We start from the raw sequence: 65,019 nt of genomic DNA, 5'->3' as shown, positions 1-65,019 counted from the left end.
TTCCAAGGAGTCAGACTTGCTTGTAATTTTTAAAGTGCTCTTGAGCAATAGTTTCACACCTTCAGAAGTTCTTTCAATGTTTTTCTTTGGCTGCTTTTTCCACTTGTTTTCAGTTGGTTGTGAAACATCTGTCTCACTAAAAACACTGCATCCAGATAACCTGAATCACCTTTCTAACGTTTGCCTATATACGTGGATTGTTGAACATGCATCAGGATATTAGCTGAAACCGTACGATATACAGGTACTGTGTGCGGCATGTCCTTAAAAACTTAAGGAAACGGGACAAATGGAGGACCAAGGAAGAAGAAGCCAGTCTAAAAGATCTTCCCACCGTGTCTGGAAGTCATATAGATAATAAACAAATCTAAGTCTAAAGGTATAAAAACACTTTTTAAGTATATATGATATGTACATGTGAGATTATAATAAACATAAACATTATTATTTGTAGGGAAAACTGTACAGAATATTAGGAAATGAATATATAGAAATCCAGTATACATTCACCATTTGAGGCATGAAATTGCCATACATAAAGCTATTGCAGAACCTGGACCTGATGCTGCTTGTGGGCAGGAGGGGGGACGGCTGGTACATGGTGAATGTGGGCTGAGGCTTTGATGCAGTTATGGGCTCCGTTGAGACAGCGTCTGTGCACAGCATCCTCGATGGAAGAAGTCACAATGATCTTCTCTGCAGTCCTCACCACACTCTGCAGAGATTTCCTCTATCATGGCGTGCAGCTCACAAACCAGAGGGAGATGGCTGGTCAGGACACTGGTGGTGAGAACAGGAGGGGGAAAGGTGTGGTCTCCTCTTCCGGCACAGGAAGTGCAGTTGCTGAGCCCATTTAACCCGTAATAATGTATTAAGTGACCAGTCAAGACTATCGGTTATCTGCACCACTGAAACTTGATACTATTGACTTCCTCCTCTCCACTGTCAGTGATGAATGGGGAATGCCTGGGCTGGCTTGTGCTGAAGTCAATGCTCATCTCATCTGTCTTCTTAACATTTAAGATCAGATTGTTGACAGTGCATCAGTCCACCAATCACTTCACCTGCTCTTGATAGGACAGGTCCTTGTTTTCCCTAATGAGACCCACCCCTGTTTCATACTTGATGATATGATTAGAAGCGGATGCAGCGCTGCAGTCAAGGACTTAGGACATATCCTGAGGAGGGGAGCTGATGGAGAGGTAGATGCAGTTGGAGGGGGTGTTTCCGTGTCTACCTTCTGTCTGACCTCAGTAAACACTTTCCTGATGAGTTCACGCTTTCATTCTCTAGTTTCAGTTCTTATTTTGTACAACTTATTCTCTCAATTACAGTAAAAAGGAGGTTAAAGTTGTCACTGTCCACCTGTCCTCACCTCTTGACTCACAACTTTCTATCTGAACCGATCTACCTCTACTATGTTCTTTATGTGCATATTTGTGTGAGTGTGCGTATGTATATGTGTGGTTACATGTTTGCGCAGAAACTCCACCTGAATTCCTGCCTTCTGCCTCCACACACCTGAAACAATCACGCACCTGATCCTGAGGTCCTCGCTTGTTCCCACTACGTAAGGCAGTGGCAGATATTCAGTCTTCACTGGATCGTTACATAGCAACAGTTAGTGAAGCCCAGTGTTCTGGGAATCCATCCTACCTCACAAACCATCCTGACTAAACCGTCCTACCTTTATGAATATGAGCTAGAATCATACTCTGATGGGTAAAGTTAAATGGCAAACCGTCCTACCTACTTAAATTTATGCTGGAATTATTCTGTGACAGCAGAAATGTGCATAAACTACATGCGGTAGAACAGTTTGCCAAAGTAGGATGGTTTACCAGAACACTGGCACCTTCTTGTGTTATAGTACCTGTCAGAATGATTCTGTTGTCCTCCTCAATAACCCTACATTGGTGAACGTTGCAGAAACGGTAGATCTGAGGATATTCTTGCCTGTGCAAACTGGGACCAACACAGCTGCTGATCTTTTGTATAGACCATTATCTCACTGTAAATAAATGCACTGAACTTGGGTTAGGGTACCTACTAGGGCACCTCAACCACCTACTTGCCAGGTGCTTGAGTTCTACCTGGCTAATAATCTCTGACAAAACTACAGTATTCTTTATTGTGTAGCTGACAACTTGCTTACTTATTAGTTTCAATGTCAGATCTGCTCCTTGCTAATCACAGTCATCTTTAGCCCCTTTTCCATGGTACCAGGTACCAGGTACTTGTTTAGTACCTGCTCGGCTGGGGTTCCAAGCGATCCAAACAGGTATTAAAAGACACATACCTTTAGTACCTACTGCCAGTAGCATTACTTGATGAGTCATGAGAGTGTCTCATTCACGAAAATCAAAACCACCATTTTTGAAACTTGGCAACGAAAGAAATGACTACAAAAACCAGAGCCCAATCCATAATCGTCCCTCCACCAAACTTTACATGACAGCGTACCACGTAGTCTGCATGCGTACGTGCTTGAGTTTATACTCCTGGCCATGGAAGTGATTGATACACCAGAAGCCAAAGATTTAGGTGGTTGTGTGGACACGTTGTGCTCAAAAATTGAAGTAAAAAAATTATTTTATTTCAATTACAGTTCATATTTTCCACCAACTAAAAAAAACCTGCAGGTGATACAATAAATTTAATTGTCAGTAAATGTGATAACAACTCTGTATCTTTAATGGAAACCCAACGTCCCGTGGCTCATTCATGAATCTAAACATGCCTCACAGCATGTTTTATTTATCCAGCTGTAAATACAATGAAACAAGGCTTCTGTTCAGTTTTATCGAGTTGCCGCTGCTTGCTGGTCTTCAGCCCACGCACAGCCTTCTGCAATGATCCTCAGAGGAGCATAAAACCGTCATTAAAGACACATTAAAACTGGGTTTGCTTGGCACATACTTTATATTGCCCGGCCCCTGTGGCTTGCAGTTTGATGAGAGTGGAGATTTGTTGTGGCCGAGCAGAGCTCTTGTTTACTACAGTTTGTTAGACTATAAATATAGTGTGACCCCCCCCTCCTCCAGCGGCGCTTACTGTACATGGAGAGGTGATAGTCAGTTGATGGGTCTGCTGGTGGCATCACTATGACTCACTCTGATTCTCTGCCTACAGGCTCTCACCCACGTATAATATGGACCAAGACTCAAGTTAACTCTAATAGGCGATTATTCACTTTTTTGGCAGGAGAAACTATGGAAACTCAGAGTGAACACTGTCATCAGCTCAAGAGGACAAGCACAACAAGGTCCCCACACGATCCTAATGAACACGTTATACAACTGCAGCTGATTCTGCAGCACATTTAAAATAACAGAAACATGTACAAACATGCAAGCATTTTAATCACTGAAGGCTTTTAAAACACAGCTAACACAAATGAGGGGGAGTCTTTATTTTCAGAAATCAACCTTTACCTGAAGTGTACAGACACATACTGCTGCTTCGGTGCATAGCAACAGTATGTGTCTCGTGTTATATTTCCTCTCGTCAGACTGTCTGACTCGACTCAAACCATCAGGGACAAATGAGTCTCACAGTTCTCTTGGATGCCGGTTAGAGCAGAGTTTCTATTTGTTGTCGTTTTGGGGTTTTTTTTTCCTAGCAGTGCTGCTGCAGTTCCAGTGTTTGGATTTATGACTCAGTCAGTTATTCAGACGAAGAATCTAAACACATTTATTTGCACAACTACAGATTCCAGAGACAGATCCAAGTATTAGCAACACAGGTGTTTGTCCTCCCTGTTAAAAATCAGGAAAAACTGCTAACCCCCCTCCCCACCACCACCACTAATTTCAGTCACGTTATTAGTCTTTTCCATTTCAGTCATGGGTCTTTTATTTGCTAATCAGCTCTGTCCTGGCCATTATTTACAGTCGATGTCAACCATAAGAAATAGAAATAAATTAATCACAGAAAATAAATTAATTAAATGGAAAGAGCCAAATATTCTGTGGCCTTTGGCACCTACGCTTTTTACAGAAAGTAAATATACACTCACCAGCCAATTTATTAGGTACATCTATTCAACTCCTTGTTAAAGTAAATATCTAATCAACCTAAATACTTTTTGTCTTTCATTTGGAGGAAGTATTAAACTTGGTTACAAAAGTCCACAGCCTAATAAGTCAACTGTTCATGAAAGGGTGACACATGCATGGTTGTTTCCTTATAGAAGACTCAGAAGGTGTCAGACATGTCAGCTCATTAAACTCATCTCAGAAACAAAGCAAACAAAAGGGAGGACAGAAGAGTCTTATCTGTGTGTGTTGACTCAGAAAGCAATAAAGAATACATTATATTCCAGTAAATGTTGTGCTTCATGCTGGTGCCTGGTTTTTGTATTTTTCTTGCATAAATAAGGTTTCCACCACAAATTGATTTCTGAAAATGGCAGAAATTGATGCATCTAAAATAAATGAATTTAAAAAAAAGACAGAATCCAGGAAATGAATTTTCTGGGAAAGTAATCAGACCTTCCTGTCCAATGTGTCCCCTTATTTTTCAGTGTAACATACTGTGCAAATAAGTCTTCAGTTATGACCTTTAAATTTAGATTTGATGGTTTTATCGTCCAAGGTCTCGGATAAGATGTAGGTCTAGGTAGGTTTGTAAAGCTTTTGTATTGAACTCCTTATTTAAATGTTGCGTTCAAGAGAAAAGAATTTAAAGTGTGATGCACCATTCCAGAGATTTTAAAGTGTTGTATCCTGAAGATGGACACTGATGAAAAAGAGGATGACCACATGACTTCTGTTTCAAATGATTACATGCATTTTTCCCAAGGATAAAGCAGCTGTGTGGAATGCTCGGCCTTGATCCTTTTTGAGAACCATCCCACAACTCAGCTGGTTTGACAACTGAATATAAAGCACTGTTAACATTTGGGGAAGCTTCAGTTTAGAAGAAAATCAGAGTGGGCAGCATCTGCAAAATGCAACACGTTGTGCAGTAATGTATTGAAATCTTGTAGCATCCACCAAGTCCCTCTGCTTAAGAAGGCAAATGTACAGCCTGAGCTAAAGGTACAACAGAACTTCACCACATCGAGGGGCCAATGGATGGGGCCATGTACTGCAAAATCATGGATGAGCTTCTCCTTCCAAAAGCCAGAATGATGAAGATGTGTCTCCCAGCATGACACTGAACCAAACAATACCACCAAGCCAACAAAGGAGTGGCCAAAGTCTCTAGACCTTAATCACAAATCTGTGAAGAGAGATGAAGCTTCGAATTGCCAAGCGGCAGCCAAGAAACCTCAAAGACTTAGGGAGTTTCTGTAAAGAGGAGAGTGACAACACGGCTCCTGATATGTGTGCAAACCCGGTGATCAGCTGTGCTTCCCCACAAGGGTTTCTCCACCAAGTACCTGGGGATCAAATACTTATTCCGATCAGTGACATGCAAATCAATTCATAACTTTTCTGTAAAGGGTTCTCTTCATGTTTTTTTCTAATACTTATTTCTCTGACTGTATGAATGAAAAAGTAATACAAACTAAGGAAAATCCACAGGTTTGTTTAGTTTATGTGTGTTGATGCTCTTATGCATTTTATGGTAGATATAAATCTAATAGTTCAGCTGCTGTAGCTAAGATTAGCGTAAAAATTGTAAACAGCAAACTTGGCTCTGTCTCAGCATCCTCAGCACCATGTGTTTCTCTCTGAGCTTTTCACTAAGTCTTCAACAGGCCCAGTCTCCCTGTAGCTCATTTGCAGTTCTCTGGTTTTTGAGGTTGTTTTCATGGTCATCTGGCATCCTTTGTTGGGCATTCTCCATATCTTTGTGATAATTTTGTGTCACTATGTAGTTGTTTGTTCTGCTGCATCTCTTTGTAGCCCTTTGATTATGCTCAGACTTCCCAGCTCGGGCCCTGGGCTTGTGCCCAGCATCTTCAGTAATCTCTCCATGCAGCTGGTGCTCTGCTTTTGAACACAAATGAAATGTGCCCCAAAGACAGTATTAATGACTGTTACAAAGCAGTGTAAGAAGTGTATTAACGTTGAGGGATGGTTGGTTTAATGCAGTACTGGACTTTGAACCAAGCTATTTTCTCCCAGAAGAAATCGCAGCTATAAGATGAGCCTAGTTTTAATAGCCAGATAACAAAGGGTCCTTTTATATGATCTAACTTGTTTGGAGCAGCCATCTATCCCAAATTCTAAAATTACCCTTTGAAATGTTTCACAAAATGCACTTCAGTTTTTTCCCTTGCAAATTATGAGAAAGGAAATAAAGTATCGTGGATAGCAGTGCTTGATTGTCTTCCTCTCCACTGTACACTTTCATATGAAACTGTAGAATAGTGTTTGATGCAATGCTCTGGGTTTGTTACAGAAATGACAAATCAGCTTTAGATCATAACACTTGGAGTGTGAGTAAGTCTAATTCGATGAAAACAAATGTCTGTTTTCACTCAATTCAATTTAGTTTTATTTATAAATCGGTGCTTTACATTGTAAAGTAAAAACCCTACAATAATTCTTATTTATAACAAGTGAATGGCCACATCATCATCAGCTGATATCTGTTTAACAAACATCAGTGCTGACTATGTGCAGGAGTTCATTCCTGCTGCACATCATTGTTCACTGTGTTACAATGCATAACGTGTGTGTGAACAAAAATCATTTTCTAACAGAAACAAAGAGTAAAACAGTACAAATGTGTTACCTCAGGGTCGTGTTCAAACAGAATGAATAATTTTTAAAAACAAATGATCGGTCAGGTTGTGCATTTCCAAATTTTACATGTTGTTTTACTGTGAGAAAGAGATGTTATTGAAATTATCCCAGCCCGGCTTGGCAAACAGTGTTTATAGTTTGATCACTATGATCTCTACTAAAGACAAAGACGATGTGATTGGTTCTTTTTTTTTAGGCCAATCTGATTTTCCAATGATTTTCTGGTAGTTCTGAGCTCAGTGAATATCCTCACTTTTAGTCTTACAAACATCAAAGACCTCAGGACTGTGAAGACTTGTTTTAGTTAATGCGAGTTAACGTCATTTTACAAAAGCCTGTTGGAGGTTAAAATGGGCGGATCAAAGACTTGTTGTGTGATGCAGTTCAGGAAAAACAGAGAACAGCTGCACACTAAAACAGCCAAACGAGGAACTTCCCAATATTTCCTGTGTTTGCTACTTTGACTTCACTGTCTGGAAATATCTTTCAAAACCATGGCTGAAAAATGTAATTTATTAATCAGATCAATTTTTTGCACAGAGTATCTAGAACTTTTTAGGAAGCAAAAAAGCAAAAAAAAAAAACCTGACAAATTTGGACTTTGGCTGGGTTTTTGCAGAATAAAGGCCTTTTATTACTTTTTTTGAGTGTCTGGCTTTAGTTTGACTTTGAATAAAGGAGTCACAGGTCTCCTGCAGGCTAACATGTAATTGTCTTTTGCTGCCTATAATATTAAAAAATTATTTATAATTGTAAATGATTTTTGTGGAATTTTTAAGAAATGTCCAATAAATTAAAAAAATACAAATTTAGATAATAAAAAATAACTGCACAAAACTAGTGAAAGATATTTATGTTTCATTAGAAAGCTGCAGTTCAAAAAGAGTCATGCAAGTTGAATCATTCTTACTGAAAGCCAAATGATTACAAGGTTAAACATAAATACCAGTAAACAACAGTTTTAAAGGAGAATGAGTGTTAGCAGCCTGTTGCATAACAGACGCAAACTTCAGCTTCCCTTTGTCTTCATTGTCTTTCCTTTTGTCCTCACCGTAATCACTTTGAGAGTGAACTGTGAAGTAATTTGTCCTTCAAATGCTCAGTGTCTTTTCAGCACATGTAGCACCAGCCCACTTTGAACCGCAGCCATGACGAAGACCCAATCACCAAAGCATTTAAGCTTCATATTGCCAGGATGGTGAAGCACCGGGTAGCATGGATGTTGCTCTCTGGGCTGATTCTGTCCTAAATCTAGTTCTTTGGTTTCAGCTATATTCCTTTTTTCAGACAAACATGCCCATTTTTGCATCAACTATCAATTTTATTGATTATTTACTACAAGCAGTAATCAGTTTTAAATGAGGCACATTTATTTTTAATTACTGCAAAAAAGTCTGCAGGTTCCATCATTTATTAACAGAAAATGTGCACGCTACACTAGAATGTGCTTTTTTGTGTTGCTGGATATCAAGTTTTGCTTTACACTAGGATACATGTCTTTGAATATTACTTTCATCATTATTTGTCCAAAATTATCATTAAAACTGAGAAACGTGTTTTAAAGACAATATGACATCACATATTTACTTGTTTTACAGATTTTAATTCATATATTTTACAAAAAATGCAGAGAAAGTCCATTTAAACATGAGTTGAGTTTACATGTTAGTATTTAGTGGTTAACACATGCCCACAGTGTTACACTTACATACTGTGCGGCTGATAGTATATCAGGGCTTAGGCGTGATGTCATAGTTTATGTTCACATTAAATGCGTAAAAGCTTGATAATTTATAGGGGATTATTGTAACTGATCTAAACACTATTATAGCGTATACAGTGACTCCCAGCAGACCTCCCTGCCTGCTTAAAGAGCATCTGTTTTTCAGCGTTATCTTGGAAAGAATCGAGGGAATAATGATTTCATTAAGTATGAATCATTTCAGTATGATTCAGAGGTGTGAAGGATGGGTGACATTTCTGCTGACATTTCTTTAATTTGATCCATAACTGGGGAAGGTTGGAAAACTGCAAAGTACTCCTTTAAGCCATCATACTCACACGTTTACACACATTAAAGTGTTTTATGTTTTAGGAAGATGAGGTTATCTTCAATTGGGAAGCAGCACCAGGTCCTGATTCTGAGAAAAAAGCTTCATATTTATAGAAACTGTTTTAAAAAGATCTTTCTATTTCCCCCTAATCCATTGTGTGAGGTGTGCTGCATGTGATTTCTGTGTCTTAAATATCAGATAAATGGTAAAAATGGTACGTTTTTAGACATCAAAGTCTTACATAAAGATGTTGAATAACCATAAATTCTGTGTAATGTTGAAAAAATATTACATTTGAGGATAGCTCAGACTTCAATGACATGCTTTTTCAAATGTGTAGTGCCTCGTGTACGTCTACAACCAAACAGCTTTTGTCTGTAACACAGTGGAAAATATAATGATAATAAATAATGGTTACACTTTTGTGTTGATATGAAATGTAACTGATTATAGACTCACTCTGGGATGAAAAATAGCGTTCAGCTAAGGCTAGCTGTCACGCTCAAAGTGAATATGCGAAACACAAAGAATCAGATTCTTCTGCTCACTGAAGCAACAGAATAACAAAATATTAGAATTTAACTCAGCACAGCTGAAGCACACTTTTCTGAGATGCTCTGTCCTGCACAGGGAGCCACATTATTATTGGAAATGCTCAGTGGAGAGTTCATGATCAGTGACTCCAAGCAGCAGAGGTGAGTCACCACACCTGCCAATCAAAGTAGGCCATGCCCCTAACTCCAGCATCCAGGTGGATGAGTTATAAAGAATCAGGATTTATGAAGAAGACAAAAACATAAATATGGTATAAAATGCCTTTTAATTCTGTAAAGTTTGGCATTTGTTTTAAATCCTGTCCTGTGTGACAGCTTTTCCAATCAGATTTGTGATCTGAATGCACGCTGGTGCCAAATACATTTTGCTTTCCCAAGAACAGCTATATAAAAATCTGCTCGTTTAGGTGTTTCTTTCTTTTATTTATTCATTTTTATTTATATTATTTCAGTTATTACATTATCTGTGGGATGATATGATGATGTCTAAGGCAGGACATTAGAAGATGTTTTTGTACTCTGTTTTCCAGTTGCTTGGTCCAAACCTGTAAAACGGGCTCGGCAAGACTTGTAGACGTTTTCAAAAAGAAAGTTAAAGATTTACTTTTTTGCTTTTAAATTTTCAGGATGTTTAGTTTTATAATTATCTTGTACCTCCTGCAGCTGTGAAGCAGCTTGCTGTGAGGTGGATGTCAGTATCAAGTGGAGCTGCTGCGCTGGCTCCTCTCACTGGGTCCAGCTTGATTTATTAATCAAGTGCTGGAGGTTGCAGCAGATCGTCATTACTATTGTGATGAACATTGTGCTGTTACCTGTTGTTTGCAATCATCTGCCTGTAATAATCCCGTCTCTCCTCGCCTCTCCTGGTTTCCTGCTCCCAGCTGTCTTGGAAATCTTTCCTCCTTCGGAAACACACTCGGCTGCTGCCTGTGGAGCAAACTTGCCCACTTCATCACTTGTTCTCTGTAACCTGTCAAAGAAAGGAATCACCTGCTCCCCAGCCTACCCACGCTCTGCCTGTTCCCCTTACTAACTTCTGATTTGCCTCCAGCCGCCCACGGACCCCCCTCCAGTCTCCTACAACACAAATAAGACTGACACAGTTTATCACTCAGCTCTGCAAACAATATTCCTCATCTGCAGCTCCGTTAGCTCCCTGTCTCACTCGGGGAGACCTCCTGTGTTTTGACACTTATGTTGCAGAACGTTGACACCTCCAGCCTGCTAGTTTTTCACTATTCATTCTTTACCAATAAATGTCTCAAACTTGCTACCTTGAAACAGCTAAATGGCAGTTTTCTTGAGAAAATCTTACTAGAATACATTCTTTTCTATCCATCCATCAATCATCTTGATGCATGCTCATCAATCAACCAGGTAAGTAGAAAAGTTGATTCTGTTCATCTGGACGTAGCGTTTTGTGGGAGAAACATTTCGTCACTCATCCAAATGACTTCTTCAGTCTCAGCTGACTGCAGGTTTCCCCAATCTTATAAACAGCACATTTGCATAATGACTGAAACCAGCCCACTGAAGGAACAATTGTGAATGGTACTCATGGCCAGTGATCAATGGTCCTTGACAGTGGGTTTTGATCAGTGGTTGTTGATCATTGGTCATGAGAATTTGCATAATTAAGATTAAGGAACTGACCACCCAGCCCATTGTTCCTTCAACATACATCAATCATCATCTTCGGGTCACGATGGCAGCAGGCTTAGCAAGGTTTCCCAGATATCCTTCTTTCCAGCAACGCTTTCCAGTTCCCCTTGAAGGATCCTGAGGCCTTCCACAGGCCATTCAACACATATCATCTCTCCTGGGTTCTCCTTCCAGTTGGTCGTGGCTGGAAAACCTCTTGGGAACATCCTCATCAAACGCCTGAGCCAATGAAGCGCGCTCCCTTTGACGGGAAGGACCAGCAACTCTTCTCTGAGCTCCCGCCAGATGTTTGACCTCCTCACCACAATCTTGTGCTTTCAGTCACTACCCAAAGCTCGTGAGCACAGGTGAGGGTTGCAACGTAGATCTAAAATTGAAAGCTTCGCCTTCCTCACGCTCCAGTTTCCCCATTCTTTTGTGAACAAAATCCAAAGAGTTTTGAACTCTCTTCCATGGTGTAACTTTTCCCTGACCTGTGTTTAATTTCTAATTGAAAAAACTGAGAAACAAGGATTTTTCATTAAACTGGAGCCAGTAAACTGTATATGTCTGGCACTTGATTTTCCCACGGTGGCCCTCAGTAAAACTGAGTCTGACACCTTTGGTTTAGAACAAAGTCGTGTGAAAGATGTTGCTGCTGCTGTAAAATTGCAAAGAAACACCAAGTCTGACAAAAATACACCTCTGCATCAGACAGCGGCTGTCTTGTTCCTTTCCACCTAGCTAGCAAAACACCCTCTGTGTGAGGGTGTAAAAGATATTCTTTTTGGTTTACAGAAATAATTCATACATCCATCAAGATACATAATAAAATCACTTAGCACACACTGTGCTGACCATCTGTTGTCAGCGCCGCTCCAGAAATCCCGGAAGGACGACTGTGGGCAAGTTTGATATGACTCACCGCCCAGCTGCCGGGAGATAATCAACACACAAAACAAGGAAAATGGCAGAGTTCACTGTAGTGCTGTATCTGTTGTCTACACAGTGAGAATCTGTGGTTTTGTTCGAGCTCGACTACATGTCGGAGACGAGAATGCAGATGTGGAGAAAGACTTGCAGATATGCGAAGATGGCAGCATTATTCATCACCCGACTGATCCCTGAGCAGCAGGAAGGGCTGACGCTGCTGCAGGAGAATTCATTTTCTCTCTGCCAAATTGACAACAGTCGCGCACACAGACTCCTTTTTCTGTTTTAATCAGATTTCCTGACCTTTGCGCCGCATGAGTAACATCTTAATTGGATTGGGGATTCGTTTAGAAGCCCCTCTCGAGGCCTCTGAGGTGATGTGCGTCTGATTTACATTTCTAAAGCACTTTTGACAGAACGTGTATGAGATTAAGCTCTAATTACTTGCATAAAGCAGCATTAAAAAGACAAGATGAAACACGGTGGACTGACAATAAATGGAACCTGTATGAATCTTGTATCTGCTGAGAAAACAAGGAGAGAGAAAAGAAAAAGAAACCTGTTTTCCTCTAAGGTGAACTTTGCTCCAGTTGCTCCAGTTGAGTCCATACAGTCCAACACTGTGAGCTACACCCTCACAGGCCATCTCAGAAATGGCAAAAAGAAGAGAAGACAAAACACAAAAAGGAAAGAAAACAACAACTTACACGTGGCAAGGTTCAGTAACCAGCACTTTATATGGAACGCAACAGCAGGACCTTGGATGAGGGACACTTTCTGCATTTTCTAACCCAATAACATGTCCAGGTGTTACTCATACAGATTAACAAATCCTCCAGGCCAGCCTTCAACACACAACACACACACACCTCTAGTTCTCAGCTGGCAAACAGTGTTGTTTTGCTGCAGGTTCACGTGCAGCTCCCCACAAATGTGACTGCACAGCGTGGTGATGCATACAGCTCCGGAGTAATCTGTAAACATGACATATTGATCTGCAGAATGATTTTGAATCCTCTGAATGATTTTTCTAATGTGGCTGTCTCCTGTTCTGTTGCTACAAAGCTCTGACGAGCGTCTCATCTCCTTTCTGACTTTCGGGAGTTTCAGTGGTAGTAACTGTTGGCTGACGTTAATCAGCTCCAGTTGTGCTTGTTTTTAGTTGTCGCTGGTTCAGTTCCACAAAGACCTTCAACAAATAGGCTGAGAAACACCATCACTCACAGCTGCTTCCAAAGGCTCCATTTATATTCAAACACAGGAGTTTAAATCAAGCCATAAAATTTTATTTAATCTGCAAACTGTCAGATAGGTGCAGTGCAATAAATGTGCATGCAGTGAAAAATAGCATAAAATGCAAATAAAAGAACCTCAAAACTGAGTTTGTTGTCCCAGTAACCAAACCCCATGACACCCTCAGGATGGATGGATGGATGAATGGATGGGTTTACCAGGATTCTGCTACTGACTGAACAAAAATTAAGATACCAAAAAATCACCATATAAAATTGACCATATGGAAATACTTTCCTGTTTTAAATGGCTTAACAAAATTAATTAAATAATACTCATTCCATGCTTTTTAGAAAGTATAGGTATTTTAGGCTGTGAATATTGGATATAATTTGTAGTTTCAAATGTATTTCTACACATCAATGTAAGAAAACATAATATTTACCCCATTTACCTTGTTTTTTTGATATTTTAACAACTGTTTAAATGTTTGATTTTGGAAATTGCGCCCGGAAGTGTAAATATATATTTTGGACGTTTGTGGAGACCGTGGGTGATCACAATGTAAAGTATTCACTGCCCTCCTGTGGTCAAAGTGGGAAATTGCAGCACTTTTTGACAAGAAAAGTTTTTAAATACTTGTTAAAAGCAAAACGTCTGAGTGATTATTGTTGCAATTATTGAAAAACACCACCACTGTTGACAAACCGCAGTATTTAAGGCTTTTTTGGAAACATTTTTTGATTGTGTCGTTGATCGCTAGCAGGAACACATGTAGTTGGTACCCTCTAGCGGTGACGTCCTGAACTGCAGCACACAACAGCTGTCAAGTTAGACGTGATAGCATAGCTTTACATCCGATGCGTTCTTTCAAAATAAAAGGACACGTAACTAACGCAAAGGGATTTAAAAAATCTCTTGAAAATTAGCCAATGAAACCCAAATAAAATTGGCTAAAAATGTAGTAATATGCAAAATTATATAACATCCAAAGATCTACAGTATATATGTATGAATGATTGTTGTATTTCTCTTTAACAATATTGAAAATTAAACTTCATAAGCATAGAATTTGAGAGTAACATTTCAAAAGGCCATTCAACCATTTATTTGCTCTTTGGCCTAATTAATTATTAAAATTACATACATTAACCTGTATTTTTTTTTTCATGTAATGTAAAAATAGCAGTTATCTTACTTTTTAGGGAACGCTCATTTCAGACGACGGTAAAAAACAAACAAACAACTGACGTACTACGTCGGCTGCTGCTGTAACACTGCAGGAAACACAGCGCTATACGGCCCTTCGCACTTCCTTTCATACCGGCGCTGTGTTGGGGCAGAGCAGCGTCAGAGAAACTGCTGGATTAAAAGACTCCATATACTGACACAGAATTCACGGTAAGAGCAGAGAAAGCACACACAGACGTGTGAAAAGCGCCTGTTTTTAGCAGCATTTTCAGTCAAACATCAGAGTTTTGTGTTTACGCGCGTGACGCGCTCCACCCGGTTAGCTTAGCATTGCTAGCATGACCACCTGGCGGTGCCTAGGGTTAGCGTTAGCCACAATGAGCTAACGGTGCAGAAAAAGCGTTTCAATGCTGCTCTATTTCTTTTAAATAATTACACCGGCTGATCTCAAGTTAGCAACTGTGCGTTTAGTCTTAGTATGTCTAGTTTTTAAGCAGCGATTATTACCAGTTGGCTACCGAAAGCCCGTAAAGAGCCCATTTATTCGTTTTTAATATCACAAATCTTAAACATCAAATCAAACGATAAAATAATGTCCTTGGACGTGCTTATGGTTGAAATCTTAGAATCGTGAATGTACCAGCAGTGAGCACCGATCATTACTTTGTTACCAACTTTAATGCAGCATTACAGGATGATGAAATGATCCACGTCAGGTCTACTGCGCACTCAATCTGCTTTGGAGATTGTCTTGATTGGTCTTTGTTCATCGGTCTTAAAAGACACCGCGTTAGTAGGAGATGTTTTATTTTAGCCACAGAGCGGTTCTTTGTTGGTGGGAGCATGCCAGATGTTATCTTGAAGGGCTCAACACAATACCGGTTCCTTGTTTTTTTTTTAACTGTACCACCTAAACCTTACAAAGAAATATTTGACCCAGCTGTGGCCTACATTTGCAGCTTCCTTTGGCCTATATTTAGGCTTGACTCAGGATAAGTATGATGAATGCAACCTCAGGTCCATCTGAAATGGCCCAGATGTCCCACTTGTGGGTCAATCAACATTTAAACCATTTAAATACTGTATTTGTGGCCTGTGGTTCATGTCTGTGGGGCATGCAGCATTTGCTGTGCTGTAACTGAGCCTTGAGTGTCAAAAGTAGACCAGATTTCTACAGGTCAAACTGCCCCACACTAAAATCATTTGGGGTGCATCCACACACATTCATTTTTGTTCAAAAGCCCTTCTGTTTTGCTTTATTGTAATTAAACAGCATTGTGGTATAGAAACCCCACGGCACCCTGCTGATTTAATTATAGAGTAACAGAGACACCCTCCACCCACGCTAATAGCTCAAAAGGTGTTTGTTACATGCTTAGGCAACAGCTTGTACCATAGGATCCCAAGTGGTGTACTGCAGGATCCTATGTTGATCATACAGCTGTAATGACTGATTCACGAGCTATGTAAGTACTTTTTAGGCACTCATGTACCAGAATTCTCTTTCTGTTTTTGTCAAAGGGATCCATAGATGGTGGGAAATACTACAGCATGACACATTAAAAGCATTTAATGATAAAAAAACAAAAATTGAGAAGGGGCAAACCACAACTAAACATCAGTTAGATCCACCACCTAAAGAAAAGAGAAATGTGGGAAGAAACTATCCCAAAAGACTTGCTTATATTGGCTAATTATGCAGGAGATAAATGAAATAAAAACTCAAACAAGGCAATTGTTGTAAAGAAAATAATTATTGCAATTCGGTTTTAACAATCAGTGGAAGCCAAAATTGTAACTAAAATGAAAATTTGTTTAACTGAAGAATCCTGTCACTGTTTTAATATGTTGTATTATAGCCATAAATCATGGAGTTGACTTTCAGGGGTCAGTGATGACTAGCCCACTGCGCAAGCTGATCAATGCCTGTTTCTTTTAGTGCATTGCTGAAGAAATCAGTGCTGCTCATTGCCTGAGACCCTGTATGTGTACCATCAGTCAGCTAGACCCAGAAGGTTTTTAATGTTTGGTCTCATAGGGTTTGTCGTCTTTTTCCGTTTCCCCTCTGTCTTCAGGCCATGGCGAAGTTCCACGCCCCTGTGATCCAGGACAACCCATCCGGCTGGGGTCCTTGTGCGGTCCCTGAGAAATTTAAAGACATGCCCTACCAGCCGTTCAGCAAAGGAGATCGTCTGGGAAAGGTTTGTTATCAGTTTTGCTCTGAAAAGAGGAAAAAGGTTTTCCAGGGTTTGTTTTTTTACTGACTTTGTGTGTTTTGTGTTTGGTAGGTTGCAGACTGGACCGGAGCTACTTACCAAGACAAGAGATACACAAGTAAGTCACAGCTGTACATAGGGCTGTGCGATATGACCAAAATCTCATATCCCGATATAAGACATTTATCGTCCTGACAACGATATGAATCACAAAAATGTAACATTTTCTGTAAATTCGATGAATCTCGGGCAGTTCGACTTGGCGTGAAGTGTTTTCAGCTGGGCGTCCTTTACCTGGAGTCGAGTGTTTTAAACGATGCATGAAACTATACATTTTTACACATAGGTTGTAACGGCCGATGTTTTCTTTGTATTTATTACACGGCGTGCTGCGGGGAAAAGCCTGTTCTAACGTTTGAGTCTAAGGTTTATTTTTTTAGCACCTGGCGGCTCTTTTTTGCTTCTCATCCATAAACTCTCTGCATACTATTTCACATGATTCAGTTTATTTTGAAAAGTCTCAACAGGATCTTGAGCTTTATTGTGAAAAGTTTACATGGAAAACAAACAAGCGGACAGCGGAGCCACGCAATGGTTTTACCGTTGTTGTTGCTAATGACAACTCATAAAAACAGGCGCTTGTCCGTCCGTAGTGTGGTTATATTAAATATAAGAGAAAGAGAGAACTTTAAGAAATTAATATAGCCACTACAGTGACCATCAAAACCATGAACAAATATTGCCGTAAACAGTTTATTTCACAACACCACGAAACAAACGATAGCGTGATAGGAAATGATAGACGTTTTTTTTATCATCATCCGATATATATCGCTATATCGAACAGCCCTAGCTGTACAAAATCTGCCTCTTTGGTACGTTTTATTTGGCAGATTTTCTTTGATTTTCTTATATCTAAAATAAAGTTTTTAGATGAAAATAGACTTGAATGTAGCTGGTTTTCAAGCGAATCTGTTACACCTAAATTATGTGGAAAAGATAATTTCTTGTGTTTCATTAGAATATCAGCAGGATTAGACCACGACATCTGTTTTATTTGTATGATATCACAGTTTCTTCTCTTTTATATTCTGATTTACTTTTCTGTTTGCACAAGCATTTCAAACATCATCAAAAAACCTTCAATTTATTTTGTGGTTTCTTGCTGATTTCTTAATTGTTTATGTTTATTTTGTCCTCAGATAAATATTCCTCTCAGTTTGGAGGCGGCAGTCAGTACGCCTACTTTCACGAGGAGGATGAGACGAGCTTCCAGCTGGTGGACACTGCCAAGACCCAGAAGACGGCTTACCAGAGGAACCGCATGAGGTTTGCTCAGGTACGACAGATCGTCGCAGAGTGGGTGATATTTAAATGTTTTTAATCTAACCTTTTAGGACTTTGGTAACAGTATGTTTTTGTTTTCACAGAGGAACCTGCGCAGGGACAAAGACCGCAGGAACATGACGCAGTTCAACATGCAAACGCTCCCGAAGAGCGCTAAGCAGAAAGAGAGGTGAGAGGAGAGCACATCTGAACGCTTTTGGTCACAGGCGGTGAAATCGTCACATCTTGAAGTTTGATCCCATGTTTTTGTCTTGTCAGAGAGCGAATGCGGCTGCAGAAGAAGTTCCAAAAGCAGTTTGGTGTCCGTCAGAAATGGGACCAAAAATCCCAGGTGTTTATTTACTGTTGAAATATAAATTCAATTTTTTGTGATGTAATAATGGGAAGGTTCATGTGTTTTTGCTTCAGGTTGTTTTGGATTTTTTCATTTTTATGATGTAAACAATTAATCGAGAAAATAACTGGAAGGTAAACTGATACTGGAAGTCCAGAAAGAATATTGGCCACAGCGTAAATTTGAGTTTCACACTCTGGCTGTTTCACAAATAAGCTTAAGAAGTAAATAAATCCCAGTGAGCCTGACCTCGTATCATTTAATATTGGCTAGTTTTGTAGTGCATCTCAGTCAAAGTAATGTCAGCATATGCTGCTTTAAATCTCAGCCCTTGCCAACAGTAAGAATTACATTTTTTTCTGGTATGATTGCTTTTGTGGCTCACATCATGTTTAAACCCATTTTTAAAGATAATGTGATCTCAAGGTTTTAAGACTCAAAGGTGTGTTTGTACTGTGGTGTTATTGACTTTGTTCTTGACATCCTTGTCTGTTCACGAAGGCGCAGCTGAAGCCCAGAGACTCCTCTGTGGAGGTTAGGAGTGACTGGGAGGTGAAGGAGGAGATGGACTTCCCCAGACTGATGAAGATGAGATACATGGAGGTGTCTGACCCCCTTGACATGTAGGTGAAGCTGAGCCGCTGTTTGTAATAGATTATTATAGGGGGGAAATGCAGGTGATGATGAGGTTTCACTTCTCATTTCCTGCAGTGAGTGCTGTGGTGCTTTGGAGTACTACGATAAGGCCTTTGATCGAATCACCACCCGCAACGAGAAGCAGCTGAAGAGCATCAAAAGGATCTTCCACACTGTTACTACCACCGACGACCCCGTCATCCGCAAGGTAAAAAAATATGTTGCCTGAAAATGCATTGCTGTCTGAACCCTGTGTTTGGCAGCTTTCTTACATGATTATTTATTTCTTTCCTCCCTCCAGCTGGCTAAGACTCAGGGTAACGTGTTTGCCACTGATGCCATCTTGGCCACCTTGATGTGCTGCACGCGCTCAGTCAACTCCTGGGACATCATCGTGCAGAGAGTGGGCAACAAGCTGTTCTTCGACAAGAGAGATAACTCAGACTTTGGTGAGCGACCTGTAGTCACCAGCAGCTGGTTTCACTCTGATGTTTTACACTTAGTTTGCTCGGAAAAACAAGTTTGACTGTAAATAAAGCCTGAGAGAACAGCTCATGACCCAGGTGTTTTTCTGCAGAGAAGAAAATTTGAAGGATTGCAATGAGAATTTTTAAACCACTCTTTTATTTACCCCGCATTTTGTTTACTTGAATGTAACATATATTTACAACCCTGAAAGACGTTCTCATTGTGGGGAAAAAATGCCCCAAAACATTCACCAGTGAACATGACTGAGTTCTATCAGCCATACTGACGCTCTGATCTCCAAATGTTCCCCTCAGATCTGCTAACTGTGAGTGAGACTGCCAACGAGCCTCCCCAGGATGAGGGCAACTCCTTCAACTCTCCTCGCAACCTGGCCATGGAGGCCACGTACATTAACCACAACTTCAGCCAGCAGTGTTTACGCATGGTACGAAGTCACATGACTGGAAGCCCCAACGCCTTTCTGTGCTAAGCTAAGCTAGCCTTAAACAAAATTGGCTCATGAAAGTGAGTGGTCTTTGTTTTCTTTCTTGTAGGGTGGAGACCGTTACAAGTTTCCTAACTCAAACCCATTTGTGGAGGAGGATATGGACAAGAGTGAGGTGGCATCTGTGGCTTACCGGTATGTTCAGTAGCTTCAAACCAATTTGTAATTTCTCATCTTTCCAGCAGAACAAGAGGCTGTTGTAACTGCTGTAGTAAATATTCCTGGGTTTAATTCCTGATATTTTGTATTTGTGTTAAAGGTACCGTCACTGGAAGCTCGGAGAAGACATCGATCTGATCGTCCGCTGTGAGCACGATGGCGTGATGACTGGAGCCAGTGGAGAAGTGTCCTTCATTAACGTCAAGACTCTGAATGAGTGGGACTCCAGGGTAAGACAGGAAACGGGTTTAATGAAGTAGAGCTTAGTCAGTCAGGCTCATCTGTCTGTTAGTCGAGGAAATGGCCCGAAATAATTAAAGCCCTTGCTAGGTGCAGCGTCTTCATCTGCTCAGCTTAAAATGTATTCGATATATCTCCCTGACCGTTTTTACAAAAACTTAGAAAAATAAGGAAAGAAGGTGCTCTGGAGAAAACAAATAGGCCTAAATGGCAATTCCAAAAAAACCAGAAATGTGTTTTTTCTCAGTCTTTTTCACGTGCTTCTAAAAACTGCTGCATTCTGTACTTCACATGTTTGATCACTAGATGTCAGCAAAAGGAAGTAGGACTCCTTCTGTGCTTCTGAACCTATGGTCAGCTATGTTTGTGGGTTGAGTCTATTGTTGGAGACCAAGCTCTCATACAGACATAGGTCCTTCCAGATGTTTCACCTCACACAGAACAGAGTCTATGCTGTGTTAAAAATAACCATGGTTGTACCTCTCAGCTGCATCTGTCTGATGTGAATTTTCAGTGAGTAAAAATCAGAAGTGGTGACACATCTCCAGATTCAGACTCTGTGAAATATTGCTGTAATGAAGGCAGTTTTGTTATTCCAGATGCTTTTAAGGCATCCGCTACTAGAGCCACTCCTCTGTTCACAGGCAGTTAACCTCCTCCTTCAGCTAAGTATATGCTGTTCTGTTTATAAGCTTTGGTGCGTCTGATTTGTCTTGTCCTGTAGTATTGTAATGGTGTGGACTGGCGTCAGAAGCTGGACTCTCAGAGAGGAGCCGTCTTGGCCACCGAGCTGAAGAATAACAGCTACAAACTGGCGCGCTGGACCTGCTGCGCCATGCTGGCTGGATCAGAGTACCTGAAACTGGGGTGAGGAGCGAGATTCCGATTCTGTGTGTTAAAGGAGAGGAGGCTAATTTAAATATTAAGATGCAGAAAAAGGTTTTTCACCAATCATTGATTGAGGAGCAATCCAGTTCCTTCTTGCAGTGCTCATAGGCCAAGGCAGTAAGCTGGACTGACTGTCTCTGCATCACTCTGTGGTTTCTCCAGGTACGTTTCTCGGTACCACGTGAAAGACTCTGCTCGCCACGTCATCCTGGGCACCCAGCAGTTCAAACCCAATGAATTCGCCAGCCAGATCAACCTGAGCATGGAGAACGCCTGGGGAATCCTGCGCTGCGTCATCGACATCTGCCTCAAGCTGGACGAGGGCAAGTACCTGATCCTGAAGGACCCGAACAAGGTGAGCCGGCGCAGAGAGCAGAACTGAAAGGCAGCTGGGAGGTGTGTGAGCTCACAAGCTGATATTCTGTTTCTCATCTACAGCAAGTGATCCGTGTGTACAGCCTGCCTGATGGGACCTTCAGCTCTGATGAAGATGAGGAAGAGGAGGAGGATGAAGAAGACGAGGAGGAAGAAGGTATGGTTTAGCTCCTATTTTAAATAGAGGTTGAACTAAAGCTTGTGTGGGAAGCACAGGATGTTCCAGTTTAACATGTTGGTGCTGGTGTGAAAATGGTTTCTGTCACTGGTGTGTGTTAGCGGTGAATACAAGTGCAGGATTTCTTCAGGTACAAATGTTTCTTACACACAGGACAGCAGGGATGTGCCCGACCAGCTGACGGTGCTGCTGCCCTCATTGGTCAGGGCCACAAATGCCAGTCGATTAACTAATTCATATTTTTAAATGGATTGTAATGCATGCTACATTTGCACATTCAGTGTTTGGTGCTCAAATTTGAGTGTTTTGTCACTTTTAGCCCATTTTGGTGTAACCTTGTGGAGTAACATTATCACATCTGTACTGGACCAGACTGCATGCTTAGTTGTCAGAGAACAGATATAAACTCTGTAAAAATCCAAGAAACTGTTGGAATTTGATAAAATCACATTTTCTCTTAGTGTTTTGGTCTTTTTATAAAACTTAATTCTTAAGTCTGTTTCTGGGGTTGAGAAGGTCTTTTTCTCTCCAGTGGCTCCCTTATGCTGCATTAACAAGAAACATGGTGATTATGAAATGACCAGTGGCTATTTTTTTTGACATATTCTTTTATTTATGATTGCTGTCATTGTTTTTGAACACTTTCTTTGGAACATCCAATCACATGAACCTCTGGGGTCACAAGAAGTTACTCAGAGTTAAAAAGGAAAAAAAAGAAAAAGTAGCCTGTAACCTCAAAGAAACATTTTGGGTTTTTTTTTAACAGCTCATCTTTCAAATGCTATAAATGAAATAATTCAATTCCACGGTGAAGAAATGCATTTGTCTGCACTTTTTTTTTTTTAAATTATAAATTCCAAAGTTTGTGTGTCTTTGGTTTTTGAGTGTTCATTGTTCATAAATCAGATTCTTCTTGCACTTATGTTGAACCCTTTTCATTTCAGATGATGATAATTGAAGTGTGGAGTCAGCTTCAGTGACCAAAACAGCCTTGATCCTTCACTGAGAAACAAGTGAATTCCTTTTGACATTCAATAAAGGCAATAGCAGATTATACAACTACCTTTAATGTCTTGTGTTTTATTTCTTGTACTGAAGTTCAAAACATGTCATAAAGCATTTTATAGCTGAGCACAACGGACACAACACTGAGCTTGATAAACAAGGAGTGGATGTGACTGAAAACTGCTTGCTCATGGGCAGAGTAGTCAGAAGATGCTCGAATATAATCTGAAGCAAGTGACTGAACATAAACTCGGGAAATTGTTTGCAAGGGACAAGTCTGATGGTTGTTTGATTTTTTTCATAAAAGAAGAAAATGAATTTACTTAATATTTGAATAACAGTTACTATTACTTTTTTTACAACACTGATGGGATATTTTTGTCACCCTAATGAACGGACAGGTGGACACCCAAGTTTGTAAATGTGATAACTCGAGAATGAAGCCACACAGGATTTTCAAATTGATAACAGGTGTATCTACTAAAAGTGTTGGGTGAGTATAAATCTCAGTGGCCTCAGGACAGAGATGAAGTTTACTGAAAATCTTGTGAGTGTCTACTAGGAGGCCTGAGGTGTACAACATGCCACTGCCAGTATTTTTACTGGGAGACCCTGAAGAGCTGCTCTGCTTATTCCCAGATGAACTTTAAAGGCAAATCACCAAGTTTCTCCCGAAGGACTTGATCCACTCTTTCACTCTGTGCAACACTCAGTGTGTTCTTCCAGTCTCCAATCTGACCTGTAATGAAGACAAAAACACACCTGATACCCTGATATCACATTTGTCTGCACAGCAGCTGCAGGTCTGTTATGTTACCTTTACGCAGGAATTTCCCACTGAACAGCTCTGGTGGAAGGTGCTCATAGTTTGCTTTCGAGTCATTCTTCATGTTCTCAAACTTAGCTTTTTCCACAACTTGACTGATAGCAGCTTCAGTCAGGTCTTTCCCTAAGAAGTTGCAGATCTTCTTCACTGATCCTTTGAGGTCCTGAAATAAAAGCAAGAACGCAACAGAAAAAGAACCTTAAACTCTGCCAGTTTTGAGTGTTTCCTTAGGAACAACAGAAGTGTAAAGAAACATCTTACCAAAATCATTTCCTCGTAGGTCAGGAAGAGGATGTTGTACTGGTCTCTGTTTGAATACCACTCCCTGACATGGTCAAACCAGGATGATGCTAAAACTGTATAGTGGTATAATGCATCCAGTTATTTGGCATTGTCATTTTATTGAGTTCAGATACAACCCACATGTCACAGTCAGTTGTTACCTACAGCATGACTGCAGGCATGATCAATCCACCCTTTTGGTTCTGATGGACAAAACTCAAAAATAATTTAACACTTTCTATTATTAATCATGCTAATAATGCTGTATACACTGTAAAATCTAATTAGTTCCCAGAACTCAAAAAAAATTAAGGAAACTCGTTGCCTCAAAAATAATGAGTAAAGCTTAGCTAAAAATGACTAAATTAGGACAGTTCTTTAAGTTACTTGAAGACGTTTCACCTCTCATCCGAGAAGCTTCTTCATCTGATCTCAGGAATCCGCATGATAAGGTGGGGCCAGGTTTCACAATGAACTCACCCGATACTCTGGCTGATTGGGACCCACACCCAGTTTCACACCTTGGGTCAGGCGATTAGAGGATCATCAGGGGGTCCTTTTGTCCCTCTGTGGGGGGTTACTCCCACTAGGTTTATATCTGGGACTCTCCACCATTTGACCTTAGAACTGAAGAAGCTTCTCAGATGAGAGGTCCAGACGCTTTTCTTTGCAAGCTCCTTTGACTATAAAGCCATATATATTTTTTTTCTATATGGATGTGCTATTATCCCTTAGTCTGTGCACTTGGGTAAGTATGTCAAACAGTTCAGTTTGAAATAATCAATTTCAGTTCTTCCTGATCACATTGATATCTGTTATCATTTATCAGACCTGGACTCTTCTTGGTCATCATCATTAGGCAGATAGTGGAGATGAAGACACGTACCGTTTCCCATCAGGTACCACTCGAAAAACTGAGCAAAGCTCTGAGGAGTCTCAAGGTCTGCAAAGCTGTTGCTGAAGTGATAGTAAGACACCATGTTGTCCTTTGGATTCCTCATCAAATACACAATCTGACATAAAAACAAAACGAAAAAACAGAATCCATGCCACTTTCAAAATCACTCATTCTTTAACAATATCTTGAGTTTGAGCAGTTTAGTAATTTCTACTAGTTTTAAGAGTTGTTTTATATATAAAGTTATATATGAAGTTTTATATATACAGTTGTTTTATAAGCAAACTTGTTTTCATTGGTTGTATATCAAAGCTAGATGTTGTCACCATAAGGTGACCCATTGATATGGAAACCACATTTTGAAGCTTCATTTGAGCATTCTACTTGCTGCTATGTTTGTTTTTTCTACTCAGGAGTGTCTATGTTTCAAAAAGCTGTGTGCTATTTGTGCTATTAGTGCTATGTAACTGACTAAGAAAAAACATCTGAATTTCATATGAACAAATACTGCCTCTAATCCTTTAATGCCATTCCTTAACAGTAAAACTTCAATAAAATTTTGCTTTTCTTTAACAAATGTATCTATCATTTCATACAATTACTCATAAATACTGAGCAAATTATATTTTTAACCACTTAAAGAACTTTGTCATACTACATCTCTAAACCTGCTCTTTCTTCAGGCTGCTTGAGCGTCTATACAGCTCTGACCTTTCCCTTCTTGTCCATCAGTCCTGGAGGCATGAGAACCTGGGAGAGATGTGATGTGAAGAGCCGTGGAGAGGGGCGACGAGTGTATTCATCCCCTGTGTACTCCAGCCATGGCATCTTCTGTGAGTTGGTAAAATATTCATTCACATGCCCATCCAACTCATAGATTGAAGTGATGATCTGCTGAGCCCATATGGTGCCTTTTGAGGAAAAATGTATTGGACATCATATCTGACCAGTGGATCACTCTGGACAGAATAAAACTGCAAAATAATGGGATGCTACAGAGATTTCTCACTGACCTGATTTTGGATAAGACACGAGGAACACATCGCTGTCTCTTATTTCAAAACTCTGAAGAGAGTCTATGTACTCTGCAGTTGTGTAACTGGAGAGAAAGTTATAGTTCTTATACCGGCAGAGACGGTTACTGAGCTGCTCCATCTTAGTTCCGAATCACACAGGCGGATAAGGAGAGACACAGTTTATGTAGTTCTTCACCCCATGTGGCAATAGAGATCGAAAATGTGACGTCATTCAGGGGTAAAACCGCAAACAATACTAGGAACTCGTGGCAAGGGTTACTAGCGCACGCAGGCTTTCAATTGGACTCAGTTACACAGCGATAAAAATAAACACAAAAAGTGGCAAGAAGCTGTTGTATTATTAATGTGAAGATTATGAGTAAAACATATGTTATTTTATGACCATAGTCAATGTAGTTGAATTATGTTAACAGCTGTAGGACATATATTATCCTTTAGTTGAGATGGTGTGCTGTGTATGTAGTCTAGTTCTCATTATACTTTTGAGTTAACAGAACATATTTACATATTAGTTTATTAGATAAATGTGCATCACTCTGTATCCTTGATCTGCTGTGAATGTCTCACACTGTGTTCTTGACATGTTTTATTGCTGAATCATGAAGAGAAAGGAGACTCTGCGTCTAGGGCAGAAGAGATAAACCACATTCCATACCACCACCTTTGTAGGAAGACAGGGAGCCAAGGTCAGGAGCCAGTCTCGCTAAGAAGTAGAAAAACATGTGAACATGTAGCTTTTATGACTAGGTGGGGGCTGTCAGAAGCTATAAAAGTTGCCACCATTTTGAGACATGTGCCTGACCCTCTGGCAGCATCTCTCCCGTCCGGATGTTTTAATGCTCTTTGTGTTGAATTGTATGGAAATAAATGATTGTTGATTGAGCATATATACACCGAGTATTGTCCTTTCTTCAGCCCAAAGATTAAAAGAATTGGGAGATTTTCAACATTAACTGCAATAGCCGGTCGCATGACAGCCACGGGAAGCCGACGGGTAAAGAGATCAGTTGTTATCGGATTACATCATGGAAGAGAAATTGTTCGAGCCATGTTTCTGAAGTAACAAAGACACGACGGATGGCCTGGATTGCAGCCATTCAAAGACCAAATATAACGTCCCAGAACACTCCAGCTCACAGGTTAGTCTGCTCCAAGCATTTCCACAAAGGTCAGTGTTTTGTAGTTGTTAATACATCATTTTTCATAACATAACTGGTGTTATAGGTTACAAGCAAGTCTGGCGCTGAACAGAAATTGTCGCGCTATGCTCCTTTATTTATTGTGCATAAATAGTGAATTGTCCTGACACAATATTGCGTTTCGCTTCTGTTATTATGGTACACTGACAAAAACATATACTTTTATTCACAGGATAAAACAGGTTTTTTGTATCACTAATTGCCCAGTACGATTACAGCATACAATATTGTTGTCACTGCTACATTTCTGTAATGCGAACCAGAAATTATTTCCACTGCTAATTAATTACCATTGAGCTCAAAGGTCCTATTAATAAACGGTTAACGAATGTGTATTTATGACGACGATTTGTGAGACTGGTAAACTTATGATAAGTACGATGGTCTTTGAATGGCTGCAATCCAGTCGCCTCTTTGTTACTTCGGAAACATGGCTCGAACAATTTCTCTTCAACGACGTAATCCGATAACAACCGATCTCTTTACCCGTCGGCTTTCCGTGGCTGTCATGCGACCGGCTATTGCAGTTAATAATACAACAGCTTCTTGCCACTTTTTGTGTTTATTTTTATCGCTGTGTAACTGAGTCCAATTGAAAGCCTGCGTGCGCTAACTCTTACCACGAGTTCCCAGTATTGTTTGCGGTTTTACCCCTGAATGACGTCACATTTTCAATCTCTATTGCCACATGGGGTGAAGAACTACATAAACTGTGTCTCTCCTTATCCGCCTGTGTGATTCGGAACTAAGATTGAGCAGCTCAGTAACCGTCTCTGCCGGTATAAGAACTATAACTTTCTCTCCAGTTACACAACTGCAGAGTACATAGACTCTCTTCAGAGTTTTGAAATAAGAGACAGCGATGTGTTCCTCGTGTCTTATCCAAAATCAGGTCAGTGAGAAATCTCTGTAGCATCCCATTATTTTGCAGTTTTATTCTGTCCAGAGTGATCCACTGGTCAGATATGATATCCAATACATTTTTCCTCAAAAGGCACCATATGGGCTCAGCAGATCATCACTTCAATCTATGAGTTGGATGGGCATGTGAATGAATATTTTACCAACTCACAGAAGATGCCATGGCTGGAGTTCACATGGGGTGCATACACTCGTCGCCCCAAAATTATATTGATTTTGAACCATTAATAATTAAAGTTAAAGACAATGATAAGTATGAATACCAGTGTCTCATTTATTTTGAGTACTTTCTATGAGATATATTGAGTAGATTTAAATAATGCACCCTGTGTTTCAAATACAGAATTTTTTCTTTTAAATAAACTTGAACAAAAGAGCTCAGTTCAACTCAAACTGGTGTTGAAAATTTAAGCATTCTTTTCAGTATTTTCAACTCAAGATAACACGTTTGTGATTTTCAAAGATTTAATCAAGGTCATCTAACTTAGAATTATAATGATATTTACTAAGCCCCTGAATAATTTTTTAGGGTGTATGTAAATTTCTACAGAAGACGTATTTTCATAATACTGATGGTGCAATACAATTTATGTTAAGCTGTCGTTACTTTTGTACAAGGTGAAGTGTTTGCTATGTGCCAGGGAGCTGGGATATAACAACAACACCTCATCCATGCTTAGGCACTACAGAGCTTTGCATGAGAATAAGGGGAACACCGATTGTGGAGCAAGACCAGGTGAGCCATCAAATGCCATGATAATATAGCATGCAGTAATGTTACTAAATGATATAACAATACTATACAGCTGTTATAAGTTACGTGTGTGATATTTATATTTGTGCTTTGTCTTTATTGTCTTTCCTCAGGAGAACAATCTTCAATAGATGAAGACCTGGTTAGCATGGTGATTGAGGACTCCTAGCCATTTAGCATTGTGGAGGACAAAGGATTCAAAAGATTTGTTAAATCATTAAATCCGAGCTATGTTCTCCCCACTAAAAAGGCCATAAAAGCAGTGAAAATTTAGTTTTTACTGAATAAAATATGGGCAGGACTTACGCCTCAGTGTGTAGCTGTCCATACCTCAACGTTACAAAAGCACAACCACTGTCCACACCCCAACCACACCTCACAGTAAATGATCATTTCCATTTTAAACCTTTCCAAATAATCATTTTCCATACTGCCAGTATAAATATACACAGTATACTGCCATCACTACAATATACATGTTTTACACACTCCTTTTGTTGTTGACATTTACAGGCTGTGTGCAAAAGGCCACGCTCTTCAAATTCATGCCAATATTTTTACGTCCAGTAGATGTCCTACTAGTGCAAATGAAGCTTCAAGAAGCTTTGTGCTGGGGTGAACCAATTTGATGAAAAGCTTCAGTGCTTCATGAAGCTTCATCTGCCCATCACTAGTTAACAATATGTAAGAAGAAAGTATATTCCCCACTATTGAGATTAAGGCCACGCCATGTGTCGCAAAGTAAATAATCGCTCAAATACTGTGTAACTATATTTGTGGGATTGCCAGTTACGCTGAGTTCCAGCTGTACTGAGCCTGTCTTTCTTTATTCAGTCCAAAGTTGAGGTCTCCCCCAACAATAAGTGAGCAATCTAGGTGATCAGAGGGTGCCAAAAAAACAAAAAACAAAAAATACCAAACTACACACAGAAGAATGAGGGGTCATCAATATTTGGGCGCCACACACACACACACACACACACACACACACAATAAAATGTGTTGTGTCAAGTCAAACATTAACTAAAATTCTACCCACACTCCCCCCCAGTCCTGCCTACTCAGAATTTAGCCTGACCTAGCTTCTGGAGCATACCAGGCTCGAGGCCACATTAAAGGCAAATCATCAAGTGCCAAAGGCACCGAAAAGCCTACCCCCAACAGAATTCATCCCCACCCGGGTTTGCTCCAAAAATAACAAAGACAAAACAAAAAACGAGTGTCCGAAGGAAGAGCAAATGCTCAGCTAGACACTCCCCTGTGCTAGCTGGGGAGAGCAGCAGCAGCTAGTCAAACGACCCTCACACAACACACAAACACCTGTTCACACTTGTAATCAATTCAATTCCTTTCATTCATTCCAATCCCAGACGAGCCACCACTTTGTTACGTCCCCAAATAAAAGCTAGGCGATGAGGGTGGGGGACAGTAACAGTTTGATTGATTGATTGATTGATTGGTAATTTATTTCAACATGTGAACAATATACAAGTACATTTAGAAAAGAAATGAGAGAAAAAAAATATACTATACAAATTACATACAAAAAAACATTCTGATTAATTTACATGTTGAAAGGGAGTGGGAAGAAGTATACACTTATTTAATCCCACCCCTGTCCCATAAATTATCAGTGAATATTTAGTCAGCTTCCTTACTGATATAATTTGTAATAAAAATAGTGAACAGATTTCTGATATACTATATACTATAATATCACATCATGAATTTTTTGTTTGTTTGTTTTTAAATAGAGACATTCACTTAATTTAAATATTTTCCTTTTCTTTATAGATCGAGAAGATCATATTTTTATAACTCTTTTTGAACAGTTTTATGTTTGGACATTGCTTTAATTCCATATTCAGTTTGTTCCATAGTTTCACTCCTTGAACAGAAACACAAAAGCCTTTTCTTGTAGTACGTACCTTCATTGTTTTGAAGTTACAAAAACCCCTTAAATTATAACTTCCTTCTTTCAAAAAAAACATACTCTGAATATTACCTGGCAGTTCTTTATTTTTTGCTTTGAATAGAATTTGTGCTGTTTGGAATTTCACTATATCGTCAATTTTCAATATTTCAGACTGCAAAAATAGTGGGTTTGTATGTTCCCTATAACCTGCATTGTGGATGATTCGAATTGCTTTCTTTTGAAGAGTAAAAAGTGAATGTAATGTGGTTTTATAGTTATTGCCCCAGACCTCTGCACAATAGCTTAAGTATGGTGAAACCAGTGAACAGTAGAGAATATGAAGTGATGTTCTGTCGAATACCTGTTTTGCCTTGTTTAGTACTGCAATGCTTCGTGATACTTTGGAATGAATATATCTTACATGAGCTCTCCAGTTAAGTCTATTATTACCCCCAGAAATTTATTTTCACTGACTCTTTCAATATCAACACCATTTATTTGAATCTTTGCATTAGTATTTAAACTACTATTTCCAAATAACATAAGTTTAGATTTATTCAAATTTAATGATAATTTGTTTTTATCAAGCCAGAACTTCACTTTACTTATTTCATTAGTCATATCCTCCAATAAATTCTGCAGATCATCACCAGAGCAAAAAATGTTTGTATCGTCAGCAAAGAGAACCATTTTTAATACTTTGGACACTTTACAGATGTCGTTAATGTACAAGTTGAAGAATTTTGGACCCAAAACTGACCCTTGGGGTACACCACAAGCAATGTCCATACATAAGGAGCAACCACCATTTATTTTCACAAACTGCTTTCTGTCACTTAAATAACTCCGGACCCAATCTAAAACTACCCCTCTGACACCATAACGTTCCAGTTTTCTTATTAATATATCATGATCTATAGTGTCAAATGCCTTTGTCAAGTCTATGAATAACCCAGCCACATATTGCTTTTTGTCTATGGAATTTGTGATGTATTCTATTGAATCTAATAGTGCCGATGATGTTGATCTGCTTGATCTGAATCCGTACTGACTCTCAGTGAGTAGTTTATGTTTATCTATAAATTTTTCCAGTCTGTTTTTAAACAGTTTTTCAAGAACTTTTGAGAATTGAGGTAGTAAAGAGACAGGCCTGTAGTTTGTGAAATGGTGTTTGTTTCCAGATTTGTATAGAGGTATAACTTTTGCTATTTTCATTCTGTCTGGAAATCGACCAGTTTGAAATGATAAATTACAGATGTATGTAAATGGTTTTATAATAGCCTCAATGACTCTTTTAACCACTATCATATCAATATCATTACAATCCAAAGATTTGTGATTTTTACATTTTTTGACAATTTCAAGAACTTCATTTTCATCAACGGCTGTGAGAAACATAGAATATGGATTTCTGTCAATCTGTCAGGGTCCTGGGACTGGGCGACCCAGGATCCCTGGGCAGTCATGGACCTGCGTATTATTATTATGTATTTTTGGTGTCGTTTCTCCTTCTCTGTGCGTGTACATATGTGTGTTTCTCTGTGCTGTGTTAGTCTGTGTCCCACTCATATGTTTAGGCGAGGTATGGGTGTGTATGTCTGCGGGTGTGCCTGGAGGATGGAGCTCGGCCACCTGCAGGCCTGAGGGGTGTGGCCCTGCGGAGGGACTGGCCACACCCGAAGCCACACACCTGCCGCTGATCAGGGCTCGTCGGGGGAGCTACTTAGGAGAGTCTTGGAGCTCCCACCGACGCGGGATCATTGAGTTATCTTACCAAGTCAGTGTGTGTTAGCGTAGGTCTGTGCTGTGCGTATATGTGCTGGTTAGTGTTGACGGCTGCGTCTCTGGTTTCCCTACAGGAGGAGGAGTGGTCCGGAGAGGCAGCACGCACGGGGGTGCGGAAACACAACAGCGGGGAGCACGAGCACAGATATCGGAGGGAAGCACGCGCACGGGGTTCGAGGGAGCAACGGGGAGTTATTGTGTTTACAGCTTTCCACTGTAAATAAAGAGCACTGTTTGCATCGCAGAGTCTGCGTTTTGGGTCCTCCTTTCCCCACATCCCCACGGTCTGCCAGCCAGACCGTGACACAATCAGTGTATCGGGTTTTTCCTGTGCTTTCCCAGGATGAGTGATTGTTCTTGCTAAATTTGGTCCAGCAGTTACAAAGAATTCATTGAGACTATTTGCCACAACATCCATATTGTATTCTTCATGGTCATTACAAATGAAATACTTGGGATAGTTCTTTTGTCCAGTCCCACATTTTATAACACTGTTCAGGATTTCCCATAATCTTTTATTATTATTTCTATTTATATCTAATTGCTTCTTATAGTATTCCTTTTTACTAAATCTAAGTATATTAGTTAACCTATTTTTATATCTTTTGTATCTGATTTCAGCATCTTTAGTTCTCGTTCTTAAGAACTCTCTGTATAGAGCATTTTTCTTTATACATGCATTTTGCAGACCTTTTGTTATCCATGGACAGTCCATATATTTCTGTTTCCTACTATATTGCTTTATTGGACAGTTGGTATTGTACAGTAATGTAAATATTCTAAGGAATTTATTATAAGCACTATTAACGTCCTGTTCCTGATATACTTCACCCCAGTTTTCCTTCAATAAATCTTTTTTAAATGCATTCATTCTTTCTTCTGTTCTTACTCGTCTGTACTCTTTTTTACTGTCCATTTTATTGATCTTGTAATTCCTATCATAGATTGCAAAAATCAGTTTGATCCGGGTGAAATGAAAAGAACGCCAGGCAGAGGTATGTCACACAAAACAAATCTTTATTATAATCAAATACCTCAATCACATAAATGGTAACAACAAAAAGAGACAGCACCGCTGCTTTAATGATAAATCAGACAGGTCAACCCAAAGAGATAGTGACCACTTCAACAAAGGAAAACAACAAGGCTTCAACAGAAAAAGACAGCAACGCTGCTATTAACAATAACCAGGCAGGCTAAACAAAATAATGGAGGCCGCCATTACTTAAGGGAAACCACCGCTCGGTTAAAAACTACTCACAAAGAGCCACGCACGGTGGGGCTGATCACACGCAGCAGGCCGTTTCCATACCTAAACCAGTATCACACACTGACCAGCACAGAGGAAATCCACCGGCAGCCTCTCCCACTCCCACTGCTCTTCTCCAGCTTATCACCTCTGAGGGTAATTGGTGGTAACGAGGGCAGATGAGCAGTAGGTGTGTCCTAAAGGAGAAGGCAGGGGCAGAGAGAGACAAGGGGAGGGGCAAGAAAGAAGGAGGAGAGGGAAAAGACAACACCACGCCCACACACTCCCACAGCCTCACAGGATGTAACAATAACTTTTTGTTAAGTATAGATAATTTGAGGATTAGAAATCTACCCTCTGTATCTATAAGTGTTTTAATTACTGTGAAATTAACAGTTTTATGTATTAAAATTGTGAATCCCCTTTGCCTAGAGTTATAGTGGGATGGGGACAGAATGAGAGGTCAAGCTGTAAAATTTCAAGCCAAAGGCTGGCCTGTTCCGCGTCCCAATTCTGTTAATCTATCCTTTTGCCGCTGTACTCATGTTTTTAGGTTGAAAAGAGTCCACCTGTATTGACACACTAAATATGTAATTAATATCATTTTATTACTTTTTTAAGACATTCAGTCTCTAATTTCTCTGCTTTCATGTTGCAACGTCACAAGCTCACAGTTTCCTGCTTCTTCCTTGCTGAAACACACACACAGCCACACACACTCAGCATCCTTTCAGCCTTTAAATCACTGTTAAATTGCAAAGTTCTTTTAAATACCTAAAATACTTATTTTATATTACAAATATATTATTATAATATTATATATATTATATTAGTCATTACAACAAACACAGGGATCCTTGACATACTCAACACAAAATCCTACACAATTTTGACAAATTTAACAAGCGTCCAATGCTAAGGTCCAACCTTTTTGTGATCAATTAACCAGTATCAGTTACAAACTGTGCCTGGCCCAATTTCTAAACACCCTATTTTAATTTTAAAAGCATCCAACGCCAGAGATCCAACCTTTGCTGCCCAAAAAAGTGCAGATACCGTTCCAAACGTCAAAGTGATCCAATCACTGGCTATTTTAGCCCAAGGCCCCAAATCTTGGCAGGTGCCACCTGGAGTAATTACCCACGCCGGAGGGTCTTTTTACACGTCTGTAAAAAGTGGGAGGTCTCCACCTCGAAGCTTATGCACTTCTTAGAAGTCAAACTTACGTCCTAGGATACTTTATAATAATTTGAAACAAAAACCAAAAGTCCACCAGAACTATTTGTCCGATGCAGGTCCAACCTTATGATCAATAGGGACTTAAACCCATAAAAATGACCAATTACCTAATATCCTAAACACACATAACTTCTTTTTCTCTTTTACCATGAAATACCATATCCCTTTTAACTCAGTACTGTCATTCTCCAAGTTTCATTATCATTGCTTCAAAGTTTTACTTTATTCTCAAGACTTTAGTTTTACCACTACTGAGTTAATTTAATAGTTAAGATCAGCAACTCAGCGAACAGATAATTTAGAATTCATCCAATATGCACAGATTTGCTTTTTCTCTGAACAGGTTTGTGCCTACCTTTTTAGACCGGTCTTCTGTTTGCCTCATATCAGATCCAACTTTCGGCCACATTTGTTCTCTCTGTTGCAAGGAGAACCGGGCGGAAACACCAAATATTAACCCCGATTCTTTTGTCGCCGTGATAGAACAGAAAAAAAAGACACATAGTGTGTTAAAACATTTATATTTCTTTTTATTCAATCATCTTCTGGAAGAGAGAGACCCCTGCACAGCCCAAAACGCCAGTTGCAGGATCTCTAATATTTGAAGCTCAACGTGTCTTATATGGTGTTATTTCGGTACTTTGCATGTCACAGTTTCAATACAAAAATTCCTTATATGGTACAAGTTCCTCTTTTCTGTCTGATTTATTAATATGCCTGTGCACTAAAACGTCCTGTGCAGCTTGCAATACTTTCCCCTTTCTGAGGTCTGTTGCCAGGGCAACCTGTCTAAACTTAGTCTCACTCTGTCTGTTCCCCATATTCTGCAAAAACATGCAGTTTCTGGTCGGCCTGTGACCTAGTCAAGTCTGGGCCTCTCATAAAACAATCTAACGAGCAGATACGCATTAAAAAATATCTCTCTATTTCTTAACACACTCCCATTACCATGGCAACCATCTCTTGCCCTCCGGTCAGTCCTGTATGAACAGTGTGCAGTAAAGGATAAAACAAATGTGTGATGGTAATTATGAAGTACAGTGGTCCTTCGCTATAATGTGGTTCACCTTTCGTGGCCTCGCTGTTTCGCAGATTTTTTTTTGTGTGCAATTTTGCATGCTTTTTTTTTTTACAGCGCATTTTTACAGCGCATTGTCAATCAATCTCGTGCCGTGTCTCCTGTACAGTACAGAATGCGTTCAGCTTGTCAAATTGACATTAACATAAAAATCCCATCCTTTACAGAGGTGGGAACATCGGGTTCTCAACCAATAAACTTGTGCAAATCCACAAAAAGCAGCAAACATCAAAGCAGCAGCAGCACAGGTCAGCTGATCACAGCCTGTACACAAAGAAAATCTACCAGAGCTCACAACAGAAATTATGGCGAGTTGTGATTCTTTTTCACTGAGCCATCGATCTTATAGTTCCCCCATGAGCTAAAATCTCATTTGGCATTTTCAATTAAAATCAAGTGTCTGTTGATTATATTTACCCCACTATCACTCAAGTACAAACAGCACGATAACAGGTGGAGGAAGAAAAAAGTTTATGCTAGACAAACAAATAACTTTTTGCAGTTTTTATTATAGCAATAGATGTGGAACTACACTGTCCTCTTTGCAAGTGGTCCACTTAGCATGTTAGAAGCTAATTTGAAGCAAGTCATTTAAATCTTATCAAAAGTAAAGAAAGAAAAAAAAGGGGGAAAAAACAGAACAAAGTCAGTTCTTCAGGAAATCTTTCACTTTAATTTTCTTTGGATTAAATTGTGTTTGAGTTTTTAAAATTAAGATGTATTTAAACCTGAGATGGTACAAGAATAGCAGTGATTTAAAGGTTGAAAAGGAGAATGATTTCAAAAGATTACAAGCTGTTTTTGAGCGTTGGCTTTGTTTGCTTTGGAACGGTGCAGGTACACTGCGTAAGTGGGTAGAACATCCTTTGACATTTTTATGACAGGTTATTATGACATTTTCATTGTCATAATAACCTGTCAATGATTACTATCTCTTCAACCCACAGACTTATCTTCTAATAGCTCAATTTGGAGCAAAGGTTTTACGTTTTACGTAATGTAAGGAGTCAAATAACTGAGGTACCACTGTTTTAATTTATAAAGTAACAAACAAATATGCAGTATGTGAGATACTAAAAATATTTTACTGAAACAGAATGTGGGAAAAGTATAAAGCAACTTGAATTCTTTCATATGGATGTGCTATTATCCACTGGATAATAACTGGGTAAGTATGTCAAACACAGTTCAGTTTGAAATAATCAATTTAAGTTCTTACTGATCACATTGATATCTGTTATCATTTATCAGACCTGGACTCTTCTTCGTCATCATCATTAGGCAGATAGTGGAGATGAGGACACGTACTGTTTCCCGTCAGGTATCACTCAAAAAACTGATCGAAGCTCTGAGGAGTCTCAAGGTCTGCAGTGTTTTGCTGAAGTGATAGTTTTGAGAGTTGTTTTATATAAATGTATAAACAATTTGTTTTCATTGGCTGTATATAAAAGCTAGATGTTGTCACCATAAAGTGACCCATTTGAAGCTTTAAGCTGCCACTATGTGTATTGTTTGCATTCAGGAGTGTTCATGTTTCAAAAAGCTGTGTGCTAAGTTATCAACAATTTGATTGATATATGATGATAGTGCTATGTAACTGACTAAGAAGAAAATCTGAATTTTCATATGAACTTGTTACAAATACAAAGCTTCTAATCCTTGAATGCCTTTCCTTAACAATAAAACTTCAATAGAACTCTGCTTTTCGGCAACAAAGTTATCTTTTATTTCATACAATTAAACACAAAAATTATGAGCAAATAATTTTTTAACCACTTAAAGAACTTTGTCATACTATATCTCAAAACCAGCTCTTTCTTCAGGCTGGCTTGAGCGTCTATACAGCTCTGACCTTTCCCTTCTTGTCCATCAGTCCTGGAAACATTAGAGCCTGAGACAGATGTGATCTGAAGAGCTGTGGATGAGTGTATGCACCCCTGTGAACTCCAGCCATGGCATCTTCATGCGAGTTTATAGAATATTGATTCAGATGCCCGTCCAACTCATAGATAGAAGTGATGATCTGCTGAGCTCATATGGTGCCTTTTGAGGGAAGATTTTTGGGATATTATATGTAACCAGCAGATCAGTCTGGACAGAATAAAACTGCAAAATAATGGGATGCTGCAGAGATTTCTCACTGACTTGACTTTGTAAAAGATGCAAGACATTGCTGTTTCTTATTTCAAAACTCTGAAGAGAGTACTGGCCAGAAACGACGGCTATTCAGATTTAATTTAAGTCAGGTCAGATTTCTCACTGACCTGACTTTGGATAAGACACGAGGAACACATCTTTTATTTCAAAATTCTGAAAGAGTCTATGTGCTCGGGAGTTGTGTGACTGGCCAGGAAGTTGAAGTTATTATACCTGCACAGACGATCACTGATCAACTCGATCTTAGTTGTGAATCACACAAACAGATAAGGGGAAGAGACACAGTTTGTATTGTTCTTCACCCCATGTGAATGAATGAATGTGAATGTACATTCTTTTAGAGGTACTATAGTTAATGTTAAACTAAAGTGTTAAGCATTTATGTTTTACTTTTACTAGAAAATGTGTTCGTTTGACCTATGCTGTGCCCCGACTACTGCATTATAATGCTGCTGCTGGAAGATTGGCTTGACGATAGAAGGCTGTTCTCATTTAAAACCACAAATGGAGTGACATTAAAAGACTCTCAAAACCTGACATACCTGTGTTTGAAACATGAAATTTTATTCCAGACAGCTATATAAAGATGAATAATGTGGAGTTTAGTCCATCTTTGGATCAGTTTACTTGAATAAGAAGAGTTTCTCACAGATAAATCCAAATGTTACTCTTGGATCACGGATCAGAGCGTTGTTGTGTGAAAATCAAATTTACATTTTGCAGCCCTGATGTTGAGAAAATCTTCAGTAATGTTCAGAAAAAGAAGTCCCATTAAAGAAATAAGATTGTTATTTTTAATAGACTATTAGCTTACACTAACATGTGTTAACAAGCTGTATTTCACTTATTAATTAAATGATATTCAGTGGATGCCATTTACAGGTCTGAGGTTTGATTCTGTATAGGATTAAATAAAGGAAGAATTTCATGCTGAACCACACTTTAACCAAAATAACACTGCAATTGCACCATTTCTTTTTGTAATGTTTTGTTTGTTACCAAAGTAGGATCCTTTCCTTTTAATTCTTCAACACAAATGAATAAGATACTTCTGTCTTGGCTGCTGACTCATGGGAAGAGAAATCACTTGTAGGTTAAGGTCAGACTTTCTTCATGGCAAAAGTACATTTATTTCAAGAATTTTCTTCTATTTGAAGGTCAGGGCATACTGTCAAAAGTGATGTGATTAAAAAAAATCAATAGTTAATGACTATTCAGAAATTATGAGAATCCAAAGTGCCGTGTACTGGTTTCAGACATGTCAGATATGTTGACTGATTTACATTTTACTGTTGATTCCTGGAATCATGATCTACGTAACATGAATCAATCTTGGGTAAACAAACATTAATCATTTGTTGTTTTTTTGAAAATTAAAATAGCAGAAAAACACATTTTAAGGCTTTCCAATGAATGAAATCAATGCTTTTAAAACTCCTGGGAGACCCTGAAGAGCTGCTCTGCTTATTCCCAGATGAACTTTAAAGGCAAATCACCAAGTTTCTCCTGAAGGACTTGATCCACTCTTTCACTCTGTGCAACAGTCAGTGTGTTCTTCCAGTCTCCAATCTGACCTGTAATGAAGACAAAAACACAACACCTGATACACTGATATCACATTTTTCTGCACAGCAGCTGCAGGTCTGTTATGTTACCTTTGCGCAAGAATTTTCCACTGAACTGCTCTGGTGGAATGTGCTCATAGTTTGCTTTCGAGTCCTTCTTCATGTTCTCAAACTTAGCTTTTTCCACAACTTGACTGATGGTGGCTTCAGTCAAGTTTTTCCCTAAGAAGTTGCAGATCTTCTTCACTGATCCTTTCAGGTCCTGAAAGAAAAGCAGGAAGGCAAGAGAAAAAGAACCTTAAACTCAGCCAGATATTTTGTTTGAGTTTTTTAATGAACAACAAAAGTTTGAAGAAACATCTTACCAAAATCATTTCCTCGTAGGTCAGGAAGAGGATGTTGTACTGGTCTCTGTTTAAATACCACTCCCTGACATGGTCAAACCAGGATGACCCATAAACTGTATATTGGCATAATGCATCCAGTTATTTGGCGTTCTCATTTAATTGAGTTTACACACACACACACACACGCACACACACAAAATGGTGCCTGTGCTAACATACTAGCACAGCACCACAAAGTCACCACTGTTGTCTCACACTGAAACCTTCAGGTCAAGTCTTTCAAACATGTAGAGCTGCGAGATGAATCACATGACAGAAAAGACAAAACATTTAGAGATATAGATTTCTTTAAACATTGATTGATCGCCGTTTTTGTCTGCGACTCTTGGTGCCATTGCGTGCCTTGGACCCGGTGGATTCCTGGTTGATTCCTGTTGTTGGGTCTTTCAAAAATGGTCCTGCAAATCTCTTTCCTCTACGACATTTACACTGGCACGGAGTTGACAAGAAAAACCTTCGACCGGTGGATCTGCTTGCTAATGCGTTGGAAGTTTTGGACCCAGTTCCTCTCAGGCTGGGTGTAATAAATACCAGGTCGGTGGCAAATAAGACCTTCATATTGAAGGATTTTTTCTTTCTCGTGTTCTGGATTTGCTCTTCCTGACTGAAACCTGGATTTCTCCCGGTGAGTTGAGCGGTTTCATTGAACTAGTACCTGCTGACTGTACCTTTTTTAATGTTCCGAGAGCTGCTGGCTTGCTGCTGTTTTTAAGGCTCACTTGGACTTGAAGCAGCTTTTCCCTTCGTCTCACTACACCAGTTTTGAACTCTGTTTATGTAAACTGGGCCACTCGCATTCGTTGTTATGTGCGATTGTTTATTGCCCCCCGAAATATAACAAGGTCTTCTTATCCGAGTTCTCAGAGTTTCTTGCTGACTGTGCCTCACGGTATGACCAGATCCTCCTGCTTGGTGATTTTAACATACACTTTTGCTGTCTGGGGAAGCCTCTGGCAAAGGACTTCCTTGCCTTAGTGAACTCTTTTAATTTTGTCCCATCTGTTAGTGGTGCCACTCAAGAACGTGGTCACCAGTGTTGGTCAAGTTACTTGAAAAAAGTAATCAGTAACTAATTACTGATTACTTCCCCAAAAAGTAATCCTGTTACTTTACTGATTACTTGTTTTCAAAAGTAATTAATTACTTAGTTACTTAGTTACTTTTTAAAAAACACGATTTACAATCTGAATAGGTGATAAAGCGATAGATCTTTCAGACCAAATTTTACTTTTTTTTTTTTTTTTTTTTAATAAATAGGACAGGGGGAATGAATGAGAGAAAGAGGGGGAGAGAAAGAAAGAAAACCAAAGGGGAGAAGAGACGGTGAGAAGGGGGGGGGGGGGGGGGGAAGAGAGAGAAAAAAAAAAAGAACTCCTGGGTCACCTGTATGGAGAAAAAAAAAAAAAAAACAAACAAAAAAAAACAAACAGAGGAGACAGCAAACAACAAAGAGCAACATAATAATAGAGAAAACAAAGCACCATCACAATAAACTAGCTAGTCATAGATATCAGTATTTACTAAGTAATAAACGATATTGTGCAGCACGCAAGATAGACAGCGCACAGTGTGCTTTGAGGCAGCAGCCAAGAAAGCTTTAGTCCGCGTCTGTGAATACCCATGTGTGCATACCTGTGTGGATCAGCATGCTTGCATTCCAAAGGTTTCTCCATGTAATGATCTGCTAGGGAGTGTGGGGGGGCCACAGCCCCGTCCTCCAGGGTGTGAAGTGGGTATGGAGGAGATCAAAACTCCAAATTTTACTTTTTCTGCATAATCCATCATACAAAATGTAATCAATGGAAAAGTCTCTTTTTTTAAAACTTGTTTTAACAGTTTTAATCTTTTAACTTTATGCATCAAGCAACAATTAAATTATATGCAGCATTCACTGACTGGAAGAAATTAGTTTAACATTTAAACCTATTTTCTGCACATTCCAGCACATAAAATAAAATATTTTTTGTGTTTACACTCACTCTTTCAAATAGATGCAAGTAAAACACAGCAGAAAATAAATAAAATCAAAGACTCAGCGGTCCTGTTGCTCTATTTTCACTTGTAAAGCAGGAGTGGGGTAGGCGGAGGTTTGCCCTGGTGCAGGTGTGCTGCAGCGGTCAGTGGAAGAATCCGCGAGTTTCTATGTGAATTTCCCATTACGTCGTTGCGCACTCGGTGCTTGTTTAGGGGTTTTTTTTCGCTGTAAAAAGAAGTTTTCTTCCCACGCACAATGGACGCTAATGTTTTTGTCACTTTTTATGGAAGTAGTCAGTACTTCCACGCTTTAAACGCTGCACGCTCATACTCTCTCCTGCACTCGATATATGATCCATTGTTGATCTGCATACAGCTGTTGTCATGAACGTCGCACTCGCTTGCATCATTGTCATGAGACATTCTCGCAAAAAAATCACGGTTTTAGTAACGCAGTGTTCCTACGGGAAAGTAACGGTAATCTAATTACCTTTTTTGCAATAGTAATCCCTTACTTTACTCGTTACTTGAAAAAAGTAATCAGATTACAGTAACACGTAACGCGTTACTACCCATCTCTGGTGGTCACACACTGGACTTAGTTTTATCTCATGGTTTATCTGTTTGCAATGTACGTGTTGAAGATGCAGTTTTCTCTGATCATATGCCTATCTTATTTGATATTGCTCCTGCTAATGCTTTTGCAAATCAGGCTCCATGTTATCGTGCCTTTGGCTCTGATTCTGCTGAGCGGTTTTCTATACTGTTTGAAAAATTAATGTCTTATGCCCCTGACTTGCCCACTGCAGATGACCTACTTTTGTATTTTGACTTTGCTTGTAAATCTGTGCTTGATGTTGTTGCCCCTTTGAGACTAAGAAAATGTAAATCTAAGACTAGTTCATGGTTAACAGATCGTACCCGAGCTATTAGAAGACAATGTAGGAAATGTGAAAGACAGTGGAAAAAAGATAGATTGCATGTCTCCCTGGAAGCCCTAAAGATTAGTTGGAAAACTTATCAGAGGGCAGTTAAGGCCGATAAACACTCCTACTTTTCTCAACTTATTTTGGCCAACTCTCATAACCCTCGTGTTTTATACAATACTAGAAATTCTGTACTTAACTTGGAGGGTTATGACCTGTTGCCGTCCTCTGAGGCTATGTGCAATAAGTTTATTACCTGTTTTGTGGACAAGATTGCAAGCCTGAGGCCTCTGATCCCACCTATTGTTGATCCGGCCATGCATGCTCCTTGCTCAAGCCTATTCTCTGCTTTTGCACCGATTTCTCTGCGTGATTTAGAGGAGTTGGTGCTACATGCTAAGCCTTGTGGCTCCCCGAACAATGTTGTTACTCCCTGCTTTCTCCAAAAAGTATTTCCCATCATTGGACCTTAGATCCTGAAAATTATCAATACTAGTCTGTTAACCGGTCAAGTTCCTAGTGGGTTTAAACATGCAGTCATACACCCGTTACTTAAGAAACCTGGCCTTGATAGTTCTATTATGTCAAATTTTAGACCTATCTCCAAGCTTCCCTTTTTAAGCAAGATCTTGGAGAGGATTGTACATACCCAGCTGTTGGATTATTTGAATGACTCGCAACTGTCTTCCAATCTGGTTTTAAGCCCTTTCACAGTACGGAGACAGCTCTTGTTAAAGTTATGAATGACATTCTTGTTGCTACTGATCGTGGTAAATATGCTGTGCTTGTGTTATTGGACATGACAGCTGCATTTGACACAGTGGACCATGACCTGCTGATCTCCCGCTTACACCACTGTGTGGGAATTTCTGATTTGGCATTATCATGGATAAAATCATAGCTTTCCAAAAGGAGTTTTTGTGTCAAGCTGGGGCTGGCCACTTCCTCTGTGGCCCCTCTGCTTTTGGGTGTGCCCCAGGGATCTATCCTTGGGCCATTATTTTTCTCGCTGTATTTACTCCCCCTTGGTGCGATTTTTCGTAAACACGGAGTGTCATTTCATTTGTATGCCGATGACTGTCAGCTTTATTTACCTTTTAGTCATTTGGATATCTCCCCATGTCAATCACTGCTTGACTGTCTCAGCGATATAAAATTATGGATGGCAAATAATTTTTTGAATTTTAATGGTCGCAAAACGGAAGCAATTTTATATGGCCCACATCGCTCCAGATTCTCCAGATGTTGATTTTGGTGATTTGACCTCTCATCTGAAAAGTTCAATCACTAATCTTGGTGTTAAACTTGATTCTGTGCTTACTTTTGAAGGTCATGTAAATGGGGTGGTAAAATCAGCTTTTTATCACTTCAGACGCCTGTCGAAGGTTAAGCCTTTCCTTTCCAAACCCAATTTGGAAACTCTTATTCATGCTTTTATCACCTCATGTCTGGACTATTGTAATTCCCTTTTAATAGGGGTCAGGTCGGGCACCTTGTCACGCCTGCAGTTAGTGCAAAATGCGGCGGCACGATTTTTAACCGGTAGTAGGAAATTCGATCACATCACTCCGGTTCTCGCTTCCTTGCATTGGCTTCCCATTGAATTTAGGGTTCGTTTTAAAGTCCTTTTATTGGTTTTTAAATCTTTAAATGGTCTGGCTCCTGTCTACTTATCTGACTTGCTGAAGCCACATGTTCCTCCTCGCTCGCTCCGTTCAGCTGAGCAGCTGTTGCTGTCGGTCCCTAAGTCGCGGCTGAAATACAGAGGAGACCGAGCATTTTCAATTGCGGCTCCGATGCTCTGGAATAACCTTCCCCTCCAAATTAGATAAGCGTCATCAGGAAAGAGACATTTCATCTTTAAGTCCAGATTGAAAACCTATTTTTATTCCCTGGCTTTTAACTCTGTAGGAAACTGACACCTTCTTATTTATTTTATTGTATGTAATGATTTTATGGTATGTTTAATTTGGTAGTTGTTTTGATCTGTGTTGTTCAGCATTTTGGTCTGCCTGGTGTGTTCTTAAAGTGTTATACAAATAAACAATGATGATGATGATGATAATAAACAGTTTTATTTGTTTCTGTCTGCTGTCTATGGTGCATGGCCCATGGTCATGATAATCTATCAATAATTCTTCCTCGACGATTCTCAAATATTTATGTGAATAAAGGTATGACAGGATTAGAGGATGAGAGTGTGGGGAGTGAGTTGGAGGGTGGGGTGGGCTGCTTTTAACCATGTAAAGCACTTTGTGCTACATTTTTTTTTGTATGAAAAGTGCTTTATAAATAAAGATTGATTGATTGATTGATTGATTGATTGATTGATTGATTGATTGATTAGCGAATCAATTCAGTTCTATTTGTATAGTCACCTAAAAGCAAATGTTATTGCCATTTGAATGAAAAATAACCTTAGAGATCAAATGTGTCTACAAACAACTGAAAATGCAGTTAAGCCAAACAAGCCAAATAATTAGAATTTTTAACGCAAAATCTGTTACTAAAAGTAACTAATGAAGAAACAGTACATGTCAATTTATTAACATATGTCAACATGTTACTTCGTATATTTTTATACATACATATACACATACATGTATACGTGTAAATATATATATACATATATACATATATATATATATATACAGTGGGGCAAAAAAGTATTTAGTCAGCCACCGATTGTGCAAGTTCCCCCACTTAAAATGATGACAGAGGTCAGTAATTTGCACCAGATGTACACTTCAACTGTGAGAGACAGAATGTGAAAAAAAAATCCATGAATCCACATGGTAGGATTTGTAATTTTGGGTGTTGGGTGTTGATGTCATTAGACCACACCCCTTCTCATTACAGAGATGCACATCACCTAATATGCTTAATCGGTAGTAGGCTTTCGAGCCTATACAGCTTGGAGTAAGACAACATGCATGAAGAGGATGATGTGGACAAAATACTCATTTGCCTAATAATTCTGCACTCCCTGTATATATATGTGTATATATATATATATATATATATATATATATATTTATTAGGGATGCAACGATCCACAAAATTCATGGTTCGGTTCGATACTTTGGTGTCACGGTTCGATATTTTTTCGATACATTTTTAATTTGTCATTTATTCAAATTATAAATATATATTTTAACTGAAAAGTACAGTTTTTAAATTTAACCCTAACCCTTGTGCGTGTTTTTTATTTTGACAGCGAATGCGGACCACTTATGTGCAGCCCTGGTTATTTAGCTCGTCATATCGCAGCCACAGAAATGATTTTGATTTCCAAGCCACCCTCATAAAAGTTCTCTAGATCCACCCCTGGCCATGGGACAGTTTGACAGTATCTTTTGTGTGGTTTTAGACTTGGACAAGTTTCTAAAACACTAGATCAACAAAAACATCAGAACATACACTCTTTTGCCCATTAATCATGCCTACTTATGGGGCACCGTTTGTAAAGTGACGCATTTCGGGCAATTTGTCCAAAGTTTGTTGATTGCGTTAAAAATTTTAATTGCGTTAATCGTGATCGTTGACAGCCTTAGTTTGTTGGCGTGTTCGCCCAGGGCACCAAACAGGCTAGGACCACCCCTGCTGACATGCAACAATATTTTATTGAAATCAACAACCAGTCCTAGATATTGTACAATGTACTTTTTCCAGAATGTATATAAAAGATGCAGAAATGACTTTACATTATATGCCTGGTTAGGAATAATTAAATGGCCTATTTACTCCAACAGGTTTCTAAAGTCTGCAAGATCTGGTCACCTTGTAGTGCACAGTTAAGGAACTAAGAATGATATATATATATATATATATATATATATATATATATATATATATATATATTAGGGGTGCAACGATACACAAAATTCACGGTTCGATATTTTTTCGATACAAAAAATGTTCATGCCTTTTTAATTTGTCATTTATTAAAATTATAAATATATATTTTAACTCAAAAGTACAGTTTTTAAATTTAACCCTAACCCTTGTGCGTGTTTTTTATTTTGACAGCGAATGCGCACCTGCGGACCACTTATGTGCACCCCTGGTTATTTAGCTCATCATATCGCAGCCACAGAAATTCTTTTGTCCATGAAACCATAAAGCTGCACTTTCTTTTTGCCTTATAGTCTGATTTGTCATAACTTCTCCGTTTTGTGGTAAGCTTTTTTTTGGCTGTCACTTCTTCACCCTGACCTGTTTTATCCTGCTGCTTTTACACACACACTCACATAAGCTCAGCGATTCTCTGCGCGATCAACCTCTCATATGTTTAAGCTTGCTGCGGGAGATTTCACTTGTCATGTTTGCATAGTAAGCTAACGATTAATAAGACGATGTCAGAGGAATTGGTGCACAAATTATCATCACTCACAGATCAGTGCTGTCGCTCTCTATACACAGTTCGCACGATTGCAAAGTGAAAGCAAAAAAACAAGCGCAAATTCAAACGCGATTTCAATATGTCACATATTGACAGTGGCTCACCGATGCCAATGACATAATTACCCAGCTACATTTCTGAAAGAATGCAAAAGCATTGACATATATTTTTCCTTCCTACAATAGCCCGACGGGCAGGGCAGAGAAAGATTTTGGTAGCCCGACTGGAAAAATCGCTAGCCCCGGGACGTCGGGCTAGCGATTTTGCAAGCCCTGTATCTGATTGAGTAATCACTCATCTTTGGAAAAGAGAGTTTATTACAGAGAAATGTCTCTTTCCAAAATAAAAGCTATACTATCCGCTTCTCAGCAGCATATTAAACACATGAGGTCCCCATAAGGAGAATCATGTGCTAACGGCTGTCTAAATGACTCGGCTAAAGTTAGTAGCATGCTTGCTTGTTTTTGTCTGCTTCCACTTGTCTTTGCACTAGGATGATGTCGGCGTAAATGTGCAGTCATATTCGTTGTGTTCCCACTAGAGCTATCAGGTTAATCTCGTTGAAATGACCTTAACGCCACAACACGGCAAATCTCCGTTAACGAGCTACCCCTGATAGTCCCGTGCATGGGGCTAGACGGCCAACACGTTAACGAGCTAACTGCGCTAACACACTAGTTCCCACCCATGTAGTTGAGCATTGCATGGCACATCCAACATACTGTTTTACTTTAGTCCATGACGCGCTTACCTTCAGGGTCATACGTCACATGAAAACCAAAATAATTCCAAACACCAGATCTGAAGGGTGGGGGAGGTCTATGTTGCAAGGAGAGCTTAACTTCTGTCTTGCTAGCTTGCCCTGCACTATTCCTTCTGACGATGCTGTCTGTGTTGAGCGCTCAGTGGATCTGCGCTCGACAGTGCAGCCTAGGCGGAGTAGTCGAACGCAGATTCACTTAGCGCTCAACACAGACAGCATCGTCAGAAGGAAAGTTGATAAAATAAATTACAAATGTTGTATTGTTCGATACATATGCGTACCGAACCGAAAGCACTGTATCGAACGGTTCAATATCGATACGAATATCGTTGCACCCCTAATATATATATATATATATATATATATATATATATATATATATATATATATATATATAGAGTAATATTTTAATTTGTGTTTATATATATATATATATATATATATATATATATATGTATATTGTACATACATACATACATACATACAAGTTAAAATATTACTTTATAGTAATCAGTAATTGATATACCATTATGGGGATTAAAGGTGAGGAAACTTACCGTTTCCTGTTATGTACCACTCAAAAAACTGGTCAAAACTCTCGGGAGTCTCCAGGTCTGCTAGAGCACTGCTGAAGTGATAAAAAGACACCATGTTGTCCTTTGGATTCCTCATCAAATACACGATCTGAAATATATTTTAAAAAAAATTTGAATATTAAAAGTCTGTCACTTAAATGTAATAATTCACCAAAAACAACTAAATTGAAATCTTAAATCTTAATAAACATTTTTTTAAAAATGTAATAATTCACTATTTAATGTCATTAGTTTAAAAGAAAAGCAATTTAAAATTTAATGTTACAATTTGATTTCAGATAATATTTTTATAAATTCATTTTAAAGTCTGTATTTGAGCTTCCGTGAAGCCGAATGCTGACAACCTTCTAGCAGTTTTCTTGCCACCCGACATACGGTCCGCTACGTTGCTCAAGCAAGTTGGCACTTGGGATGCTAGTGTCACGGCTGGGGCAGCAGTTGTGTGGTGGAATGAATGAGGACCCAAGATGCAGATAGAAGTGGAGATGCAAGTGGAGATTTATTTACAGAGAGAAAACCAAGGTGAGGGCAGAACAGAACATAAACCTAAACTGGGAAAACTAACACAAAGGGAGGACATGAGGCGAGGGGAAGAGAGACACGGAGAAAACACCAAAAGAATGCAGAGTAACGCAGAAGCTTCACAGAGAAACACAGAGGACACGACGAGGAGCACAGGCAGACACATACTATAAATACACACACCAGGTAATCAGGAAATGGCACACAGGAGGGGACACAGCTGGAAAAATAAATTATAATAATAAACTCAAAGCGCTGGGTCACCGACCCAGAACCATGACAGCTAGATTCTCTTCCTCTATCTATCTCCTCTATCTGAAATCAAACAGAATCATTAAAAATAAAACAAATGCTAGTGCTAGCTTTTTGGACCTGGGACCATGTGTTTGTGTAGAAGTGTATGATTAAAAATGACCCTCATATTCCTCGATTTATGACCCCAGAGGATCATTGTTTTAATTCTTGCAGAACATAAAACAACATTTGTTTTGAAGATCAACCACTCTATTTTCATTTGCTAGGATTTCCTGGTTTCTAAAAGCTACCAGTAGTCAAAGTGCAAGCCTCAAAAACTGAACTTCAGTGACCAATAGGTAACATCACAAAAAATTAAATTAATCTTCACAAGTACAAATTTAATTTGCTTTATTTTTGCAACAATAAGTAATCAAATGCTTTTAACTTTCTCAAACTTCAAGACTGTCTCTTTCTTCAATAAGATTTCAACTTCTATAAAGTACTGACTTTTGGCTTCTTCTCCTTCACTCCTGGAGGCATGATGTGTACAGGGAGATGCGAGGCGAAGAGCCGTGGAGAGGGAAGAAGAGCGTATTCATCTGTCTTGTACTCCAGCCACGGCATCCTCTCAATGTTGGTTGAATATTTAGTCTGATAGCTATGCATTTCGTGGATGGAAATCATGATCTGCTGAACCCATACAGTACCTGATGTGGGGAAAGACATTAGAGGTGATCAGTGGATCAGTCTGGCCAGCACAAAACAGCAAATACCAACAATGTGTGAAATTTTTCACCAACCTGACTTTGGATAAGTCACAAGGAAGACATCGCTGTCTTTTATTTCAAAGCTTTCAAGGGAGTCTAGGTACTCTGGAGTTGTAAGACTGGTCACAAAGTTGAAGTTCTTATGCCTGAACAGACGGTCACTGATCCCCTCCATACTAGTTCTAAATAAGACAGATATGAAAAAGAAATAGGGATGTAAAATCTGTGAATTGCTACCTTATCATGGTGGAGAGGTTTATGTGTCCCAGGGATCCCAGGGCCTATATTGTTGGGGGGCGTTTTGCCCCATGGTAGGGTCTCGCATGGCAAATTGATGCTGGGTGCAAGCCCAGACAAAGAGCAATTCAAAAACCTGTTTGAATGTGACTCTGAAATGAAGAAATGCAGTAAAATGTGTTACACTCAACACAAGCAGCACAGAAGAAAATGTTGATCCAATCAACAAATTTATTATTGTGAATGATGGACACTGAAAATGGTATTTGGATGGTTTTACAGTTGTTCAATATGGGAATAGTCTGGAGAAATAGAATTTCTCTCTCACACATCTCATGAAGGACTTCATGTCACCAATGAAACCAACTCTACTTGAAATAGAATATTTAGCTATGGCACAGACAAAACTCATAAGATTAAGTCAGCAAAAAGTACTATGAGGAAGAAATCATAGACCTGAAAAAAAAATGTAACTGGTAAGAAAATCATTCAACAATCCTGCCAAAGAATTCTCATATTGCTGACCTGATCTTATAGCATATTCACCAAAAAGTCTTCACACATCCTCAGCCTTCCAGGCAAGAAGATTCCCAAAAAGTTGATTCTGTTCATCTGGATGTAGCATTTTCACATTTACATAATGACTGAAGCTTCAGTCATTATGTAAATGTACTGTTTAAAATAGGGCTGCTCGATTATGGCAAAAATGATAATCACGATTATTTTCACTGAAATTGAGATCTCGATTATTTGACGATATTTATTTAACCCTTTAAGACCTACCATAGAACCAAGTCCGCCAGAGCTTATATATATATATTTTTTTACATGCTGTAGTGCCAATTGTGGGAGCATTTCAAGTTGCTATACATCAATACAACTGTTATAGCCCATATTTTAATAATCTGTATGCATTAAGTCCATAGTAATTACATTAATTGCAAAAAAGTGCAATAAACTACAAAAAAATTGAAAATAGTTTTTGTTTTTTTTTACATATATATTTCTACTTGGGGAAATTTAAGAGGCTTATCCCTCAAAACTTTAAATACAAAAAAGTTGTACAAAATAGTTTCCCACCACAGGAAATTTATTTTGAGTGTCTTCATAGTTTTATTTTGGAGATACAGCAATGATGCAAATTTGCAAAGAAAACAGCATGTGCATCAAAATAAACTATTTCCAGCAGTGCAATTCGAGTTCTAAGCATTCCAGAAACTATTCATAAAAGTATAGAGTCAAACATGACTTATAAAAACACCAGTATAGGCTTTTAAGGCCTACAAGTAAAAAACTACATTTTCCGCGAAAATGACGTCACTTCCGGTTTCGGACAGGAAATGGCGGGACATGCGACAGTTCGCGTTGGTCTTGTTCAATGTGGGAAGTGTTACGAACAGCTGATCGGATCGGCAAAGTGTGTTTCTGGAATATTATGTTTTTGTTGCTGCAAGTGCCTTTTATGCAATTTTTACAAAGCTTTATGTGGAAGGAAACTGTGACCTAGGACAAGCTGATGGCATAAGATGTAAGTTCAACTCCTCTGGTTTCATATGCAAAACAAATTATTGCGCTAGCTTACGCGGTTCTATAATAATGACTTTAAAAAATAATATAAAATAGTGTGCAAATACTGATAACAATGCAAATGTTTGCAATATAAAAAAAATAAATGAAAAATGTAAACATCTATGTTTCGTGAACTTTGCAGTGTTGCTCTGTGGTGCAGTTACGACACCGTAGCAAAGTTTACACACTATGTCTACTTGATCCACGTTTGACTCCGCGAATCCATAATGTTTCCACACCACTGAAGTTTTTTTTTACTTCTCTTTTCAACCAACGGCAGTCACTCTCCTCCAAATAACTTCTGCTTAGCTTTCCGAGCTTTCCTCGGGTCCTCTTAATTGTTGTGACACGTGTTCGAAATGCAGAGAGGTGCGCTCGATTTGCCACATGGAGCAGCGTCAGAGTAAAGCACGAGGGAGGGGCTAATAATCGGCTCAGTCATTTTTAATGATCGTTGAAAGCCCAGATCGTAATCGTGATTACAATTCGATTAATTGAGCAGCCCTAGTTTAAAAGCCATTCATCCACTGAACACATCCACACTATAAATGCTAATAAATAAACACTCATAATAGCAATTATCATAGCCACATTAGGAGCAATGTTAGACTTTTACCTGTGTAATTTACATTACAAGATTACATTGCATCTTGCAACCCTTAGTAATTGTATATGTTAATATGAATTACTGAAATAATTTACTCCAAATCCTCCTTGGCCACACCTCTGTTTACCGTTAATCTGAAATAATAAATAATCACTCCCATTGTAGCTTCCCATTGTAAACAACAAAGCATAGAAACAGTCTGATAATATATGCAAATAAATTCTCAAGACAGAATACTACAAAAAGAAATTCACAAAACAGATTTTTACTGAACCTGCATTACATTTAGAACCATTTTAATAGTAGAAAGGTAAGTGTTGTATTACCTGGATGTTTGCAGCAAGACCAATAGAGTGAATGTCCCGTACACCTCTTTTTATTGACATGTGTGTGCTCCGAGCCTCCACAATCTTTCACAACATTGCCACAGCATAATTTGCTGATAAGATAACATGGAGAATCCAGAGTGCTGATTTCTTTCTTATGTTGGCATTCATTCAGAGAGTCACAGATCTCCACCTCTGGCTCTGAAGAACTGGGAGACCTCAGACTCAGAATAGTTATACAGGCACCTCTAGATTAGTTGATTGTACTTCATTAACTTTTCAAAATTAAATATGGTACACTGATTGGAGAGGGAGTTGGCAAGTTCTTACTTAGCTCAAGAAACTGTTTCAAATCTGCTTAATTAAAAACAGAAATTTTTTAATGGAAAGACAATGCATTGACTTCTCTGCCCAGTCTGGAAGGCAGCCATGCTGACATTGAATGAATGTCACACCCTGGCTCAAGAGTTATTACAAAAAAAAGGGAGAAAGACACCAAACAAAGATTTACGAATGTTTGTTTGAGTGACACCTGACTCCTTGTCCCAACCCTGATCTTCACACCAGCTTGTCAGCAGTCACCAGCTGTTCATTTCCTGTGATTACTCAGTTGCTAATTGTACTTACCTCTGTTAGTGTGCCCCAGCTCTCTCTGTGATTTCTCTAGTCTTCCATCATGTTCGCTGGTTTTCTTCTAACAACACACACACACACACACACACACACACACACACACACACACACACACACACACACACACACACACACACATATATATATATATATATATATATATATATATATATATATATATATATATACTTTTTGAAGGTATGACTTGGACTGTGGTAACTATGTTCTTATCACAAAGGGTTTATAAGTTGCCACTATAAACAAACAGCATTTTCCAAAATTGAAGCCTTGTCAGAAGAACCTGAAAAATACCTTTCTGAAACCTTTTCTGTGTAAAGACTTGCTCAAAAGCAATGCACACAGATTAAAACATTTCTTTCTTGGCCAACTGATAAAGAACACCAAAAATTGAGTGGTACGTGTTGAGTCTGTGGTCTTGATTTGTTTCGTACACACTATAGAACTTAATTAATGTAAACAAAAAATGACACTTTCTATATGTTTGTGTATCTGCAGAATTAATTACAAGTCTCACCTGACAAGCTTTCGCAGTTTTGCAGTGTCATTCTTGACAGAAAAACATACTTGTCACATTCTTTTTATTTCCAGAAAAACATCTTTCAGATGTATGAGAAATTGATTGGAGCCTGTCTGGAAAACGGCAGCCACTGGACCTTGTTTGTAAGTTGCACAGATTTTGCACTCTCTCTAGTGCATGATACTTTTCAGTGTCCCTCATTAGGAAAGCTCAAGGCACAAGCCTACCATATCCATCTTTTTACAAAACAGTTTTGTGACATACCCAAGAGGACCATAGTCTATATGAATTCATTTGGAGAGTCGGAGGCCAGAAAAAGTGCGGTGTTGAAAAACTGGAGGTAATTAATTAACATATTTAACATAACATATTTAATTTAATTGAAATCATTACCGAACGTGGTTATTGATTTCTCTATATGCTTTTTATTTGTAATAACTGCGATCTCTCAGCTCATTTGCTTCAGCAAGAGGCTGCACTGGAGAGTGGACTTTGTCACATGTGAGCCACCCACATCAACAGGATGGGAACTCATGTGGAGTGCATGTCATAATGGTACTGAAAACTATAGCTTTAACCTATATAAGTAATGTTTACATTTTTGCCTATTCAGTTTTTAAAGCCTTAGAGGCAGGATGGTAAAATCTAAATTTTTTTTGTAGATTGAACGATTTCAGCAGTAATGCTGAAAAAAAAAATCATTTCTTTGTTAACCTAATTTCTTTTGTTCTTTTTTTTTCTTCTTCGTCAATTATTAGTTTGCCCAATCTCTCATTGACGGTAAAACACAAGTGGAGGAGTACAACACTGAAATCCCAAAGCTCAGGTCCTGACTTTGCCACTACTTATTTTCCTCAATAGGTAAAGATAGAATTAGCCGCCTTCTTTTTCTCTAACATTGGAAAATGCAGTCAGGAAGTGCAGTCAGTGCTGGTGTGTGATTGCAGCCAAAGACCGGGTACACTATGACATGTCCTTAGCCATATAGATTGTTTATATAATGGACTTTGTTCATTTGTTTTTTGTTTGTTTATTTCTTCTTCTTTTTTTTTTTTAATTCACAGGTGCAGTGCCAGAAATGTGGTGCATACAAACACATGCGTTGTTCAAAGTCTGTTTGTGGCATCTGTATCTTCTGTGAGAGTAAGTCACAATATAACTAAACAATGTCCAAAAATGTTTAAAGTGAAAGATTTTTCGTAATTTTGCCTTTGCACACCAGGACTGTGTAATTAAAGTGGACATTTAAAGATCCAGTTTTTACACAAAACTATTTTAGACATAACTGTGTCGTAGTGTGGGGATTTCCCTTCACAATTAAATTGATATAGTGTTGTTTATATCATTCTTCTTTATGTAACAGCACAGTGCAGCACAGCAGAGGGAAAGGAGTTGTGCAGCATAGTAGGTGGCTATACAGGAGGAGCAATAGAAGTAGCCAGTGAAGAATGTCATCAGGGAAAGCATCAGGCAGCGAATGACAAAGGAAAAGTTCCTAAGGGAGAGAACATCTGCAGCAAATCGACAAGTAACAGTGAGATAGGAAGACTGACAGTCAGAGATGAAGGTACACAGACTGAAGACAAAGAAAAAGAAACAGAAGTATACGGCACAAGTCTGAGTACAGATAATGCTGCTGCTGCTGATGTTGACAGGATCGATGCAGATACAGAATTCCAAACTGATTCAGAAGGAACTAGTACAGTTTACAGAGTGCATGGTCGCTTATCTGTACCAAGCTCAAAAAAGAAAACCTACACAATAACAGAAGACGAGATCAAGCGCAGAATCAACGCAGAGAACACGTCAGTTCATGTTTTCAGAGGTTTGATTGGGGTAGGTATACATTTCGTGATTTTGATGTCACCTGAAATAAATCCGGGTTACTCGTATCAATAAAGTGACAATGTGGCTGGAAATTGTGCATTTGCTGCAACATATACACAATTACACCATGTAAACAAAAGCATTTAACTTTGTTTGTGCGTGTGTGTGTGTCTCTCTCTGCTCTTTTGGTGTTTGCACTTTTTCTTTTTTAGGGCCGTAAAGCCAAACTGCCCGCAATGATTCTTGACAGGCCTAAGAAGGCCAAAACTAAAGTAACAGTGTTTAGTGTTCTGAGTGAAGAGGAGGCTGGGGAGCTAGCCCTCAGGTTTGCCGGAAGATTGGCCTGCGATGTCACAAGAGACATGGTCTGTAAAGGCATCGACCATTCAAGTGCTGATATGACAAAGTAAGTTAGTAAAATAATATGAAAGTTGTATCTTTTTTTGTATTATTTGTCATTTCCCCGTATTTGGGTTATTGGTGTAACATTGTTAATCTTACTTTCGAATAACAGACAGACTCTTCTCAAAATCCAACACAACCTTAAACATGAACTGACTGATTCCTCAACCTTCAGTTTGCTGACACACACCTTTGGCCCTGCTGCACTGGATTCTGTCATTTTGTTCCTGTGTGAAAAACTTGATCTTGTCTCTTGAATAATGAAACCTTTTGTTTGTTCTGTAAATCAGAATCTTGAAAATTGTTCACTGTTGTTCTAAGTTTGTGTTAACTATTTGGCAAAAATGTTTGGTTCCTAATCCAAACAGGATAATGACTGTTCTAACACGTATCTTAAAAATGCTACAAAGAAAGAAAATTATCACATGTTTCAATATGAATGTAACTGTGTCACACTCGGTTTGTAGTAGCTTTCCTGTTTTATTTTGAGTTTTGGTATGTTTACACTGTTATTTTTATTTCCCGTGTGTTCGTCTTCCCTTATTAATTTTACTGTATTTAATTAGTCTGATTTAATAACTTATAATTATTAACTTTCCAGTGTGTGTGGATTATTGTTTGTTTGATTTCTGCCTGTCTTTTCTATTAAAGATTTGGACTTTTGGACTATTAGTGGACCTCGTAGGTTTTTATTCTGTGCAATTAGTAATTGACTGGGTTTAATTTAGTGGCCTGGAAAACAGGCCCTAGGGATCTGGTCATTTTAACCCCCTAAGACCCGAAATCTTCCATGGCATGCATTTTTAATTTCTCTTTGATATTTGGCCAGATTGGAACCCAGATTGGAAATCTCAAAGCACCACTTCAATGCCAAATTAAACATTTCACCTCACAAGTAGTTATATAAAATACTGCATACAGCCTATAGGAATAACTTTAACAACTGGAAAGGAAAGTTTTTTGCAGCCCATGCTGCAGCTATAGCATTAGATTCTGGCATGTTATAACTGTTTTGAAAAGGAATTATTTCAAAATTAATAGCTGTCAATGTATTATTTACCTCGGGAAGTTGGGAAATGCTCACAAACTATTCCAAGAAAAGTTTCCAGGGTTTTCTGACTTTCATTGCTGACAATAGCATAGGCCACAGGGACTCCATGCCCATGATCATCTCTTACAACAAGTGTGAATAAGGGAAATGAATACTGGTTAACGCAGTGCGTGGTGTCAACAAATACTAACTGTTTTGCATAATTCTCCATGTTTGATTTCATTACAGGTGTCTGCAAAACAATTAGGTCTTGGTCAGATGTGTATGGTTGATAGAAGAGATGTTTTCCATTAAGTAAGGTATGTACACTTTGACTGTCTCCACAGTTAATGTCACGTGGTGTGACAAAATGCCCTCTGTTGTGAAGATCTCTGTGTCTGTTAAGGAAAATGTTATAAAACACTTCTTCAGTAAAGACTCAGAGAAGAGAAACACACAGAACTTCTTGCTAGCAAGGGCAGCCTCCAGACAGAGAGACTCGCCCTGAGCACTGCCCCTGTCTTTATTTTATACTTCTGTGTGTGTGTGTGTGTGTGTGTGTGTGTGTGTGTGTGTGTGTGTGTGTGTGTGTCCTGCTGATCAAAGGGTCATATAACATGAAGGCACAAAAGGTACATCCTTGGTCACAAAGAGGGCAGTCTCCCCCTCACCCTAAATAACATGGTGAGGAAGTCCAGCAGTTCATCTATATGTAAAGAAGCACTTAAACTAAAACAGACATAGCTACGTTAATCCTACCGTAAAACAATAAAACAAGGTACGAACTCTCATGCTCCCAGGACGTGGGGGTGCATTCCTGGAGTGCACACCAAGCCTGCAGCCTGTTAGAGATCACACACAATTGATTATATGCCTCTAAGTATACATGGTTGAATATTTCCTAATACAAATAACTACATGCAGTATTCTATCATATGCAAACTTATATCACTAAAAGATTATACTGACTACTAAATACAATTTTCCATTGACAGTGTCCATGTTCTTTGGCCCATTTATGACATTCGGTTAGTATGATGGCTGGCTTAGTTCCAAGGGAAAGCAGTTCCTCAATCTTCCTCCTCAAATCACTGGAAATATTGTTGAAATGTGCGTCTTTTGGGTCCGAAGGATCATGCCCATCATGCTTATCATATGTATGCTGCAGGATGACTGTGTGGTCTTTCCAACATTTGAGTACTTTAAATGAAACATAGGCCTTACAGCCCACTGCTCTGTAGCTGTTTCGACTTTTTTTTCCAGCTCTGATGCAGTTGAATTTGTAATAGTCTCTTTTCCTGTCTTTACCTGAGGCCACATTTAAACATTTATAATGTCCATGAAGGGTTAATGAGTTCAATTTTTCTAACACAACACTGAATGGGTCCTCCTTGCATTGTGACACATGCACACAAAGTTGTGTATCTTTTCCAGTTCTTTTTTTTTTCGTCATTCAGAACACTTCTTCTAATTATATCGTCCATTTCTGGTGGAAAAATAACAAAGGTTGAATTAGTCAATATTCATTAATTCATTTTAACTTGTTTTGGGGTTTTTTGCAATACAATGTGGTTATTAAATATAATCTTAAATATATATATACAATATAAAACAAACAGGGACTAAAAGAAGCTAAACTTTCATATGGTATGTCTCTGGCAACTTTAACATGATGTCCCAGGGACAACATTTACATCATTGTGAAGTTTGCGGACGACACTACAGTGGTGGGTCTTATCACCAACGGTGATGAGACGGCTTACAGGGAGGAGGTCAGCGCCCTGACCCACTGGTGTCAAGACAACCATCTCACCCTCAACGTCGCAAAGACAAAGGAGTTGATAGTGGACTTCCGGAGGTGCAGAGAAGTACACACCCCCATCACCATCAACGGCGCTGCTGTGGAGAGAGTGAGCAGCTTCCGGTTCCTTGGAGTACATCTGGCTGAGGATCTTACGTGGTCAGTACACACAAACAAAACAGTGAAGAAGGCGCAGCAGCGCCTCTTCTTTCTCAGGAGACTGAAAAGATTCGGCATGAGCCCCCGCATCCTCAGGACCTTCTATCACTGTGCCATTGAGAGCATCCTCACTGGATGCATCACCACCTGGTATGGCAACAGCACCGCCTACAACCGCAAAGCTCTCCAGCGAGTAGTGCGGTGCTCTGAACGGATAATTGGAGGTGAGCTTCCCTCCCTCCAAGACATCTACAGGAAGCGCTGCCTGAGGAAAGCGGGGAGGATCATCAAGGACTCCAGTCACCCCAGCCATAAACTGTTCAGACTGCTTCCATCAGGAAGGAGGTTCTGCAGCATCCGGTCCCGTACCAGCAGACTGAGAGACAGCTTTTTCCATCAGGCCATCAGACTGCTGAACACGTCATAGACACCTCAGCTTCACTACTGGAACTTCAACATTATGCACTCCACACTGTATATAAATGCCACTTGTTTTGCACATATTCAACTCTGTATATTTTATATATTTTATTATTATTATTATTATTATTATTATTATTTTTTTTTACTATTTAATTTGTAAAAATGTGTATACACACACACACACACACACACACACACACACACACACACGTAGGAAAATATTTAGTATACACATCCAGAAATGCATACACTATTATATATTGTACATATATTTATTAGTTTCAGGTTGGCCATTCTTGTATTTTGCTCGTTTGTGCTGTTGTGTTTGCACATCTCTGTTGCTTGTGGGGCTCGCACACAAGAATTTCACTCGCATGTGCTGTGCCAGTGTGCCTGCACATGTGATGTGACAATAAAAGTGATTTGATTTGATTTGATTTGATTTGATGTCCCTGGGACAACATTTACACGATGTCCCAGGACAAATTTGTAAATTTCTGGATGTTGAGATAAATCTCTCTCTGTTTTTGTCCGGCGTCTGGACTTTTCTTTTCTCACCACTGCTCGTCAGCAGGAATGAGTTTTAATTTCACTTGCTTGATTACCCATCTTATTTATGTATTTACTTATTTTTGTTTATTAAGTAATATATACACGATACAGCTGCTATCACCTTCGCTGGTATTAGAGACGAGAGTGGTTGCTCACACGCCCTTCTACTTTCGGACTATTTCCAAAAGCGGTGTGAACTTTACGAGACGGAACTCGACCGTTCTCTCAACTCACCAGCACGTCAGTGAATAGCAGTAAAAGAAAAACACAGTAGGAGCAGCTCAGTCTCTTATTGGACCGTGAAAATTCAGCTTGCTCCGTTAATTAAAACAATACACACACATTCACATTCACACCTATTCGCGCGATCGGAACCCTTATCATAAGGGGAGCAGCCAGTCTTTCTGTAGACGAGCTACTTATTCCCTAGACCCTGTCTAGACCCAGCTGGGGGAGCTACCCAGAGCTCCAAACCTAACCCACAGAAGTGGGGAGCTTCCAGTCGACGAGCTCCAAGCTACCAGCCGACGAGCTACTTTAAACCCACAGAGGTGGGGAGCTTCCAGTCGCGACGAGCTACTTTCGCTATTTTAAATTCCCTGAATTTAAAATACGCTTTTACGCAAGATTGTGTCAGTGTGTCTGTATCTACCTGGTCGGTGTCGCCGGGTCTGGTCCACCTCGATCGGGCCCCACCACCGTGGGTCGCTTTCTAAGACGTTGGCCAAGACCCGAATTTAACGCTCTTGGTCTTTTTCCACACACCTGGTGTGTGGGCTGTCGACAGGCGAACAACGTGGACTGGTCACGGAGATGGGACACGATGGAGGTGCTCCGGCTCCGAAGGACCAAGAAATGTTGGGGGAAAACTCTGTAAAAAACCCAGGAGAAATAAAGACACAATGAGACAAAGTTACTTTCTTTATCAAACGTGTACACGGGTGAGCTGCTAAGAACAACTCACACCATGCACAGTGGCTTGGTAATTTTTATAGGCACAGAGCACAGAGACAGTGAGAACAGGATAACAAATAATAAACAGATAAAATAAAACAACTCCATATATGGTGCTAGTCTCGTCAGCAGAGAGCTAGGGAAGATAAAACAATCTAAAACAATATGTCCCAGAAACAAGATGTGTTTGCTGGGAAAGTCTAAAAAGATAATTCTAAACTAATCTAACCATAGGCAGAGGGCAGACAAAAGGCATCTTTGTACATTTAAAAGAAGGTAAAGAAACATAGAATCATTTTTCCTGTAACATTCCCTCCTGTTTTAACTTATTTTAAATGTATACAACAATTGTCTGTGAAGGTTATTTATTAAGTATCTTAAGCAATTTTTTAATTTTCAAAATGTCAGCATAGCAGAAATGGAAGTCATTTGGTCTAAAGAATAAAACAAAAGAAAATAATAAAAAGAAAAACATAGTAAATGAAAATCATAGTAAATGAAATAACAAGTGGAATAAACAAGAAAAAATAATAAAACTAAAACTACAAAAAATAAAGGATAAAAACCTTATATTTTAAAACGAAAACTACAAAAAATAAAAGGATGAAAACTAAAATGAAAACTTTGTATTTAAAAATGATGAAAACCTAATATGTAAAATGAAAACTTTAAAAAATACAAGGATGAAAACCTTATATTTAAAATGATGCAAACCTTAAATTGAAAACTTTATTTGTAAAATGATGAAAACTTCATATTTAAAATGAAAACTTCAAAAAATAAAAGGATGAGAACTTTATATTTAAAATGAAAAACTTTATGTTTAAAACTGAAAACTTCAAAAAATAAAAGGATGAAAACCTGCATAACCTACTAATGTTTTAATCAGTGCGTGATCACTTGACAAGTCATTTTTAATCACCACGTCATTCATTAGCAGTTATTACAAGTTCTCCTCTAACAGAATTGCAACGGGATGTTGTTCTTCTTGAGGCACGGCAACATAAGCAGTCATTGTAGTTGTTATCATCTTTGAAATCATTACTCTTAGGCATGGCAACACACACAACACTAATATGAGCAGTGCTATCATGATGAGACCTAGAAGGAAAAACGGCTTTGCTACAGCAGCCAGCCATGAACCGCCGAACAGCCAGTCCAGCCAGTCTAGCCAGCCTTGTGCTGCAGCTGCTCCAGGTGTGTGGTCAGTGACATATTTTTGCAGAATGGACAAATTCTGCAAAGCTTCATAAATGTCTCCTCCAGCTTCATATCCATCAGGGATAAAAGTGCAACATGTTTCCCCGATCAGCTTGCAAACTCCTCCTTGTGATGCTGTTAGCAGGTCTAGTGTCAGTCTGTTCTGCAGCACCATCGTTCTGATGGCCTTCTGTTCTCCTGCTAAAGCCGGTCCCAGGGTCTTTGTCAAAGTTGATGCGTCGTAGCAGAGCATATCGGTTGATCTCCACATGATCCCGCACCTCGGCAGCTCCAATGCCGGGGATCAAGCTCTGTAAGAATTTCACTCCTCCTCAGATGCGAAACTCTGGTTCCTTTACTGCTTGGTGCCGTCCGTGCACATCCTGTCTGGTAATGAGTCTTTGTTTGTAGTGGCATCCGGTAGATAGGTGAGTAGGCAGCTCCCCCACTGCCCGCGATCCATTGTTCATCACACATACTGGCAGTTGCGCTGCGTTCAGCTTGTTCAGTAGAATTACATCAGGCAGTGGGTCTGAGACTTGGGTTCAGGTCAGTAGGTAGGTCTGTCCGGAACAGTTCACATTTGTGGGTGATGATGACCTCCAGGTTGCTTTTGCTGGGATGCTGTAGTTGGCCTTGGACCAAAGAGTACCGTAGCCTGGATGTGTTGCCAGGCCCAACAGACACCAACTGCGATCTTCAGGTATGCTGTACGGCCACAGGCCAGACGTCTGCGAGGATAGGGGCATATGGGTACATGCATAGCAGTCAGTTTTATTATTCCAGTGAGCTGTAGTGTTCATAAACTGCCACCAAAAGTTAGTGGCGTAGCCATGGGGAAACTTGGTGTACTGTCCTTTGTCATACAGTGTCTGCCTTTTCTTCATATTGCGTGACTTGTTGTCCCTCACGGAAGCAAAGGTGAGGAGCCCGGCCATGGTCAGGGCCGCTGCAGTTGTTAAGAGCCACCACCTCATGACGACGGGACACACCCTCCTGTCGCGAGTAGACCCCCCGGCCAGGAAAGCTGACCCCTCCACCGGGCGAGATCACAACAAGTGGGCAAGCCTGCCGTCAGCTGTGTTTAGATGGCTTCACTGACTCGCCTGCAGTGACTCTGATGGATCCAAGATGGTCGTTCCGCAATTTTGCAAGCGGTCGGTGTAGTGAGGAGGACTTGGTATGGCCCCTCCCACCTGGGTGTGCTCCAGTTTTTCCTTTGGAGCACTTTGATCAGAACCCAGTCACCGGGCTTTAGTCTGCAAGACACTGGAGAAACATCATCAGGTTGTTGATTATGTACAATGATCTCTTTGTTTTCCAATAGCTTAGACATCCATTCTCCTAATGTGTTTTCTCTGATTGCTTTGTCTATTGGTTGACTGGTGATGGGCAGTGGGAACGGCCTGCCATGAATGATTTCAAATGGAGTTAGTTTATGGGAGCCTTGCGTTAAGCGCATCCACATTTTCACTAAACCCAAACATTCAGGCCACGGCCTTCCTGTTTCTGCCATGCATTTCCTGAGCCTTTGTTTTATAGTGCCGTTAGTTCTCTCTACAAGGCCTGCGCTCTGAGGATGATACGCACAGTGGTGTTTTATGCTGAAACCGAGCGCTTCAGAGACCTTAGTGATGACATCATTTACAAAATGAGTGCCGTTGTCTGATCGTATCAAAGCTGGAATGCCATATGTGGGTATGAAGTGATTGCACAGGCATTTTGCTACTGAAATTGCATCTGCCTTTTTCACTGGATAGATTTCCGGCCACTTTGAGAACACATCTATAACCACTAGGGCGTATTTCGACCCTTGACATTCGCTTAGCTCAATAAAATCCATATGAATTGTGTGGAAAGGGTGAGGCGGAGTTGGAAAACGGCCTCTTTTTGGTCGCAGGTTACCCTGAGCATTATATTTTTGACACGTCATGCACGTTCTGACAAATTGTTTTGCTGAAGTTTCAAAATTTACAGTGTAGAAATGAGAGTTGACAATACAGGTCATTCCCCCCGATGACAAATGCGTACAGCCATGAGTCACTAATGTCGCCATCTTGTGGAGCGATTTTGGCAACACTGGCTTGCCATAACACATCATTAAATCGTTTGTCAGAACTGCACCGTGTTTTAGCCATTTTGCCTGCTCTGCTGTGCTTGCTGCTTTTTGTTCACTTTGCAACACATCCAGTGGAATCTGATGTGTGTTTACTGCCATCAATGTGATGTTTGTCTTTTGTGCCGCCTGTTTTGCTGCTCTGTCAGCAAAGTTATTGCCTGTAGCAATGAAAGAGGCGTTGTAAGAGGTTGGCATGCTGAACTGGTTTTCCGGTTGGTGTAATCATTCCTCTGGTTTTCCAGATTTTTTGCAAAATGATGCACAGCAGAGAAAACATACTGGCTGTCTATATAAATGGTTATTTGTTTATCTTTGTGTATTTCACATGCGCAAATCACAGCTGACAGCTCAGCGCTCTGTGCAGAATATGAAGAAGAAAGTGGTTTTGCTTCTATTATTTTACTATCTGTGGTTACTGCGTAACCTACACAATTTCGGCCTGTGCTGTAAGGTCAAATGCTGTTCTCCTAGCTTCCACACTTGCT

General features: G+C 39.4%; 4 protein-coding genes and 2 long non-coding RNA genes across 8 annotated transcripts; 3 read left to right on the top strand and 3 right to left on the bottom strand.

The window, feature by feature from the left end:
- Positions 1–14,364: 14,364 nt before the first annotated feature.
- eif3d (eukaryotic translation initiation factor 3, subunit D) lies at positions 14,365–22,715 on the top strand. Of its 3 annotated transcripts, none has more exons than XM_086290089.1 (16): positions 14,365–14,517; positions 16,383–16,508; positions 16,596–16,641; positions 17,726–17,862; positions 17,954–18,039; positions 18,129–18,201; positions 18,712–18,827; positions 18,916–19,048; positions 19,142–19,289; positions 19,623–19,753; positions 19,863–19,948; positions 20,073–20,202; positions 20,937–21,079; positions 21,263–21,455; positions 21,539–21,632; positions 22,598–22,715. In XM_086290089.1, the coding sequence occupies exons 2-16, from the start codon at positions 16,386–16,388 to the stop codon at positions 22,609–22,611; spliced, it is 1,653 nt and encodes a 550-aa protein (XP_086146215.1). In that variant the 5' UTR covers positions 14,365–14,517; positions 16,383–16,385; the 3' UTR covers positions 22,612–22,715. The 3 variants fall into 3 exon arrangements, with proteins under 3 accessions (XP_086146215.1, XP_086146214.1, XP_086146216.1); XM_086290088.1 differs by having other exon boundaries at positions 18,706–18,827; XM_086290090.1 differs by lacking the exon at positions 22,598–22,715 and adding an exon at positions 21,807–21,901 and having other exon boundaries at positions 18,706–18,827.
- Positions 22,258–27,399, bottom strand: LOC147333123 (amine sulfotransferase-like). The gene is made up of 6 exons (XM_086290091.1): positions 25,678–27,399; positions 25,376–25,575; positions 24,653–24,779; positions 23,746–23,840; positions 23,476–23,647; positions 22,258–23,397 (listed from the first exon to the last, which is right to left on the bottom strand). Exons 1-6 carry the CDS (start codon positions 25,817–25,819, stop codon positions 23,288–23,290), a joined length of 846 nt encoding a protein of 281 aa, XP_086146217.1. The 5' UTR covers positions 25,820–27,399; the 3' UTR covers positions 22,258–23,287.
- A 1,038-nt stretch (positions 27,400–28,437) lies between these two features.
- Positions 28,438–33,206, top strand: LOC147333122 (uncharacterized). Its single transcript, XR_015128870.1, has 3 exons — positions 28,438–28,557; positions 28,689–32,267; positions 32,350–33,206. It is a non-coding gene; the product is annotated as an uncharacterized LOC147333122 (long non-coding RNA).
- Positions 33,207–38,286: 5,080 nt separating this feature from the next.
- On the bottom strand, positions 38,287–50,344 carry LOC147333121 (amine sulfotransferase-like). The gene is made up of 6 exons (XM_086290087.1): positions 50,191–50,344; positions 49,898–50,097; positions 48,593–48,719; positions 39,929–40,023; positions 39,654–39,825; positions 38,287–39,572 (listed from the first exon to the last, which is right to left on the bottom strand). Exons 1-6 carry the CDS (start codon positions 50,330–50,332, stop codon positions 39,463–39,465), a joined length of 846 nt encoding a protein of 281 aa, XP_086146213.1. The 5' UTR covers positions 50,333–50,344; the 3' UTR covers positions 38,287–39,462.
- Positions 50,345–54,968: 4,624 nt separating this feature from the next.
- LOC147333120 (uncharacterized) lies at positions 54,969–56,553 on the top strand. The gene is made up of 4 exons (XM_086290823.1): positions 54,969–55,210; positions 55,431–55,903; positions 56,107–56,300; positions 56,409–56,553. The coding sequence occupies exons 1-4, from the start codon at positions 55,165–55,167 to the stop codon at positions 56,551–56,553; spliced, it is 858 nt and encodes a 285-aa protein (XP_086146949.1). The 5' UTR covers positions 54,969–55,164.
- A 3,819-nt stretch (positions 56,554–60,372) lies between these two features.
- LOC147333119 (uncharacterized) lies at positions 60,373–61,871 on the bottom strand. The gene is made up of 2 exons (XR_015128869.1): positions 61,827–61,871; positions 60,373–61,781 (listed from the first exon to the last, which is right to left on the bottom strand). It is a non-coding gene; the product is annotated as an uncharacterized LOC147333119 (long non-coding RNA).
- Between the last annotated feature and the right edge of the window lie 3,148 nt (positions 61,872–65,019).

This window comes from Aulonocara sp. 'chitande type north' Nkhata Bay, linkage group LG4, assembly GCF_057382095.1.
Source record: "Aulonocara sp. 'chitande type north' Nkhata Bay isolate Kocher_YH1m ecotype deep benthic linkage group LG4, A_spYH_male_GT1.1, whole genome shotgun sequence".
NCBI classification, from domain to species: domain Eukaryota; kingdom Metazoa; phylum Chordata; class Actinopteri; order Cichliformes; family Cichlidae; genus Aulonocara; species Aulonocara sp. 'chitande type north' Nkhata Bay.
Note: the sequence above shows the minus strand (reverse complement) of the source record. Positions and strands in the feature narration are given on the sequence as shown.

Excerpts from the sequence above, each read along its gene's own strand:
- LOC147333120 (XM_086290823.1), top strand. The coding sequence starts at position 55,165 with ATGCGTTGTTCAAAGTCTGTTTGTGGCATCTGTATCTTCTGTGAGA. Across the intron at positions 55,904-56,106 it reads TTTTCAGAGGTTTGATTGGG|GGCCGTAAAGCCAAACTGCC; the intron begins GTAGGTATACAT and ends TTTCTTTTTTAG. Across the intron at positions 56,301-56,408 it reads TCAAGTGCTGATATGACAAA|ACAGACTCTTCTCAAAATCC; the intron begins GTAAGTTAGTAA and ends TTCGAATAACAG.
- eif3d (XM_086290090.1), top strand. The coding sequence starts at position 16,386 with ATGGCGAAGTTCCACGCCCCTGTGATCCAGGACAACCCATCCGGCTGG. Across the intron at positions 19,049-19,141 it reads ACGACCCCGTCATCCGCAAG|CTGGCTAAGACTCAGGGTAA; the intron begins GTAAAAAAATAT and ends TCCTCCCTCCAG. Across the intron at positions 21,633-21,806 it reads AGAAGACGAGGAGGAAGAAG|GACAGCAGGGATGTGCCCGA; the intron begins GTATGGTTTAGC and ends TCTTACACACAG.
- LOC147333121 (XM_086290087.1), bottom strand. The coding sequence starts at position 50,332 with ATGGAGGGGATCAGTGACCGTCTGTTCAGGCATAAGAACTTCAACTTT. Across the intron at positions 39,826-39,928 it reads CCTACGAGGAAATGATTTTG|GACCTGAAAGGATCAGTGAA; the intron begins GTAAGATGTTTC and ends CTTTTCTTTCAG. Across the intron at positions 39,573-39,653 it reads TGGAAAATTCTTGCGCAAAG|GTCAGATTGGAGACTGGAAG; the intron begins GTAACATAACAG and ends TCTTCATTACAG.
- LOC147333123 (XM_086290091.1), bottom strand. The coding sequence starts at position 25,819 with ATGGAGCAGCTCAGTAACCGTCTCTGCCGGTATAAGAACTATAACTTT. Across the intron at positions 23,841-24,652 it reads GTGGTACCTGATGGGAAACG|TTTTAGCATCATCCTGGTTT; the intron begins GTACGTGTCTTC and ends ACCACTATACAG. Across the intron at positions 23,398-23,475 it reads TGGGAAATTCCTGCGTAAAG|GTCAGATTGGAGACTGGAAG; the intron begins GTAACATAACAG and ends TCTTCATTACAG.